At 34.5% G+C, this 72,089-nt stretch overlaps 2 protein-coding genes, 1 long non-coding RNA gene and 1 pseudogene across 9 annotated transcripts; all 4 read right to left on the reverse strand.

The window, feature by feature from the left end:
- Positions 1–19,297: 19,297 nt before the first annotated feature.
- On the reverse strand, positions 19,298–20,591 carry LOC149151015 (uncharacterized). Of its 2 annotated transcripts, none has more exons than XR_016263134.1 (2): positions 20,088–20,591; positions 19,298–19,749 (listed from the first exon to the last, which is right to left on the reverse strand). It is a non-coding gene; the product is annotated as an uncharacterized LOC149151015 (long non-coding RNA). The 2 variants fall into 2 exon arrangements; XR_016263133.1 differs by having other exon boundaries at positions 19,298–19,845.
- Positions 20,592–22,678: 2,087 nt separating this feature from the next.
- On the reverse strand, positions 22,679–24,526 carry LOC149151016 (uncharacterized). Its single transcript, XM_089438161.1, has 3 exons — positions 23,963–24,526; positions 23,317–23,837; positions 22,679–22,865 (listed from the first exon to the last, which is right to left on the reverse strand). Exons 1-2 carry the CDS (start codon positions 24,196–24,198, stop codon positions 23,663–23,665), a joined length of 411 nt encoding a protein of 136 aa, XP_089294287.1. The 5' UTR covers positions 24,199–24,526; the 3' UTR covers positions 22,679–22,865; positions 23,317–23,662.
- A 126-nt stretch (positions 24,527–24,652) lies between these two features.
- On the reverse strand, positions 24,653–27,054 carry LOC149151017 (vacuolar cation/proton exchanger 1a-like). Of its 3 annotated transcripts, none has more exons than XR_016262257.1 (7): positions 26,918–27,054; positions 26,586–26,658; positions 26,401–26,486; positions 26,127–26,249; positions 25,221–25,317; positions 25,036–25,121; positions 24,653–24,884 (listed from the first exon to the last, which is right to left on the reverse strand). XR_016262257.1 is itself a non-coding variant. In XM_089438162.1 (4 exons), the coding sequence occupies exons 1-4, from the start codon at positions 27,002–27,004 to the stop codon at positions 26,244–26,246; spliced, it is 276 nt and encodes a 91-aa protein (XP_089294288.1). In that variant the 5' UTR covers positions 27,005–27,054; the 3' UTR covers positions 25,324–26,243. The 3 variants fall into 3 exon arrangements, 1 of the variants encoding a protein (XP_089294288.1); XR_016262256.1 differs by having other exon boundaries at positions 26,586–26,682; XM_089438162.1 differs by lacking the exons at positions 24,653–24,884; positions 25,036–25,121; positions 25,221–25,317 and having other exon boundaries at positions 25,324–26,249; positions 26,586–26,682.
- A 342-nt stretch (positions 27,055–27,396) lies between these two features.
- On the reverse strand, positions 27,397–29,118 carry LOC149151018 (putative clathrin assembly protein At2g25430 pseudogene; annotated as a pseudogene). Of its 3 annotated transcripts, none has more exons than XR_016262254.1 (2): positions 28,907–29,118; positions 27,397–28,453 (listed from the first exon to the last, which is right to left on the reverse strand). The product of XR_016262254.1 is annotated as a putative clathrin assembly protein At2g25430 pseudogene, transcript variant X2 (transcript). The 3 variants fall into 3 exon arrangements; XR_016262255.1 differs by having other exon boundaries at positions 27,397–28,511; XR_016262253.1 differs by having other exon boundaries at positions 27,397–28,568.
- Between the last annotated feature and the right edge of the window lie 42,971 nt (positions 29,119–72,089).

Below are 72,089 nucleotides of genomic sequence, written 5' to 3' on the forward strand. Positions count from 1 at the left end.
AAGATAAATTTTATTTCTGTTGAGAAAAATCACTTGAAAATATCTTAGAAACTAATAGCCAATGTTCCAAATGATTGTAACCATTAGGTCCATAATACAATATTAACATTAACCATTTAGGTTGCAAACATGGGATTATCCAATAAATACTCCCCCATATTTAGGTTAACTAGTGTAGCAAGCAAAGGTCTAATGGGGTAGATACAATCCCAATTAAACCACTTTGGAGGATGCAAAGGAGATGTGCCATTGTTATCCCTTGTTGTTTTGGTACTTCAGGATGAAATCTAGACTTAAGAGGGGATGTATGAAATTCCCCACTCTAGTTAATGTAGGAATTATGTTATATTTACATTCAAACAACATTATGACATAAACATTATTATCCGAGGACATTAGACTTGATGTTAAATGGATATTTTTATTTCATGTGATGAGGACTTATGATTTACTCAATTTAATTTCAGTGGACTATGTTGATGATTGTGATGTATTTTTTATTTCATGATATCAATGATGTTATATCATGTTGATATCTTTTTATGACATCCTCTGTGATTAAATGTTATTTAAATTTTCTTGACTGTGGCGAGAGACCACCTTGATGCACATGCACAGGATGAGTTAGCACCTTTGATTTTGTTCATTTGAATACTATTGATGTTAGAATTTAATTTGTGAATAATATATACTGTTATGATTTCTAATTACATTTTAGTGTTCTATAGGAATAGGTCAAGTTCTTGGAAAATTGACTCACACATGGGTAATGAAACTATACATAGTATATTGAACTTTCATGGAAGGGGTGACAGAATGTCCCAGATTCCACCTTTTAACAATCTGATTGTGACTTATGCTAGAAGGTGTTAAGTCATCTTTTCTTTGAAGTTCATGATGTTAGGAGAGTAAACTATATATTCTATCAATCACAAGGCTTTACTGAGGGGAATGTCTCAAAGCAGAATCCTTGATCCTCAACACCATTAGCTTCACAATAGAGGATGTCCTAGGAGTTAACCATGGCCTCCATAATTTTTCTCATGTTCCCATCTTTTATTCATAAATGTTTGAAGGGAAAGGAATGTGGCACTCTTAGAACCGCATGAGAGAGTTATTGAAGGGCACAACCAACTTGGAAATTTTGACATAAGATATTGAAGGTAATTAATGGTCATTTTGATTAATTGAAACACCAAAAAAGTCAGACCAATAAAAAGAGTTGTTTAATTAAATACTAATTAAAAAGTTAAATTTTGGGGAATGTGGAATAATGGCATTCTTATAAATATAAACTTAAAGATAAATGAAATATTCCCTATAATCACCCTCACACTACGAAATTTTCCTCAATAAAATATATTATGAGAAGATTTAAAATATCCTAACATATGGGGAGGAATAAAATCTAAATTACAAAATAAGAATAATTTAATTGGTGATACACATTTACAATAAGAAAAAGGGAGTGTAATTGAAATAAAAAATGACTAATTTAAAAATGAAGAAACTTATAGACTTCATACGAGAACCACCATGTGAGTAAAGAAAAAGTTAAAAATAGGTTACTAAAATTTAATTTACAAAAGGTAGGGGCAGTTATGGAAAAAAGTCGAATGCCTACCTATTGGCTGTAGTTGATTAGATGTTTAGACACCAAAATGGGGAATCTAATTTGGAATGAAGAGAAAATTAAGAGAAGAAATAGTAAGCATGCTAGGGTGAGGGAAATTAACATTTTTAAAGGAAAATAAAAAAAATAATTTCATGAGAACCATAATAAAATTATGTCACTTGGATAGATGAATAATCAAAATTTAGATTTAAAGAAAATAATTATTTTTACAAGAAGAGCCAAATAGCAGTACAAAAACCTTGTATAAAAGGGAGAGAAATCTATGAAATGCTAGCTCTTTGACACCCTATTGTTGAGTTTTGTGTGTGTAAAGTTCCATTAAGTGGGAATATTTTGAGTTAAGATCTCACCTTCACTCTTCTACTGTATATACCTTTTGTGCATTCACATTGTAGCTCGACAGTCCATAGGGCAGAAGAATACACAAAGAGGTTCACTAATAAATTAGTAGTGTTCAACAATTATAATATATTGAATATTGTTAAATTTCATCTACAACAAATTCAAATTTTCTATCCTCTATTGCTGGGTACTTTCAAGTATTTAATTTGTAATTTTTAGCTTTTACAATTTTTTTCCCTTCTGTAAATGTGATTATATAATCACAAAAAGGTATTTATAATTAAAAAAAGTTATTAATGAAAATTTTATTGGTGAATAGCTATATAATTAAGTTAATATTTTTGACCTAATTTTAGGTTATCTAGCTATTTAAATAAAATTTCCGTGATGAATATTTTCCTTTAATCGCATGAAAATCCGAATCCCATTTTTAGTATTGAATATATATGTATTTTAAATCCTATGATTTTTTAATGAAAAAAACGACTAAGTGGAAATGTTAAAGAATAATTGACCAATGGAGTTCACACTCTACTATATATATAATAAATAAATAAATTAGTTTCATATTTTCCCGAATTTGTGATCATCACTTCAGCTTTTTGTAATTGTGATTATATAATCCCAAAAAGTATTTATAATTACAAAAAGGTATTAATGAAAATTTAATTGGCGAATACATATATAATTAAGTTGATATTTTTGACCTAATTTTAGGTTATCTAGTTATTTAAATAAAATTTTCATGATGAATATTTTCGTTTAATTGCATGAAAATCCGAATCCCATTTAGTTGATATTTTTGATCTAATTTTAGGTTATCTAGCTATTTAAATAAAATTTTCATGATGAATATTTTCGTTTAATTGCATGAAAATCCGAATCCCATTTTTAGTATTGAATATATATGTATTTTAAATCATATGATTTTTAATGAAAAAAACGATTAAGTGGAAATGTTACTCTTTAATAATTGACCAATGAAGTTTACACTCTACTATATATATAATATATATAATAAATAAAAAAATTAGTTTCATATTTTCCCCAGGAATTTGTGATCATCACTTCTGCTTTTTGAAACTATGATTGAATCTTACTAATAAATTTGTGATCATCACTTCTGCTTTTTGTAATTATGATTGAATCTCACTAATAACTAGGAAAATGTCAATATTATCAAAAGGATCATAAGGACATTTAGGTTGAGATTAAATCTCACTAATAACTATAGTAGGAAAATGTCAATATTATCAAAAGGATCATAAGGACATCTAGGTTGAGATTATTACAAAAGTGTCAATATTATCAAAAGGATCATAAGGACATCTAGGTTGAGATTATTACAAAAGGAAAAATTTATTTTCATATTTTCCACATGAATTTGTGATCATCACTTCTGCTTTTTGTAACTATGATTGAACCTCACTATCACTAATAACTATAGTAGGAAAATGTCAATAGGACCAAAAGGATCATAAGGACATCTAGGTAGACATTATAACAAAACAGTTTTTGCACAACTATATGTTTTAACACAACGAAGGTCTAAATAAAAATCGATGTAATTCGAGAAACAACAATCCATGGACTTCTAATTATAATTCTAACCAAAGGTGCTGAGAAGAAGCAAGTACCTGCCCATGTCAATTGAAGAAAATAAAAGTTTACAACCAGTGGGGTCTAGGTCAATGTTATTAGACACACTAGCTTTTTCCAAGTGAGTATTTGGTTTCACTACTTATGTTCATTAAGAAAATAAGAATTTACAACCATTACGGTATATTTCAATGTCATCAGGCACACTATTGCTTCATCCAAGTGAGTCTTGCGTTGCAGTATGTATTTCCGTTAAGTTGATCTTCTGATCCTGCATATTTGGCCAAATAAAATAATTGGAACCATCCATATTGAAAACATACAAATAACAATGACCAAGGACTTGGAACATGAACTTACATCCTCTTTTCTGCTTGAGTATCTTCATAACGTGAGATTTGATAGCCTAATCAGAAACTTCGAGGATAAATAAGAATAAGGATAAATATGATATTAATTCATTTCCAGATTGCACGCTACTTCAAAGTCTCTATGGGACACACCTCTACCATGACCGTAGGCCACACCTCTACTATGAAAGCAGTCAACTTCATTGATGAGTTGTTGGAAGAATATTCTTACTTCATCTTCTCTTAATATTCCATTGCCAACCTTCTATCTCAAAAAGAAATGAGATGTTAAAGGCCATAACATAACACAATGAATATCTAGTCATTTAAATGAAAAATCCAAACAACAAATCCAATTTATTGTTTTCAAAAGACAGACGAGTCATTTAAATGACCAATCCAAACCACAAATCCAAATTATTATTTTTGTCAAAAGACGGATGGAAAATGCGCAGTTGTTCGATGGTTAAAAATTGAATTAGGCAAATATGATTGAAATTTAGAACCGATCTCTATTGCTTACGATTTTATAGGAAAGCTCACCTCCATTTACAAAATCAATTACAATATAGATCTTTGTTTTACTATACATGATGAGAAAACCAGATGGAAACACTTGCCGGTTTTAATTTTTTTAATTCCTTGGTATAACCAGTAACGCATTACATATTGTATTATTTAGATGAGGAAACTAGTAAAAGAATGCTCACATGTCTGCGTTGAAACATAATATTATATACATGCAGTATGAAATATTCATCTCATAGTGTAAGGGATCCATTTACATCAACAACAAAGCTTCACTTAGAAGATTTTTAACATCTAGTGATCTATAGCTAAGACAAAGGGAAATTAATCACTACAGTGTCAAAGGGCATAGTGAACCGAGAGGTAATGTTAACAGAATTTTCAAATCAAAGACAGTGGGACAAGTCTTGCCTTTTGCAATTTACGAGCACCTCAATAATTAACGTGCTTTCTATGCAATACACAACTTTAGTAGCCGCTTTGAAGATAATGTTGTTTCGCAGAAGCGTGTAAGTTCCATTTCTTTTAATGTTTTTTATTGGGAAATATCTATATCATTATCGTTGATGAAAAACAAATAACTATCAGAGTTAAAACGATGACAAAGGAAATGCTCTTTCCAAAAAGCTTGAGAAGGCTTGCTTTTTGCAATTTACCTTACTGTCGGACTGTATGTTGACGCTCTTGCTATGGTTCCTTGGTACTCAAATCCTTGAGTTCTGAACTTCCAGCCATGTGTATGGCCAATGTTATCTCTAGCATCAGAATTCCATTTTGCACAATTATGACGCCCCTTTTCCTCATCACTCTCTTACCTCATTTTTCCCCTTTTAACCACCCAATAACCTATGCAGTTTCGTGATGAAAATTGTCATTTGGACATAACTCAGCAACAAAATAAAGGATGTGGGTGACTTTACCAATCGTTCATAGTTAATATCTTTTCTTGCACACTCACGACCTGGATTAATATGGGTCCATTGTGCATAACGAGCTGGCACCTTGCTCATAGTTGAACACTTTGTCACGATCTTCCTTATTTGATGTTACATCTTTATGCCACGAGCGACTCGTACACACTAATTTGAAGGGACGCCATACCTAAAGTCACTTCCATGAAGGGTAAAGCTCCAAAATAAGAATTAATCATAGACAAGAGCAATAACCCCAATACTAAGATTTCCATAGACACATCTTCATTCACTAGAGTTACATGCCCTCTAGATTGATCTTTAATCTACTGGATGCTTCATAAAATAAAATAAGTATCCAAAGATCAGAGAAGTAACCAATTTTTCGATTCAAACGGAGATTCGAAATAGGAGAGCATTCAAAAATACTAGATGGATAATTATGAATATGAGAATAATAAGAGGTTAAATATTTAGTAATGTTTTTTTAAGGATTTAATATTTTTCTTATATATAGTATTGTAGGCTAATATTATGGTTTGAAAATTTATATATATAGAATGTAGGTGAATATTCCATAAAAAAAATTGTAATTTACTCTTAAAATTGGTAAATTTTTGGGTAATATCATTCATTTAATCACATATATATATATATATATATATAAGATCAATTTTTAACTAAATTGGCCAATATTTTTTTGAAAAAATATCTTAAAAATAACCCATTTGTGAAATTTCCCCTCTAAAAGTTTTCCATGGTTTATAATTTCCATACTATTTTTCCTCCCATATGTAGAAATTATCGAGTGGATCAAGTGGATCCTAGGTTATGCTCAGATTGGGACTCACAACATCATCAACAGTGGTGAGGTTGATCTGAAAAACCATAGATCACATAACGTCTCTAGGATAGATAAGCTTCACTGGTTGAAGCGATAAATAGATGAGGCGTCCTTAGACATATATACCCGAAGGCATCCCTCAATTGTGGATGCATTGCAAGAATAGTGAGGTGATTGAAAACCACTCACTGAGAAAGATGCACGAGTTTATCCTCCTTGATTAGTTCAAACTGCTGTAACTGAGGCACTCAGATCTATTTAAAAGAGTGCCTAGTGTTGCCATTCATGTGCCTAGGCTGTAGGATAAACTATTACAGCATAAAAAAATATTGTAAGCGTATATATATTAAAAGAGTAGGAATTTACTTCTACATCGAGTTAAAAAAATGTTGCATTATCTACTTCATTTCAGAGTATATTCACATTAGAAGAGTCACTACCTTTTTATCATTATATTCAAAACTCAGGTTAATGGCTACTGCAAAAACATTGTTATTATCAAACTGTTGCCTATGAGGATGGAATATGAAACTTGTGTTTGGAAAATTCGCCAAAAGACCACCATTTAATTAGAAAAATATCCACATTTCCCTTGGGCCACAAGCTATTTTGAAGGCTAAATCTATGGCACAAATTTTCGTTAAGCTTGTAATTTTACGAGTTAATAATAATAAATGGAAGTGAAAACAAAACCTATAATTTTAGACTTTAAATAGTCAGTTTTTCAACATGTATCTATGCATTATTACACAAAACTCTGCCATATGTTTATAATATATTACATACCTATAATTCTATGAAATTAGCCTAATAGAGACCAGCCCAAAAAGAAGAGAAGCTCTCCTTGAAGATAGAGTTCCATGGCACTCTCAATTTCACAAGGATTTTTTTTTATGGAAGTTGGAAGACACGTTGTTTCCATCTGTAATGCATAGGAGACACTCAAAATCAAGTGTATTCATTACTGTATCTTCGGACTAAATGACAAAATAGAAAACGTACCTTCACCTATTGTTGTGGAAAATTCATAGTGACAAAATTCATTGAGAGTTTTTAATTGAAGTTATTGCAAACTTCTTGTTACATATGGATTGTTTTTGCTAAAGGACATTATAATCCCTTTATAGTTTCAAATTCACATGGGTTGTCCTATTTCTCGATATGTTTCCTAATTCATCTCCTCTTCTTCCTGGCCTCTTTCACAAGATATGTTTAAGTAATCTATCTTTTCTATGGTTTTCCTTATTGTTGGACACATTACATATAAAAAAGATAATTTTAACTATAATTAAACCTTAGGAAATATCTTTAACATAATGCTTTATCACAATGAAAAGCTCATCTGATATATCAAAAACTCATTTTGATAATGTGAGAGAGAATCCTACATAATCAAGACAAACCTGCATTGCAATCAATGAAAATTTCAACCTTATTCAATCCTTAAACATGTCTATAAGCTCTTGGTATTGAGATTAACAAACCATACAAAAAAATATTTTGTAATCTATGAGAAATCGTTCCATAAGAGGTTAAAATTTTTAGTACATCTCAAAATATTATGAGAAATTGTTCCATAAGATGTTCAAATTTATAATACGTTTAAAAATATTAATAACGGAGGTTAAAAATGAATACGAGTTTCACCAATCTCATTAATCACGGTTAAATCTATTATACAACCTAACCTTTGCATTCTTGATATACATATGGAGAGTATGAAGTCAATATATTAATGTTAGAAATATCTTACCTAAAGAAATAGAATATGTAAACTTAATTTTATCTTACTAATACTTTATTCAAAGTGAAGAAGAAAGTGAAGAAGAAAGGGTAAAAAAATTACCTGGCTACAAAATCTTGGTAAGAAGTAAATAAATTTCACTGATTTTCATTATTAGTAACTCATATCATTCATGTCAAGAAGGAAATAAATTTTACTAATGTACACTATAAATAACGTATTTCATTTATGTCAATAGAAAAAGTATATGCATGTGTGTTAAAGACAACAATAGGGAATTTAGAAGGAATTCATTAAAATAAATATACAAGCCATAGTTATCTCATAAGAATACCTGATACAAAGAAGCACTCATTTTGATATAGTTGACACCCATGTAAGAAGTTATGATATCCATGTTATATGTATAATATCCTCATATAAGATGGATACTTACAGGTAGTCCAATAGTATAGCATAGCATGAAATTTTAAGATGAAATCCCCTCTCGAGTTGCAAAATGTCTAATGAGGTGTAGGAATATGAAGAACTCATCCTAAGTTGTTTATAATGTTAAGTAGCACTAGTAAAATATTGGCATGTAGTATAGTGCCTAGTCATTCTATGAGAATATACTATGAAGGAGGTTGTCATAAGTACCTGAGAGTATATTATGAAGGATGATCTCTTACACAGTTGTGCAGAACAAATCGTCGCCAAAGTTATTAAAGTGTTTTTTAAACATAACACGTAGAATAAAAATAAAATTAAATTAAAATGACTCGATAGACCATGTGGGCCCTCATGTGAGGGCCAAGTTCGTCAGAACGGTATCTACATAACATGGCATGGAGTCCTGAACCACGCCACTCAACATTACCACTTAACATTACATTATGCTAATATGTCTATATGGGGGCAGATGGTTGTCCTGTTCATAATATCATTGTCAAATTGGACTGGTAGAAGCCATTACCTCATTGAGTTAATCTCATACTGTTACTGCTAAAACATTTATGTTATTAGGGCTTTCATTAATCTTGATATTCATTGATCACAGACTAGTGGAGTTTGCCTCTCCAGCAGCAGCCACCCATTGGGGGTCAAGAAATCCAGACATCTTGAACACACGACCTGCAATGTTTGTGTTGTGCAAAATATTTCCAGGATTTTGAGCCAAATGTATCAAACTCACAACTTGGCCCTTCAGTCAAACCCGCAAAATGCCAAAAAAATTAACCTAGTGATGCTTTTAGCAAAATATACTAGGACAATCCTCGTACAACCTACTGGTGGATCTATTGTTGCATCTATAACTATTGGTGCTTAGTGATTATCGAACGTTGAATTGTACATGTGAGCTAAGGAATATGCTTTCATGACTAATAGTCAGTACCAGTTTCAATAAATTCATGGGGGAAAGGGATTTTCGATCTCTACTTCAAAGCATTTGAAAAAATATAGATAGTTATTGAAATTAAAAGTATGTATTGTAATTCCTCGATTGGGGTTCGAGTGGAAAATTGGATATGGTGGGATTCATGCCATAGATAGAGTTTTGAGGTGAAAGTATTGTGAGTGGTCTTGTATCTGCCCTCACACACTTACCATCCTCTGTAAGGTGGCTATATGCGTGCAAGGTATTAATGGTAACCAGAGAGACCGACTTCAAAACTTTTTGTTGGGATTTATGCCGTGAAATTAGAGCAAGTTGGAGGTAGTGGAGTCGTTATGGTGATAGGTCTACTGGAATCTTCTAGGGTTCTCTTGAACGTTCATCATGAAGCTTGCCACCCTCATGTACAAGGTATTTTCTTCTTCGTTGTTATCAACTATAGCGGGTATGTTCTCTAGTGTGTTTTCCCTTCCTTTCCCCTATGCTTAATATTTCTCAGATAATTTGTTGGAAATGGATCTCTGGGACAATGTTTTTGGTTAGAATGACTACATTTTTCAAAGCCTGGAAGGAAAGCGTTGTTTTTTTTTATGTGTAGTCTGAATTTGCTATAATTGTTTCTATTTGTGATAGTATTTTACTCTCCTAGATGGGAATGTATTTTTTTTTTCTGTGCCTTGGCATTCAATCTGCATTCTCTGCATGGGTGACTTAGTTTTATATTTTTTTTTCTTGTTGTCCCTGCCAGTCTTTAAGAGAAGGGGTCTTCTGCAAGAGTATCTTCTTGAATGGATTCCATTTTTTATCCTACGAAGGCTTGGGGTCCATTGGTTGATGTTTGAGGTCTATCTTCTTATACCCATCTCCTATTTGTGGGAAAAATTTTGTTTTATTGACTTTCTCCTCACATCTATGTGCAATTCTTTTGTGATACACCTACAAGTTCCAATTCTTGGTGCATGCACTAGGTCCTTAAGTTAGTTACTCACCTCGAGCTAGGGATTTTGGTTTACCATTCTATGGTGTTGTATCATTATCATGGACAACAAAATTTCAGTATGGCATGCCCTTCCTCTGGTGGAGGCACCACGATAGGAGAAGGAAGGGGACAAAGCTGTCATGTTGGGCTTCCGCATGGAGGCAACCATCCCTAGCCACATCCAGCTCAGGGTCAGGGCCGTAAATCGACCTCTTGTATTATTCATGAAGTGAATAAGGATTATCATATTGGCACTCATCCTTAGATTCACCAACTCATCTCTGGATGGGAAGTGGGACTTAATCAATAGGTAGCAAGTGAATAATTGAATGTGGAGGAAAGGAGAGAATTGGTGTTTGAACCTGGTCATTCCATAGGTTAGTCCTCTCAGTACAAGAAGATCATCTATCTCTATTGGTTGATGAAGATTATAGTGGCAAGAACCCTTACGACTCTCATAGCTATCCCCTGCAAGACCAATTCCAAACTTCAGGAAATTCATAAGGAATTCAAGCTTATACAACTCTAGATTCAGAAACAGATTCCCCATCTCAGTCACATAGAAAGGTATATTCCATGTCTCCCACAGACAAAATTACCTCACTTGAGTGTGGAAGTTCCAACTTCGATGCACTGTTTTGATGATTAGTAGCATGTCATGCATAATGTGGTTTTCAATTTTTGTTCTTTATAGGTGCAGGATTTGTAGACTTTGATATTATGTCTTAGATGTATACATAATAGGAGAATTAAGGATACTCAGACTTATATAGCTATGTTATACAACTCTAAACTATTTCACTTTTGGATGGCTTATAATGCAGTAAGGTGGCCAATATATTTGGTTTCGCGATGGGAAGATTGAGGCTACCTGACCATCTGATTATAGATGTAACCTTCTCCTTTTTTATGAATGAATGAAGAAGGTCATACCAATCTTACAAAAAAAATTAATTTTTTTTACTAATAAGTCTCCTATTAATCAAACTCATACTAGTAATATGTCATACTAATCATATGAGCATAGTAATCATATGAGCATAATAATCATATGGTCTTAGTACTACCATAATAACCATGACCGAGTAGTGGATTGAGATTAAATTACGACCATATAAGCTATATGGGAATGGAAAGGAATCGATTATACAACCTACAATACTCGTTATTAGGGAAACAACATAGATTCAATGAAGGCTAATCAAAATGCACTCGATACCAAAACAAACACTACTATAGGGATTAAACTCTCATAACCTTGAACATATCAGGGTCTACCATGAAATAATTTGCAAGTCCAAATCAAATTGGAATATGAGATTAAATGAATGAAATACGTTTTTCTTGGGGGAAGGAGTAAATCTCATATTCAATATACCCACCCATTCTTGGTCTTCCCAAACCATTTTGAAGTGTAATTTAATAATGGTCCACCTCACCAAATAGTCTTGTGTAAATGTTCTTTAACCCCTTGGGAAAATGGCATCCATAACAAAAATCAGACCGAGAGTTGGCCTCATTCTTGAGATTCCTATCTCTTGGAAACCTGGATGATAGGTTTTGTATATTTAATTATGAGATAATGCAATTGTTGCTTCCATTGTTAAATAGAATGAATAAATGCGGGGTTTATTTCCATAAAGAAAATCCATCAAATGAAATAGGATTGTGGTCTTGTGTGACTTAACCAGGGTTTGCTTGGTACCTCTCTCCCTCACTTTGCCTCTGTTGTGGTGGTAACCTCCTTGGGGAATCCTGTGGATAACTCAGGCCAAAGGCATTAGGGATAGAGTTGAAAATGGTAACACATGCATACTAAGATAGGAAAATTAGATTAACGTCTGAAATAACTTTAATAATTTATATACACGTATTAATTCGATTATTATAATTTACAAAAATATATAATAGTTTTATGGTCACATTAGTGTGCATGCCTCAACAACGCAGGTCTCAATAGCAAATATCGGGTAAAGTAGGAAAGAAATATGTGAACGAGATTATATTATTTAAAACCCTCGCTTGTACCTGCACAAAAATCTAAAATCAAAATTCCACTTCAACTCTTACACAACATCGCTCTCTCTCAATGGTACCTCACAACATTCACTTTTCTGAGGACTAACAGCCCAGTCTGCAAAATGAGCTACAAGAATTAACGCTCACTGAATCCCTCGGGTACATCCCTACCCATTCGGCTCTTAACTTGAAATAATATAGTTGGTGTTATGATGGAAATAAATGTAGTAATGTGGTAACGAAGAGGCACAACCACCATTCACGGGATTGAAAGAAGAGAGTGATGGGCCGATGAAGCATCATTTAAGAGTAAATATATGAACGATAGATGGGGAAATATATAGTTTTGAGAGTTGCAGAGCCTATTCCAAGTGCGACAACACATCCCAATTCTGGTAGCTGCATGTAATCATGCATTCAGGCCACTCTAGATAGAAGCATACATTCTATACAAACATTTAATGTTAATCAAGTAATGCTAAAGTAATTCTAGAATTACTTAATTAAGATTTTTTATTTTGATAATATGATTTATTGGACTAAGTTTTGTGCGTATCCACCTCAGAAAGAGGACAAATAACACCTCAAAATGCTTCACTGGCTCATAAATTTTTTTTCAATATGTAATAGGTTGGAGAAAAGGTATATTAAAACATATATTTTAAAACTTCAAGATTAATGGTTTGATTTATGCATAGAGATTAATATAGAGGAGCAAACCGATTACTATAGTCACTACTACCTGATTGCATGGACTAATAAGGGATCATTGAACTTGTGTTGCAATTGTAAAAATAAAATCCACGCTGTAATTTAGCAAATCTGTAAAACTGCGGAGTTACAATTTTAATTGCAATAAGAGATCACTGAACTTGCGCCACAATTGTAAAATTTAAATCCATGGTGTAATTTAGTAAAATTGTAAATACATTTAAGGAATGAATACCCTCATTTAAACCTTGCATCACACTCGCATCTTCGAAGAGTTAAACCTATGAGATAATTACAATTCCCACTGGTGATGCATAACAAATTGATGGTCTTGAATTTATTTTGTCTCCAAAACCGAGGTTATGTAGAAATGAGACCATTTAAAGGAAATTGATCAAGGTGAATTACTTTGTTTTTTAGATTACTGAGAATTAGCTACTTTCCCTCCACACTGCTAGTTTTCTATCTTCCAATGTCTCTAGAAAGCATAACATATAATTCTTAAATGTCTCTAGAAAGCATAAGATATATCAGATAATTAATTTAATGATTGCCAAAAAAATAATTTAACTAATATGTTTTTTACTATATCAATCTAGATTGATTTAATTTAGCATGTATCATGTGTAGAGAGATCAAAAATACAAATCATTTCTTAAAATATAAGATATAATTAAGTAATAGTTAATTTGTTACCCTTAATAAATTAAATTAGTTATAATACTATTATTAAATTGATATTTCTAATAATTAATTATAATAAATAAATAATATTTAATTATTATAAATTAATTAATATTTAATAATAATAAATTTGTTAATTAATGTAATTAATAATTATTTAATATTTTTTTTAAATTATAATGATAATGTTATTTCATGAATAATAACATGATTCAGGTATTATATTCCAGCGTCCATAATAACTCTGAATATTAAATAATGATGAAAGAAAATAATTAAAATAACATTTTTTTAACGAATTCAAATCGTGTAATTCTAAAATGATTAATTATAGTAAATAAATTATTAAATATAAGTAATGATTTCAAATTTTATTTTCATAATATAAAATCACTCAATTTTTATTTCATTTTGGAAATAATTCATTTTATTGGGATCCAAGTTATTTATTTAGTAATTAGATGTTAATTGTTTTAAATTTTAAAAATACATAATATTGAGTAGGGATTGAATTGCACATTGCCAGTATACCCATACTAGTTGTAAAATACATCTATTCACACAATAAAAATTATTTGTAACATTAACACTTTTATTAGTCCATGCCTCATCATGGAATATAGCATTATCCTTGCATCAAAGTGTGTTGACTTTGGATATTTTTTCTATTTTATTGCAATTTTAACCAAAGTTTGGAGAAAATGCTTAATTTTCCAATTTTCCCATAAATTGAAAAATAATTTTCTAATTTTCTGGTAGTCTTATTTCTAATTTTTGATTGGTTGAATGAGATCTGATGAGACATAATTCCCCTAGTGGATGGTGTTTTATTTTTGGTAATTTTTATTGCCTCACAAATAATTTAAAAATTGAAAAAAGACTAATTTTGTAAGTGGCAATTTTCTAGGTGAGTGATCCGACATTAACAATGAGGTTGGCACTGTTACACAGCTAGACTAGGGAATGATACCATAACTTATGTTGTTGTATATGCTTTATATATACATGGGAGGGGGGTGGGTTAAACAAATGTCTAACTCATTGTGCAGAAGAAGCGTCTTTTATGTGGGGGGTAGCTCAAAGAGAACAAATCTCGAATTGATATAATGTAACTCATATGATGCTAAATATCTTTACAAGATAACTCACAAACAATGAGTGTTATTTATAAATTTATAGTCCCTCTTCAACCAATTTTATAAACACTTTGTAGCGTAGAAGCAAACAATGCCCCTTCCAGATGCATGGTACCTTAAAAATATGTGTTGTAAAATATGTATATGTTGATTGTGGCTGATTTTCCCTATCTATATTCACTTATGAGTATGGATCATATATTTTCTCTATGGTATTATAATAAACATTCTCATATCTCAATTATTCATAATTATGTGCGGGAGAAAGTGTTCGACATGATGCATTTGCTCTGAACCTCCGCACTTCCATCTCTGCATCAAGTTCACTTATAAAGCATTTTGTAGATTTAAGATAGTATGAAAATGGATTTTACTATTTTTATTATGGATAAAGCATTTATGTTGATTGAAAAGCATAAAAAAAAAACTCATCCAATAAAAATGCTGAAGATACTTTACAAGCAAACCTATTCACAACCAAATTAATTTCTTAAAAAAAAGTGGGCCACAAAAAACATCTGCTACAAGAGAAAAAACATCTGACACAAGAGAAAATATTGGCATATGGCACTTGCCACACACATTACATCATTAGTGGCATGCTTTGATAATGTTATTTAAGACACGGTAGCACAAATTATTAGTTTGTAAGAGTAATAATTAATACCCTTAAAATTAAATGCTAAAATACAAGATTAAATTATAATTATTGAAATATAATCCATTAATCCATACGGCGGAGGTAAAGATGTGTGAATTTCGATGTGTAGATATTTCACTTGCATAAGGTAGGCCAAAAAAGCATCTTCTTGAAGCAAAAATCCTAGAATCTAGCATATGCCACATGGGTTAGATCAAAAGCGTTAATGGTTAAACAAAAAATAACAAGAGAAATAACTTTGCAACTAGAAACCATTAAAAAAAGAGACGAGGAAGCCACATAAATCATATGCTACAAACGAAAATCTCAGCATGTGGAATATACCACAAGGGTTACCTAAAAAGTGTTAACTGTCAATGCTTAAATGTATCTTGACATAGAAATCTAATAAAATTTATATGTTAATAATATGCAAAATATAATATAAAATCAAATAACTAACTTTAAAGTAAAAATATCTTAAACATTAAAGCCTGATATTAAATAATTAATTCTAAAATAAAATTGCTTGATGCTTAATGATGGCACATCCCCAATATGCTATAAAAGGTATAAAATAGCTTGAGAACTAACTCAGGTCTCGAATTTGAATGGTGGTTCATAGGGAGCTATTTCACAAAGGACATAACTAGCATTTGCATCAGATGTTGCAAAGGAAACGCCGTAAGGCATAAATTTAAATGGTCATTGAAAAGAAGATAAAGCATAGATAAAGCATAGATTTATCCCATGAATTAACTGTGAGCTTCCCCAGGCACTAAAAGTTGTAGGGAGGACAAAGGCAGGGTGTATTGATCCACTACAGTGGAAATGGACCGCTCAGAGACTGCGAAATGACCATAGCCTCGATGCTTGTCTAAGCTTGAGTTACGATGCACTAGGTAAGGAGACTATTCATTTGCAATTATTCTTTCTATGCATGGCTGCAACATTTGCAGAACACCAAATTATTCATGCCAACCATGTGATTCCATTGTGGGTGGGAGAAGGGTTGTTGGCAAGAAAAGATCGCCATCAACTTAGCTACAACCCATCCGCACTGGGAGGGGTTTATCTCAACCTTTTGGCAGATCGTTGTTTGATTGACAGGTATTTGAAAAAGAGGAAATGGGTGAGTAGCCACAGGTTGGAAAACAACGCAGCTACTCCCTTTTGAGTTTTTGGTGTGTTCACATGGATGTCAATGTGTGCTTTTATGCGATTGAGGAGGATACTAGATCTTGATCATCACAACTCTAAAAATATGGTGAAGCAAAGTTGTCAATATGGTCAATGGAATTTTTAATATCAACGTTCTTTTTCACATGGTAACTGGTATTGTAGGCTTATTTCGCGCTCTGCTTTGGACATTCTTTTCTGTCTACTATATTTTTCCCTGGCTTGGGTTAGCCATTTCTCTTTGCTCTGATTTTTTTTATTTTTTTGAGGGTTTGCTCTGTTCTTCTTTGCCATTTCTCTTCCTTTATGCAAAGTAATTCCATGCATCTCAAATTAAATTTGAATCTCATATAGGACCTTTTCCTTCATTATTCATCTTTGCCATTTCTTTCATGAGAAGAATATACTTCATTTTTGCAGCATAGATGGTTGCAAGTCTATCATACTCGGTAAGTTCACATCATATAGAAACCATGGCACTCACTACAGCAGTATAGAAATGAGCAACAACACAAGTTCATTTTGACAAATCAATTGATCTGTCATACAAAGGCCGCAGAGATGGAAAAAGAATGTGTCAACAAAAGATAATGTGGCACAGAGTTGTATCCTTTCCAAATTCTACTCTAACAAATCACCACATCATGACAAACAAATGTTAAGTTACTGCCCGTAGTTGGAACAATGATAAAGCAAATATATAAATATATAATAAAAACTGCATACTATTACTTGAACAGTAGATATACATACAACAGCTAGCAAACTGTAAAGGTTTTCCAAGGACAAAAACTATCCTCTATCAAAGGGATAGTATCTGGGAACAGAACGAAGTGACAAAAAAATTCATTAGAACCACATGTTTTACTACAATCCTGAAATAAATTACTAGAATCCTGAACTAAAGAATACAATGTCACAATTTTTCTTGCATACTGTAATGCTCTCAGATAGTTAGTCTAGAAAACGACATAACATAGATAAGAATCAATTTTCAATACCTCTGGAAGATGCCCTTGAAGCATGGGAAGATTGCATAGGACCTGTCATCGGTGGGGCTTGTGAGTCTGCAACCCAACTCGGCGATGTTCCAGAGACAGGTATTTGAAAAAGAGGAAATGGGCGAGTAGCCACAGGTTGGAAAACAACGCAACTACTCCCTTTTGAGTTTTTGGTGTGTTTACATGGATGTCAGAGTATGTGTGTTTTTATGCGATAGAGGAGGATACTAGATCTTGATCATCACCTGTTGCAAACAACTCTAAAAATATGGTGAAGCAAAGTTGTCCATATGGTCAATGGAATTTTTAATTCTTTAATATCAGCGTTCTCCGTCACATGGTAACTGGTATTGTAGAGTTATTTTGCACTCTTCTTTGGACATTCTTTTTCTGTCAACTATATTTTTTCCTGGCTTGGGTTAGTCATTACTCTTTGCTCTGATTTTTTTATTTTTTTTTAGGGTTTGCTCTGTTCTTCTCTACCATTTCTCTTCCCTTATGCAAATTAATTCCATGCATCTCAAATTAAATTTGAATCTTATATAGGACCTTTTCCTTCATTATTCATCTTTGCCATTTCTTTCACGATTGAGATATGACTGAGTGAATGAGAAATTTGCAGTGCTGAAACAAGAAAAATGGGTCAACCATAGAGTGGGTAATCATCATGATTTGCAATGGGTACCCCACAATTCTTCTATCAGGTGTGTATCTCAATCACAAATCCCTTCCTCTTCTGCAATGCTATTTTGCTAGAAACGAAACAATCTTGCATACAGATCACAGACTTTTCCAGCTCCTGAACCCTCAGTTCAAACTTTAACAGCAAGTCCATCTGCAGTGCAAAGCTTATTTGTAGGAGTTCCACCTTGTGATTTAATACAAGAAGTCTACCAACAATAAAGCAGTTGGATTTCTCGGCAGACCACCAGTCCAGGTTCTTGGCGTTTTAGGTGTTCAATATGCTACTTATGATTTCTTGAAAGTGCACTACTAAATTTATCCAGATTGAAGGCGTTGCTATAATTAAGGGTTGATTTCTGCCAAATAAGCAGCTTGTCCTTCTATGTAGACCATGGTGGTAGTTATCTAGGCTGTACATGTTTTCAGAAATGAAGAATATACTTCATTTTTGCAGCATAGATGGTTGCAAGTCTATCATAATCGGTAAGTTCACATCATATAGCAACCATGGCACTCACTACAACAGTGTAGAAATGAGCAACAACACGAGTTCATTTTGACAAATCAACTAATCTTTCATCGAGATACAGGGCATATGTGCGTACAAATGCGGAATAGTCCCAAGCATTTGAGTGTGAATCATCTCTAAAATCAGACAGATTGAGCAGGCGTGCACCACGCCTCATTCCCTGAAGAACTTCCCGCTCAAAACTTGGATCACCGTCCTGAAATAGCCTATGAATGAGCATCAGCGCCTTCATTGCCACTATCCAATTGTGCATTTTGATGATCCTCTTGGACAGACTGTGGACACAAGCACTAACATAACCCTTGGAATAAGAGGTGAGGTGAAAAATTTCATACACATATTTTTCATCTATAGGTACTTCATCATGACTTGTTGCCATTACAATGGCAGCATCCAGATCCGGCGCATTGTTGCTTGCAACCTTTGCTATACTAATACTCGTCTGGTCCTTCACAGCACCAAGAGCTTTCCTTAGCTTACTTGGAGCCATTCGCAAATCTCAAAAAGCACAATTAACCTTAACAAAGGTTTGATCTCAAAAAAGGCAATTCAAGCTCTAAAAAAACCAAATTTCTACCAACGGGACCTAATCTCCCTACTGCACTTTTCACGGTCTAAATTCCCCAAATAATGACAAAATGTATGGCTAACGGCAAACTTGCCGATTTCACCGCCCTGGAACACCACCAGCCAAATCTCTCCACGAGAAGCGATGTCGGGGACCTCAAAGACACGGATTAAACCCTGTTATAAAAGCAGCCGACGTCAAAGGCCACAAATTACCGGCGAATATCCTCCACAGCTGGGGTTTCAGCTCAATTAGGTATATCAATTGCAAAATTTCAAAAAAATCCAAACCTACGTAACCCAAATAACAGCTAAATCAGAGAAGATATCCAAAACATATGAGAAAGATGACAATATCCTCGCTTGAAATTAAAGCAAACAAAATCTCTGCAAGATTTAAAAAATGCAACAAAATCCATTATCAAAAAGCAGAACACGGATCTCCAATAAAAAAGATAAAATTTCACTAAATAATCCTATACATCGCACATCTATAAATACAAGAGTACAGCTTCCATCTCGAAAATGAAGATCGAATCGCCGGATCTAAGATTTGAGCAAAATTTTCCTCCAAAACATAAATCAAGCCACCTGTCTTTCAAAAACTTTACAGAATCTCTCAAAAATACCTGGACAGCGGCCGATATAAATGGATCCTTTGACGCCGGTTCGAATCCTCCTCTCGCCAATCTCCAGCAAAGCTATAAACCATTGAGAAAATCCTCTTCTTCAAATATGAATCCATGTTATATTGTCGTAGAGGAAGAACTTTGATTGAACATTTTAAAAGCCATGGACGAAGACGGCCGACCTACAGAGCACAAAATCCATCCATCTTACCAATGAAAAATGCCTGGATCCACTACCACGACAAATTTGCTGGAATTTGATGGATTTTGGAATGCAAAATAAAATTTGATGATTTTTGGAATCCTCTTCTGCATTATTTCATAGTCTGAGATTGACGGTGAGCTCCTACTTGAAGATGCCCTTGAAGCATGGGCAGATTGCATAGGCCCTGTCATCGGCAGGGCTTGTGAGTTTGCAACCCAACTCGGCGGCGTTCCAGAGACAGGTATTTGAAAAAGAAGAAATGGGAAGTGCTTTCCTCGGTGCTGGAAGTCCTTGAATTGCAGAACAACCCCAGGACCTGCGGGCACGAAAAGAAACAGAGAATTACCAGATTCCATGCATCTCAAATTAAATTTGAATCTTATATAGGACCTTTTCCTTCATTATTCATCTTTGCCATTTCTTTCACGATTGAGATATGACTGAGTGAATGAGAAATTTGCAGTGCTGAAACAGGAAAAATGGGTCAACCATAGAGTGGGTAATCATCATCATTTGGAGTGGGTACCCCACAATTCTGCTATCAGGTGTGTATCTCAATCGCAAATCCCTTCCTCTTCTGCAATGCTATTTTGCTGGAAACGAAACAATCTTGCATACAGATCACAGACTTTTCCAGCTCCTGAACCCTCAGTTAAACCATTGAGAAAATCCTCTTCTTCAAATATGAATCCACATTATATTGTCGTAGAGGAAGAACTTTGATTGAACATTTTAAAAGCCATGGACGGAGACGGCCGACCTACAGAGCACAAAATCCATCCATCTTACCAATGAAAAATGCTTGGATCTACTACCGCGACAAATTTGCTGGAATTTGATGGATTTTGGAATGCAAAATAAAATTTGATGATTTTTGGAATCCTCTTCTGCATTATTTCATAGTCTGAGATTGACGGTGAGCTCCTACTTGAAGATGCCCCTGAAGCATGGGCAGATTGCATAGGCCCTGTCATGGGCAGGGCTTGTGAGTTTGCAACCCAACTCGGCGGCGTTCCAGAGACAGGTATTTGAAAAAGAAGAAATGGGAAACGCTTTCCTCGGTGCTGGAAGTCCTTGAATTGCAAAACAACCCCAGGACCTGCAGGCAGGAAAAGAAACAGAGAATTACCAGATTCCATGCATCTCAAATTAAATTTGAATCTTATATAGGACCTTTTCCTTCATTATTCATCTTTGCCATTTCTTTCACGATTGAGATATGACTGAGTGAATGAGAAATTTGCAGTGCTGAAACAAGAAAAATGGGTCAACCATAGAGTTGGTAATCATCATCATTTGGAGTGGGTACCCCACAATTCTGCTATCAGGTGTGTATCTCAATCGCAAATCCCTTCCTCTTCTGCAATGCTATTTTGCTAGAAACGAAACAATCTTGCATACAGATCACAGACTTTTCCAGCTCCTGAACCCTCAGTTCAAACTTTAACAGCAAGTCCATCTGCAGTGCAAAGCTTATTTGTAGGAGTTCCACCTTGTGATTTAATACAAGAAGTCTACCAACAATAAAGCAGTTGGATTTCTCGGCAGACCACCAGTCCAGGTTCTTGGCATTTTAGGTGTTCAATATGCTACTTATGATTTCTTGAAAGTGCACTACCTAATTTATCCAGATTGAAGGCGTTGCTATAATTAAGGGTTGATTTCTGCCAAATAAGCAGCTTGTCCTTCTATGTAGACCATGGTGGTAGTTATGTAGGCTGTACATGTTTTCATAAATGAAGAATATACTTCATTTTTGCAGCATAGATGGTTGCAAGTCTATCATAATCGGTAAGTTCACATCATATAGCAACCATGGCACTCACTGTAGAAATGAGCAACAACACGAGTTCATTTTGACAAATCAACTGATCTTTCATCGAGATACAGGGCATATGTGCGTACAAATGCGGAATAGTCCCAAGCATTTGAGTGTGAATCATCTCTAAAATCAGACAGATTGAGCAGGCGTGCACCACGCCTCATTCCCTGAAGAACTTCCCGCTCAAAACTTGGATCACCGTCCTGAAATAGCCTATGAATGAGCATCAACACCTTCATTGCCACTATCCAATTGTGTGTTTTGTTGATCCTCTTGGATAGACTGTGGGCACAAGCACTAACATAACCCCTAGAATAAGAGGTGAGGTGCAAAATTTCATACACATATTTTTCATCTATAGGTACTTCATCATGACTTGTTGCCTTTACAATGGCAACATCTAGATCCGGCGCATTGTTGCTTGCAACCTTTGCTATACTAATACTCGTCTGGTCCTTCACAGCACCGAGAGCTTTCCTTAGCTTACTTGGAGCCATTCGCAAATCTCAAAAAGCACAATTAACCTTAACAAAGGTTTGATCTCAAAAAAGGCAATTCAAGCTCTGAAAAAACCAAATTTCTACCAACGGGACCTAATCTCCCTACTGCACTTTTCACGGTCTAAATTCCCCAAATAATGACAAAATGTATGGCTAACGGCAAACTTGCCGATTTCACCGCCCTGGAACACCACCAGCCAAATCTCTCCACGAGAAGCGATGCCGGGGACCTCAAAGACACGGATTAAACCCTGTTATAAAAGTAGCTGACGTCAAAGGCCACAAATTACCGGCGAATATCCTCCACAGCTGGGGTTTCAGCTCAATTGGGTATATCAATTGCAAAATTTCAAAAAAATCCAAACCTACGTAACCCAAATAACAGCTAAATCAGAGAAGAAATCCAAAACATATGAGAAAGATGACAATATCCTCGCTTGAAATTAAAGCAAACAAAATCTCTGCAAGATTTTAAAAATGCAACAAAATCCATTATCAAAAAGCAGAACACGGATCTCCAATAAAAAAGATAAAATTTCACTAAATAATCCTATACATCGCACATCTATAAATACAAGAGTACAGCTTCCATCTTGAAATGAAGATCGAATCGCCGGATCTAAGATTTGAGCAAAATTTTCCTCCAAAACATAAATCAGGCCACCTGACTTTCAAAAACTTTACAGAATCTCTCAAAAATACCTGGACAGCGGCCGATATAAATGAATCCTTTGACGCCGGTTCGAATCCTCCTCTCGCCAATCTCCAGCAAAGCTATAAACCATTGAGAAAATCCTCTTCTTCAAATATGAATCCACATTATATTGTCGTAGAGGAAGAACTTTGATTGAACATTTTAAAAGCCATGGACGGAGACGGCCGACCTACAGAGCACAAAATCCATCCATCTTACCAATGAAAAATGCTTGGATCCACTACCGCGACAAATTTGCTGGAAATTGATGGATTTTGGAATGCAAAATAAAATTTGATGATTTTTGGAATCCTCTTCTGCATTATTTCATAGTCTGAGATTGACGGTGAGCTCCTACTTGAAGATGCCCCTGAAGCATGGGCAGATTGCATAGGCCCTGTCATCGGCAGGGCTTGTGAGTTTGCAACCCAACTCGGCGGTGTTCCAGAGACAGGTATTTGAAAAAGAAGAAATGGGAAGTGCTTTCCTCGGTGCTGGAAGTCCTTGAATTGCAGAACAACCCCAGGACCTGCAGGCAGGAAAAGAAACAGAGAATTACCAGATTAAAGAAAACAAGAAAACAAAAGAATGTTCAGATACCTAATGTGTAAATCGCTACAAGACGGCTAACCCATCAACAAAAATTAAGCTTACTTGCACCCTGTGAAACTGGATTCTGGATGGTATTCGGTAGCAGTAGTTGGCAGTAGCAGTGGATAGGCAAGACGCATAGACCGGTTCACTGCAACGTCGTGGCCAAGAGGCAATAACTGCCACCCAAGAGGCAACCCTAGCTGAGTTAGGGTTTTGCAGAGCGTTTTCACAGAGCATGGCATCGAACACCCTAGATGAGTTAGGGTTTTGCAGAGCTTTTTCACAGAGCTTGGCATCGAACAACTGAGTTATTTCTGTTAATGAAAAGGCTTAGGGTTAGATGCACCCAGCGGAGCCACCGAACCGAGAACCGAGTTGTTACAGGTAATGAACAGTCTCAGGGTTAGATGCACCTAGTGGAGCCACTGAACCGATTTAATTGCCTTGATAGCATCTAACGGTGGAAAAACATTTAATCGTCTAACAACGCATCTAATGGTCAAGATTATGACAGAAAGGCAATTGGGGAGGTTGATTTCAGAGGGGAACGCCTTACGGCGTAAAAATAAATAAATAATAACCACCATACAATAAATCAATAATAGTTCACTACATTTGTCATAATTCCCGGTAAAATATCACATTATTCTTATAAAATAAAATAAACATGTAAATTAATAATTAAATACTTTTAAACAAATATCGATCGCATTTAATTTATTGATAATCATTATCATTAAATACGGCTTCCTCATTGCATTTATAATTTCCATCTACCATAAATCTGGCCATGAACTTTTGATTCGTTGATAACTTTAATTTGGAATGAAAATTGGACTTCTTTTAATAAAAAGAATACTTCGGATTGCTTTATTGAAATACTCAGTGTGAAGGAGAGGATTTCTCATTCCACACGTATGAAAACTATGCCCATTTGCCAGAACCATACGCCAATTTCCTGTCTCCTTATCCGTTTCTAGAACTGTGAAACGCACATTTGCATAATATTAGCGAAAAATTTCAATGTCACAGACGAAATGAGATTTCTATTTCATATTAGGCAATTATCTATTTATTTAAATGAGCAGTGGGTTTCGAAGTGATAAGGACATATTTTAATTGGTAGAACTTGCCTGTTTAGCAGGCATGGGATTTGTTTTTGTCACAACTCTTTTATCCAGGATTGGAGTGTTTACAGCATGATGGTGATGACGATGTCCTACACACAATGTATTAAATAAATGTATTAGAAATGAAGAAACCCATATTGCAAATCATTTGATTAAGATATTGATAATACCTCAAACCAAATCCCTACCCTTTGTGAGCGGTGTTTGCAACAGAAAGAAGCATGATCCAATGACAAAGTAACAGAGCAGGAGCACTAAACCCTTCATGTAGTTTGAAGTTCCATCCTGTACAAAAATCAATTACATGATACAAATAAAAGCAGAGTGGACATGTATTTAAATGCTATAACAAAAAATAAACATACAGCTATCTTAACCTTTGGATTCTTTACAAATCAGGGTGTTATGATGAATCTAACACCCAAGAGGCAACCCTAGCTGAGTTAGGGTTTTGCAGAGCATTTTCACAGAGCATGGAATCGAACACCCTAGATGAGTTAGGGTTCTGCAGAGCTTTTTCACAGAGCTTGGCATCGAACAACTGAGTTATTTCTGTTAATGAAAACGCTTAGGGTTAGATGCACCCAGCGGAGCCACCGAACCGAGAACCGAGTTGTTACAGGTAATGAACAGTCTCAGGGTTAGATGCACCTAGTGGAGCCACTGAACCGATTTAATTGCCTTGATAGCTAAGAGTGGAAAAACATTTAATCGTCTAACAACGCATCTAATGGTCAAGATTATGACAGAAAGGCAATTGGGGAGGTTGATTTCAGAGGGGAACGCCTTACGGCATAAAAATAAATAAATAATAACCACCATACAATAAATCAATAATAGTTCACTACATTTGTCATAATTCCCGGTAAAATATCACATTATTCTTATAAAATAAAATAAACATGTAAATTAATAATTAAATACTTTTAAACAAATATCGATCGCATTTAATTTATTGATAATCATTATCATTAAATAAGGCTTCCTCATTGCATTTATAATTTCCATCTACCATAAATCTGGCCATGAACTTTTGATTCGTTGATAACTTTAATTTGGAATGAAAATTGGACTTCTTTTAATAAAAAGAATACTTCGGATTGCTTTATTGAAATACTCAGTGTGAAGGAGAGGATTTCTCATTCCACACGTATGAAAACTATGCCCATTTGCCAGAACCATACGCCAATTTCCTGTCTCCTTATCCGTTTCTAGAACTGTGAAACGCACATTTGCATAATATTAGCGAAAAATTTCAATGTCACAGACGAAATGAGATTTCTATTTCATATTAGGCAATTATCTATTTATTTAAATGAGCAGTGGGTTTCGAAGTGATAAGGACATATTTTAATTGGTAGAACTTGCCTGTTTAGCAGGCATGGGATTTGTTTTTGTCACAACTCTTTTATCCAGGATTGGAGTGTTTACAGCATGATGGTGATGACGATGTCCTGCACACAATGTATTAAATAAATGTATTAGAAATGAAGAAACCCATATTGCAAATCATTTGATTAAGATATTGATAATACCTCAAACCAAATCCCTACCCTTTGTGAGCGGTGTTTGCAACAGAAAGAAGCACGATCCAATGACAAAGTAACAGAGCAGCAGCACTAAACCCTTCATGTAGTTTGAAGTTCCATCCTGTACAAAAATCAATTACATGATACAAATAAAAGCAGAGTGGACATGTATTTAAATGCTATAACAAAAAATAAACATACAGCTATCTTAACCTTTGGATTCTTTACAAATCAGGGGGTTATGATGAATCTAATGAGTCTAGATTTGTCTATTATCACCTACGACAAATGATGAATGAAATAAGTTTCTGGATATCATAACATTGCAATAGGGGGCCAGAGTCCAAAGTTCAAACCTGTAAGATACATGCTGTTATTAGTACAGTGGCAAATAGAGCAACAGTCTCCAGGATATGAAAATCCAAGTCCATGGGTTTTCCCATAATCCATGCATCTCAAATTAAATTTGAATCTTATATAGGACCTTTTCCTTCATTATTCATCTTTGCCATTTCTTTCACGATTGAGATATGACTGAGTGAATGAGAAATTTGCAGTGCTGAAACAAGAAAAATGGGTCAACCATAGAGTGGGTAATCATCATCATTTGGAGTGGGTACCCCACAATTCTGCTATCAGGTGTGTATCTCAATCGCAAATCCCTTCCTCTTCTGCAATGCTATTTTGCTGGAAACGAAACAATCTTGCATACAGATCACAGACTTTTCCAGCTCCTGAACCCTCAGTTCAAACTTTAACAGCAAGTCCATCTGCAGTGCAAAGCTTATTTGTAGGAGTTCCACCTTGTGATTTAATACAAGAAGTCTACCAACAATAAAGCAGTTGGATTACTCGGCAGACCACCAGTCCAGGTTCTTGGCGTTTTAGGTGTTCAATATGCTACTTATGATTTCTTGAAAGTGCACTACCTAATTTATCCAGATTGAAGGCGTTGCTATAATTAAGGGTTGATTTCTTCCAAATAAGCAGCTTGTCCTTCTATGTAGACCATGGTGGTAGTTATCTAGGCTGTACATGTTTTCAGAAATGAAGAATATACTTCATTTTTGCAGCATAGATGGTTGCAAGTCTATCATAATCGGTAAGTTCACATCATATAGCAACCATGGCACTCACTACAGCAGTGTAGAAATGAGCAACAACACGAGTTCATTTTGACAAATCAACTGATCTTTCATCGAGATACAGGGCATATGTGCGTACAAATGCGGAATAGTCCCAAGCATTTGAGTGTGAATCATCTCTAAAATCAGACAGATTGAGCAGGCGTGCACCACGCCTCATTCCCTGAAGAACTTCCCGCTCAAAACTTGGATCACCGTCCTGAAATAGCCTATGAATGAGCATCAGCGCCTTCATTGCCACTATCCAATTGTGTGTTTTGCTGATCCTCTTGGACAGACTGTGGACACAAGCACTAACATAACCCCTGGAATAAGAGGTGAGGTGCAAAATTTCATACACATATTTTTCATCTATAGGTACTTCATCATGACTTGTTGCCTTTACAATGGCAACATCCAGATCCGGCGCATTGTTGCTTGCAACCTTTGCTATACTAATACTCGTCTGGTCCTTCACAGCACCGAGAGCTTTCCTTACCTTACTTGGAGCCATTCGCAAATCTCAAAAAACACAATTAACCTTAACAAAGGTTTGATCTCAAAAAAGGCAATTCAAGCTCTGAAAAAACCAAATTTCTACCAACGGGACCTAATCTCCCTACTGCACTTTTCACGGTCTAAATTCCCCAAATAATGACAAAATGTATGGCTAACGGCAAACTTGCCGATTTCACCGCCCTGGAACACCACCAGCCAAATCTCTCCACGAGAAGCGATGCCGGGGACCTCAAAGACACGGATTAAACCCTGTTATAAAAGCAGCCGACGTCAAAGGCCACAAATTACCGGCGAATATCCTCCACAGCTGGGGTTTCAGCTCAATTAGGTATATCAATTGCAAAATTTCAAAAAAAATCCAAACCTACGTAACCCAAATAACAGCTAAATCAGAGAAGACATCCAAAACATATGAGAAAGATGACAATATCCTCGCTTGAAATTAAAGCAAACAAAATCTCTGCAAGATTTAAAAAATGCAACAAAATCCATTATCTAAAAGCAGAACACGGATCTCCAATAAAAAAGATAAAATTTCACTAAATAATCCTATACATCGCACATCTATAAATACAAGAGTACAGCTTCCATCTCGAAAATGAAGATCGAATCGCCGAATCTAAGATTTGAGCAAAATTTTCCTCCAAAACATAAATCAGGCCACCTGACTTTCAAAAACTTTACAGAATCTCTCAAAAATACCTGGACAGCGGCCGATATAAATGGATCCTTTGACGCCGGTTCGAATCCTCCTCTCGCCAATCTCCAGCAAAGCTATAAACCATTGAGAAAATCCTCTTCTTCAAATATGAATCCACATTATATTGTCGTAGAGGAAGAACTTTGATTGAACATTTTAAAAGCCATGGACCGAGACGGCCGACCTACAGAGCACAAAATCCATCCATCTTACCAATGAAAAATGCTTGGATCCACTACCGCGACAAATTTGCTGGAAACCCAGTGGAGCCACTGAATCGATTTAATTGCCTTTGATAGCATCTAACGGTGGAAAAACATTTAATCGTCTAACAACGCATCTAATGGTCAAGATTATGACAGAAAGGAAATTGGGGAGGTTGATTTCAGAGGGGAACGCCTTACGGCGTAATTAATGTTACAAATTCTTCTTGTGCGAGAGATGAGGTATCTGGGGAAATGGGGGTGCATAGGGAACCTAATGTTAAAATCTTTCTTTTTGTAGAGATTTTACTGTGTGGAGGACGAAGTATGTGCGGGAGAGTAGTTGCATAGAGCTATGATTTTAAAGATATTGAAAATGGGGGGTTTCGTGGATGCTCTAATATTGTGTTATTGGTCTAAGCATTGGTGTTAGAAGCGAATATTTGTGGAGGATAGTGTAGGAGAACATGATAATTAATATTATTTTTTATGAGAGATTTTTCAGCGTAAATCACATGATATTTCATTTGTCGACGCGTTTCAAACCAACTAGTGTGGTTCATCATCAGGGCAAGTTGAAGAATCAGATCTAGCTATGCATGTTAAATAGTCAGAGCAGAGCATCCAACGACTAAATTTTAGACCAAGTAACGGCTATGTAGACTAACGGCTAAATTTGACTAGGAAACAGCTAGTTGGATCAGAGTAGGGGCATAACCTTGTTAAGTTAATATTAAAATTGATCATTAGATATATTCTTATTAAATTAAAAGTTAAAGGGACATATAAATATAGAAGTTTTAACCATATATATGAAATGTATATATTATACTTTTTAAAATATATTAAAATAAGTTATAAATTAAAGGTTAGTTATAAAAGTTGTTAACTAAATATATAAATATATAAATATTAGAGTGATTTAAGGGTTAGAAAGAAATTATTATTATTATTATTATTATTGTTATTATTATTTATTTATTTAGAAAATTATCATAGATCGATTTCACGATTATTTTTCTTTCTTAATTAAGTTAAAATTATTATAATATAACTAATCGCATGAACAAAATGTTATTAAAACCTCAAATTAAATCAACTAGTCATCAAAGAACAAAGGCTACCTGATACGGGTAACAAGGGGAAATGTACCAGGAAGAAATCAAGAACAAGCTATAATCTAGGGGTGGGGGAGGGGGGGGGGGAAGGGAAGAAAACGACTAGGAAGGGAGGGTTGGGATCCATCAACTATTGATCTTCTAGCCATCCTCTCTATTGAGATTGCTCGACCTTTTTTCAATCTCAAGGGCCTCCCTAAATTTCCAGCGATGGAAATGCAAAACCCTAGCAATAACATAAGCCTCCTCAATACAGACATGATGATTGGTTTTCTTCACATGTTCTACTAAAGTGGAAGACTTGGTTCTCCTATGCTGAAGGTTAGCTGCGTGTTCACTAATCCTTTGATTAATGGAGCGATCAGTCTCACCAATATAGGGGGTCCCACAATAACAAGGAATAATATATACTCCTTTCACGTCTCTAGGGTCGATAGGATCCTTCACAGACCTGAGGGACCTACGAATGGTGTTAAGGGGTCTAAACATCAAGGGGACATTATGCTTCTTCAGAATCCTCACAATCCTATCAGTGGTTCCCTGAACATATGGAAGATGGACACCTAGAATCCGTTCTTTTGGTTCTCTTTTATATAACGAATTCTTGGTTTCTTTGAGGGAAGCCTTTTATCCCATTTATCTACTATAACTGTTCTCCATAAAGACATTCAGGAGACGGGATTTCTCCTCATCAAAGCTCTTTTCATCAGAGGTCCTTATGGAACGAGCAGTAAGGGTGTTGAGGACCCCCACCTTTTGCGTTGGGAAATGATGGGAACTAGCATGAAGATACTACTCCGTATGTGTTTTCTTACGAAACACTTGGTGGGAGAGGGAACCATCACAATTTTTAGAAATAAGAATATCAAGGAATAGGAGGCAACCATCTACTTCCTATTCCTTGGTGAACTTGATGGTCGTGGATTGACTTTTGAGATGATTGAAGAAAAGATCTAACTCCTCTTGGCCATGAGACCAAATGACATTAGTGTCATCTACATATCTCTTCCAAAGCTTAGGCAGGAGGTGGGCTGAGTTTACAGCCTTAGAAACAAAATCTTCCATAAAAAGATTAGCAACAACTAGGGATAGAGGTGAGCCCATGGCAACCCCATAGGTTTGCTCAAATAACTCTCCTTCAAAACTGAAAAAGGTCAAAGTGAGGCATATCTCTACTAACTGAGCAGTATCAGGATCTGTCAGATTGTTGATCACCTCCATGGCCTCATTAATAGGAATGGAAGTGTAAAGGGAAAAAACATCAAAACTGATAAGAATGTCTCCAGAGTCTAGGTTATGTCCTTGAGTTCCTCAATAAAGGAAGTAGAGTCTTTGACGAAGGACTCTATATGGCTAACTAAGGGTTTCAGCTTTAAGGCAAGGAACTTAGCAAGAAGGTAGGTGGGACCGCCAATGGTGTTGACAATGGGTCTAAGGGGAGCTCCTTCCTTATGAATTTTAGGGAGCCCATAGATTCTAGGAGTGATAGGATTGCTCTCAATGAGTTTATGATGCAGGGAACTCACTGAGTTATAGGATTTAATGGCAAGGGCAACATTTCTGGAAATCTTCTTTAATGGGTTTTTGGGAAGCTTCTTATAGCTTCCGCTATTATGAAGATGATCCAACATTTTATTGCGGTAGTCTACCTTGTTAAGAATGATAGAAGCCCCACCTTTGTCAGCTTTTAGAACAACAACATCATTGTTCTGATTTAGGGATATGAGGGCCTCAAATTCTTCCTTGCTAAGGTTGCTCTTAGGAGGTTTAGCCTTCCTAAGGATAACAGCACAATCTTGCCTAATGGTGTTTTTAATATTATCAGATAAACCACGAATCCCAAATTCTATGTCACAAATAATGTCATCCACAGGGATCTTCTTAGGGGCCAAGACAAAATTTAAACCTTTGCCTAAAACCCTAAAAACAGGAAGGGGAAAGGTTTAAATTTTTCCTTGGCCCCTAAGAAGATCCCTGTGGATGAGATTATTTGTGACATAGAATTTTGGATTCGTGGTTTATCTGATAATATTAAAAACACCATTAGGTAGGATTGTGTCATTATCCTTGGGAAGGCTAAACCTCCTAAGAGCAACCTTAGCAAGGAATAATTTGAGGCCCTGAGATCCCTAAATCATACACAACGATGTTGTTGTTCTAAAAGCTGAAAAAGGTGGGGCTGCTGTCATTCTTAACAAGGCAAACTACCGTAATAAAATGTTGGATCGTCTTCATAATAGCGGAAGCCATCAGAAGCTTCCCAAAAACCCATTAAAGAAGATTTCTAGAACTGTTGCCCTTGCCATTAAATCCTATAACTGAGTGAGTTCCCTGCATCATAAACTCGTTGAGAGCAATCCTATCACTCCTAGAGTCTATGGGCTCCCTAAAATTCATAAGGAATGAGCTCCCCTTAGACCCATTGTCAACACCATTGGCAGTCCTACCTACCTTCTTGCTAAGTTCCTTGCCTTAAAGCTTAAACCCTTAGTTGGTCATACAAAGTTCTTCGTCAAAGACTCTGCTTCCTTTATTGAGGAACTCAAGGACATTAACCTGGACTATGGAGACATTCTTTTCAGTTTTGATGTTGTTTCCCTTTACACTTGCATCCCTATTAATGAGGCCATGGAGGTGATCAATTGTTTGACAGATCCTAATACTACTTGGTTAGTTGAGATATGCGTCACTTCGACCTTTTTCAGTTTTGAAGGAGAGTTCTTTGAGCAAACATGTGGGGTTTCCATGGGCTCACCCCTATCCTCGGTTGTTGCTAATCTTTTTATGGAATATTTTGAGTCCAAGGCTCTAAACTCAGCCCACCTCCTGCCTAAGATTTGGAATAGATATGTAGGTGACACTAATGTCATATGGTCTCATGGCCAAGAGGAGTTAGATATTTTCTTCAATCATATCAACAGTCAATCCGCGGCCATCAAGTTCACCAAGGAAGAGGAAGTAGATGGTTGCCTCCCGTTCCTTGATATTCTTATTTCTAAAAATTGTTATAGTTTGCTCTCCCACCGAGTGTTTCATGAGAAAACACATACGGAGAAGTATCTTCATGCTAGTTCCCATCATTTCCCAGTGTAGAAGTTGGGGGTCCTCAACACCCTTGCTACTCGTACCATAAGGATCTCTGATGAAAAAGAGCTTCGATGAGGAGAAATCCCATCTCCTAAATTTCTTTATGGAGAACGGTTATAGTAGATACATGGGACAGAAGGCTTTCCTGAAAGCACCCAAGAATTCGTTATCTAAAAGAGAACTGAAAGAACGGATTCCAGGTGTCCATCTTTTGTATGTTCAGGGAACCACTGATAAGATTGTGAGGATTCTGAAGAAGCATAATTTCCCCTCGATGTTTAGACTCCTTAACACCATTCATAGGTCCCTCAGATCTGTGAAGGATCCTATCGACCCTAAGGACATGAAAGGAGTATATATTATTCCTTGTTCCTATGGGACCCCCTATATTTCTGAGACTGGTCGATCCATTAATCAAAGGATTAGTGAACATGCAGCTGACCTTAAGCATAGGAGAACCAAGTGTTCCGCTTTAGTAGAACATGTGGAGAAAACTAATCATCATGTCTGTATTGAGGAGACTTGTGTTATTACTAGGGTTTCGTATTTCCATCACCATAAATTTAGGGAGGCCCTTGAGATTGAAAAAAGGCCGAGCAATCTCAATAGAGAGGATGGCTAGAAGATCAGTAGTTGCTCGATCCTAGCCCTCCCTTCCTCGTCGTTTTCTTCCCTTCCCCCCTTCCCTCGCCGCCCCTAGGTTATAACTTGTTCTTGTTTTCTTCTTGGAACATTTCCCCTTGTTTCCTATATCCGGTAGCCCTTGTTCTTTGATGAGTAGTTGATTTAGTTTGAGGTTTTAATAACATTTTGCTCATGAGATTAGTTATATTCTAATAATTTTAACTTAATTAAAAAAAAAATCGTGAAATCAATCTATGATATTTTGCTAAATAAATAATAATATTAATTTCTAGCCCTTAAATCACTCCTTTACTTATATATTTAATAACTTTTATTTAATATTATTTTATTTTAACATATATTTATAATTGAAAGTTTACAGAATAGTTAAAACTTTTATATTCATATGGCCCTTTAACTTTTAATTTAATAAGAATATTACTAACTATCAATTTAATAATCAAGTTAAATTAATCTTATTTATTTTAATCTTGAAATCAATCTATGATAATATGCTAAATAATATTTAAATTATTTAAAATATTCTTTCTAACCCTTCAATCACTCTAATATTTATATATTTATATATTTAGTTAACGACCTTTATAACTAAATTTTAATTTTTAATTTATTTTAATATATATTTGAAAGTATAATATATATATTTAATATATATGGTTAAAATATCTATATTCATATGTCCCTTTAACTTTTAATTTAATAAGAATATAACTAACTATCAATTTGAATATTAACTTAATAAGGTTATGCCCCTAGTTCGGTCCAACTAGCTGTTTCCCAGTCAAATTTAGTCGTTAGTCAATATAGCCGTTACCTGGTCTAGAATTTATTCGTTGGATGATCTACTCTGACTATTTAACATGCATAGCTAGATCTGATTCTTCAACTTGTCCTGACGATGAACCACACTAGTTGGTTCAAAATGCATCGACAAATGAAATATCATGTGATTTACGCCAAAAAATCTCTCATAAACTTGATATGGATCACAGAAGCCTCAATTCAGTAATATTATTGTGTTTCATTGTGCATATATTTTATTATGTTCAGCGTTTATATTGGGAACAAGGATTATTATTATGATTCTTTATGCGAATATTTTATTGTGCATAGGACGATGTATTTTCGGGGGAACGACGTGTGCATAGGGAAACTAGTGTTCATCTATTATTATTATTATTATTATTATTATTATTCATTGTGTGGAACTTTGACTATGTGGAAGATGGGGTATGTATGTCAATTTTTTGATTAAATGTTTACATTAACCAGAAAGGAAAATATACAACTATGAAAATTAAGTTGTGATTTCTTTTGAAATTAAGTTACTGAGTGGAAAACAATAGCTAAATCAGTAATGATTTACTTTCACTTAGAGTATAGGCAAAGAATTAAGTAGAACAATATAAATAAATGTCATGCATGGAAACTAATTTGGTTATTTTTGAATTCAACGAAAATTTCAAGTTCTAATATTCAAAAACTTGAAGAAGGACAACTATTGTAAATTGGTTTTGCTTTATCAAAGAACAAACAAACCAAAAACAAAAAAAACAAAAACTAATAGCTATCTAAACCACTACATATCCTTGATATCATAAGTGATGTGGGTTGAATAAAGTTGAGAAGGGGAGGAACCTTTGTTAATGGTGATGATATCATGATCTCTTTCATTAGAATCCTCCTCAACATTGACATTCTCTGCATGAGCCAAATTATCAACACAAAAATTCAACATTTCATTTTCCAATTGCAGTGGATCCATTTTCAAGTCCAATATTGACATTTTTTATTTAGGAGGTCAAAATGGACCTGTGCTTGAGATTGATTTATTTTAGGATTCCTTCATACCAAATCGATGAGAAATTCTAGAGCACATGTTATTCCAGCTAAAGAAATACTAGGCTTTTGCTCTACAAGTCTAGAATTTCTCTCCATAAATTTCAATTTGTATTACACTCACTAATAAATTTGCAGAGTCACTCTAGAATGCAAATATATCATCTATCTAACTTTTCTTGATTTTAAGCCTTTTTATTTGTTATTAATGTCAGTTTTGAATCTAGATAATGTCAATTTCCATTTTCTGAAGGATGTGTGAAGGATTGTGTATGGGCGAGAAAATAAGGGTGCTTAAGGAAATTTATGTCGTCAATGCATAACTAATTTAACTATGAAGAAATGTCGAAGTACTATTTCTATGTTTCCTTTTGTGAAACTTTCCTTCTGCAAATATTTTAGTATGCAAAGGAGGGGTAATGTGCATGAGAATGAGTGCATTTTCAAGTTTTCAATTTCTACAATAAAATATTCAATTCAATTTTCATACTTTTGAGATATTTAATTTTGTGGAGTATTTTCCGCACTCGGCACAACATTTAGTAAATTATTTAGCAATAAATAGAGTTAAAATATTACTAATAATATATAATAATAATAATTCTGAAGAGATGTGTGGAAATCTTGTGGAAGTGGAAATATTTCATTATAAAAATATGATCTTTAATCAATTAATTAGCAAAGTCTTTAATGCAAAATAAGTTGATTATGTACGTGTGCAAAAAAAAGTCACTTTTGTTCGCACTTCAACAATTTTTCATAAATTTGGCTAATAACATAGTAGTGGGACTAGCCTTGTTTATAGGTGTCGACATGAATACAAGTATTTTTTTGTGATTTTTTTGATTAAAAAACTTGTTTATGAGTGCAACTATGCATGAATTGTGAGGAAGGTCTATGGCCAATGCTTCAGATTGAATCATTTCAGCATGCTTTGTGACCAAATCGATTATAAATTCTAGAGCACTAAATATTCTAGCTAAAGAAGTACTAAACTCTTCCTCTATGGCTCTAGAGTCATGCTCCATAAACTTCAATCTATATTACACTTGCTAATAAACTTGGTGAATTATGGTTCTAATATTTGAATTTATGTTTCTAGAGTGACTCTAACAATGTAAATATATCATCGATCCAAAGTTCCTTGATTTTAAGGCTTTGTCTTTGTCGTTAATAATGTGTTTGAGTCTGCACTATTAAAACATGCATTGTTTGAAGGACGCATGGACGATGATGTACGGGTGAGAAAACAAAGGTGAAATAGGAAATTAGTTTCATTGACACATAATTAATTTAACTATGACCAAATTTCGAGTTAGTATTACTATGTTTCCTTTTGTGAAGCTTTTCTTGTGTGAATCGTTTCATGTTTGAAGCTTTTACTTTTCATAGGATTGGTAATGTGCCCATAAATAGGGGTGTTTTCAAGTTTTTGTTTTCTACAATAAAAGATCTGATTTGGTTTTCGTGCTTTAGACATATTTCACTAATAACATAGTAGTGGGGACCAACATTGTTTATATGTGCTGACATGAAAAAATGTATTTTTTTTTTTAATTCTATGATTTAAAAACTTGTTTATGAGTGTAGGTGTGCATGAACTATGCAAAAGGTCTATGATTGTGTGAAATGTGAAGGTTCGCACGATGAAAGATTGAAAGTTTCTTTCACATAATGGATTTCCTATACAGTTTCACACACATGCATATTTACACAAACATATCCATAAACAAACCTTTCACTATGTGGAGAGCACAACATTTAATCATTGGATCAAGAAAGTGTTTAGTGCAAAAGAAGTTGATTTTGCTAGAGTGTAGAAACTGCACTGAATTTGTAAGAGGTGTTCATTAACATTTGTTCTTAAGTGGAAATTTTCATGCAAATAGATTTTAGTGTGCATAGATTCTTGTTTTGGGATACAAAATATTGTAATAAACATTAAATAAGAAACATTACAATTTTCTTTTAAATAAGAAACCTTGATTTATTGCAATAATGACTTTATGTTAATTTTATGGTATGTTCTATGCTTACAACAAATACTTCAATATATTATAATCATTGATAGTAATTTCATATAGAACATCAAAAGTATGTACAAGAAGGTATGGCATGATCTAATTACAATTGGGGTCTCAATTATATACCTACGTAGGTACACATTCATGAATGGTCATGTCCATTGAGACATGACTCTTCAAAACTAATTATCAGTTAATTATTGATGATTTATGATTATTATTATTATTTATAGTTATTTGTATTATTTATATATACATATTTTATTCATAAGAGGCTTCTAGGAAGGGAAATTAGCCCCTAGTTTCACTCTTTAACACTCCCCTCTAGTAGGCAAGAATTCCACCTTTCAACATCCATCCACTATTATGAAATCATGTCCATCATGTGCTATCTCTACAGCTTGTCTTGTCTTTGCTGAAGATTGAAATTATTTTCCACTAAGAAAGGATAAAAAGACGATGAGTCACAAGTCCCTACCATCCTCGTCAAAATCACAAAGGCATGTCCTCATATCTAGGAATATAATCCCTACCAGGTTTGATACTTTATTGACCAAGCTATTGAACATCATTTATCCTAGTTATAGGGAATATATTATTACCTAACGCATCCATCGGTAGTTCTAATTAACCCTGACCACTTTTCCCAACTGATCGTCTAGATGATAGGTACCCCCAAAGATTTCTAGATTGAAAGTGTAGGATGTATGCTCAGGTATCTATAGGGCAAATTGAACCACTCAACCTATTCTCATCTAGCATACTCCATAAGGGAAGGTGAACCACTTACCCTATGTTCACATACAGGAGTACGTACTCCATGAAGTAAGGTGAACCACTCACCCTGTGTTCACATGCTGGGTCTAGAAGGGAAGGTGAAACACTCACCTTTTTCTCATATAAATCCAAGAAGTAGCCTATATCCCCAAGATCTCTTAGAGCTCAATTTTTAACCTAATCAAGATCCCTCCATATAGGGAATGATGCTCTCTGAAGGCTAAGAGTTTTTTCTTCCCAAATGGTTTTTGAGGATATTAGCAACATGACCATCTGTCTATGGTATCCTCGCTTCTCCTCAAGGTAGAATATAGATGAAGGCACACAACTAGCGAAAGAACTTCCTCAAAACACATTGTCTTATATCTATTATTTCTAGCAGCAATGATTTTAGCAATCCTCTATTTCCTATACATCCACGTTCCCAAATAAAAACTCATGTTGAAGAAAATATCTAACTAACCTTACTCCCTCTCACTTGTGGAGAACACGAGCATAAAATTTTCTAATTCATGAAGGTTACCCAGTGATTATTCTGCACAATTTTCTTTCATACGACCATACTCTTTCTAGTTTAAGTTGCATGCTGTAATCAAAATGATCCATAGGGAATCCCTTTTCTATAATTATTGAGAGGGTTCAACATGAAAACCCCTCTGAAGCTGATGAGATAAAACATTCTTCAATTTGTAACCATGATTCGTACTCATCTTATTCAAGACCCAAAGGTAGCTTCACAATATGTGCTTCTTCATTATAAACATAAAAAATTCATGGAAGGAGAAGCCTCTTCAATAATAAGGGGGACTTCAATAACATCTTTCTTAATGAGAATTTGAGCCATTTATTCTCTCTAGTGTACTTTCTAGTTGACTCAATGTAAGAACACACTTTGGTATAACAAAATATTATGACTCAAGTCCTTAGACTTCTAACAAAGCTTATCCTATGCTGACAAGAGATTAGCTAAAAATTCTTCAAACAATATTGTAGTGATGATGCATATCTCTCATTCTAATGATTCGAGAAGTCGTTAATATTTAAAGTTAGTTCTCACATTATGGGCTGTTATGCATGGAAACCATAGTCAAGCTAGGAACCAAGAAATATCTCAAGTTGAAAGCTCTTTAATCTTGTGACCTCTTTATTTCCAATGCCACTTAAGGTTTATGAGGAAGAGTCCTAGCCAATATTATTTGAGCAAACTAACTTCAAAAGACATATGCTTGAATCATAGACTTCCAATTATGCTTTATTCCACATTGACATATATAGTATTCAAGATCATTCAAACAAAAAAATGCTATATACATATTTTGTATTTCCGTAATTAGAAATATTTACTAGTAGTTACTGCCCACCATAATTCATGGAATTCTTTGCATTATTTATATTTCAGTAATTAGACATATTTGCCTGGAATTACTTCCCACCATAATTTATGGAATTATTTGCATTATTTAGGTAAGGGTAAAGACTTAAATACATTCTAGGTAAAGATTATAACAACCCCAAAATTTTAACAATTACTTCAATGCCTTATTATGATTGACATATTTGCTTGGAATTACTTCCCACCATAATTTATGGAATTATTTGCATTATTTAGGTAAGGGTAAAAACTTAAATACATTCTAGGTAAAGATTATAACAACCCCCAAATTTTAACAATTACTTCAATGCCTTATTATGATTCACAGTTATTGTAGATAGAACATCGACGATACATACAAGAAGATATGAAATTATTTGATTACAACTAAGGATCACAATTATATATATATATATATATATATATATATATATATATATATATATATATAGGGAGGTGCCCATTCATGAATTTTGATGTCCTTGGAGACATGACTCTTCAACACTAATAATTGGTTAATTATTCATTATTTATGATTTTTATTATTTATGGTTATTTATAATATTTCTATATATATTTTACTCATGATGGGATTCTAGGAAGGGGAAATAGCCCCTAGTTGCACTCTTTAACATTTTAATAATAAACATTAAATAAGAAACATCATTATTTTTTTCTAAATAACATAGAAATTATTCTTCATTAATAAGGTTCAATTTCGTAAAGCTTACCTTTATTCAACCAATGTGATGCATCGTTGGCCAATTTTTTCATTTTACTGATGGATCATTAACCAAGCTATTCATTTTGTAGGTGTATCATTAACGAAATTGTTCATTTTGTCGATTATAATTTTATGTGCTAAGAATATGGGAATATGATATCACCCTTAATAACAAGTTGATCAAAGTGTTCACTTTGTTGTCCAACAAGATTTCTAGTGTGTTGGCAATGCATCATTTGCTGATATTATTAGCATATAACATTATGAACGAGTAGGGACTTATGGTAATCATAAGGTTCTCTTTGGAGTGTCCTAGTGCAATTGGACAATATAAGATCTTCTTCATTGTATCTATTCCTTTAACTTTTCTCTGAATTAATAGCATCACTTTATCTATTATTAGTGCGAATGTTATTCTAGTTTCCTTGTTGCAACTGAAAATTGTTCTATTCTCTTCATTTATCGATGTTTTGATGGGTTTTCCGTTGGCTAATGTTTTATAGCTCTGGAAGATTCCAAGTATTTTCCATTTTTGATCGACGATTATTACACCGGATTTATCATTATTATTTGTAGATCCACATCGATATACTTATGTGTGGGAAGTGCATGAGATATTTTTTTAAGTCAAATGGAAAAGGATAGCATACACATGCCACATCTGAAAATTATACTAATTCCTGCCAGCGCAAGATTGTTCGGTTATATCATTTCAATACACAAAAAGTTGTAATCATCATTTGCATGCTTCTTCTTCTTCTTCCTCTTCTTTTTGGAGAGAGTAGCCTAACGAGGGGTTACAACTGTCAAACTTGACGCTTTTTTCCAATTATGGTTATTATTTCATATTTGAATATGATTTGGGTCAGATTTCTTGTTGTCGCTTCCATTGGATGTATGCCATCAATATTGAATCGAAGGCATTGGGATGATTAAAAATCTAGACTAGATAATTGTGTATCTAGATAATAATTAAAATGATTAAGCCGTGATTTAGGAATAAATTTAGTTGTTTCCTTTCAATTAAATTATCATTATTATAGCAATTATATTAATATGTTTGTATTCAGATATGGGTTGTGTCAAATTTCTTATTGTGAGTTCCCCTGGCTCTACACCATCAATATTGTATCAAAGGCATTTGGAGAATTGTAAATATAGATACTAGTCTATCTACATAATGATTAGGATAATTAAAATTCTAGCCATCAATCTTTCATTTTGTTTCTTTTCCTAATAAGTTCATATCAGTTTGTTATTTTTCATTTTCTACACTGCATTTATCCTTTTTGCTTATGCTAGACCATGTAAGTGAAAAAATAAATGTATTGCATCAGAATATTCAATGTTGCTTCTACACCTTCATTCTTTCAAACATACTTCACCTTTGAAAAATTATTCGTTGTGGACAGTAAAAACATTTTTCTCAGATTTGGCAACTACTATACGGTATAGCTATATTTTAAAAAGCTCTAAATGAAAAGAGTTTAAAAATTAACCAAAAAACGCTTCTTCCTTGCATGTAAAGGAGCTGCATCTATGTATAGCTATTAGAAAATGCTTGTGTAGATAAATTTCACTTTGTAGAAAAGTAAAAAATCGTAGTCAATTGATATATTGAAAAATACATAATTGATTTTCGATTGAGCCTCAACGATATTTAGATTCTATATTAGCTTTGTTTATTTTATCTCCAACATTTGGTACCTTTCATATCATATTTAGAGATTCCATTCAAGCACAATTGAAAGTAAAATGTGTGTTCATCTATGCTTCGACATCATATAGCTCTATGAAATTTATTTTCGAGATATATGTTGTAAGAATTCTCTATCGCTAAATAGAGCAACGATGACTGAACATAGAAAAAAATGGGAGTGATTCAAAGGGATAAAAACTAATTCTAGTTTTATTGTGTGGGAGATTGAAATATACTTTTGGAATTGCTAAGAAATGCTCTTGATCAACATCTCACACAGTTCTCCAACATAGTTTCCTTCTGCATAGTATTGATTTTTAAACAGTAAAAGACAGATAATATCAATCACTCTGTATAATTTATCTGACATTTTAATATTTATTTAATTTCATACGTTTTGTGATTAATTGTGGATATATGTACATAATCTGTCATGTCTAACCTGTCACATGGAAAATAGTCACACATGGTCATTATACACGGAAACGAGAAATATAGAGGTAGATGAAATTGAGAACATCGCTGACTAAGTAAATAATTTTAAGTACAAAACATAAATGGATAGCAAATTATTTTTTACATAATGCATTCAAAAAATTCAAGTATTATCTCCAAAGGAAAAATCTTGAGCATAAATCAATATAGTATAATGTTTCTTGAATTTTGGGATGTTTTTCAAGCCCAATTGGAAATTGACTATGTATTTTGCAAGGCATCATATATATGAAATACATCCAACTCTTCAATGATTACGATATAAAAGAGGAATAGTTGCAATGCAACATAGTCTCTACCTCTACCACCAATTAAGTGGGGTCAACTTTTACGTCTCCACACATGCTTCCAACACAAAACAACGCCCGCACAACCACCTACGCACATCTTCCTCAACATTTCTACTTACGCACATGCTTCCTCTTCACAACTTTGTACAACCACCTCTGCACTAATCTAGACTAGATACAAATGTATCTAGGCAATGCTGAGGATGAGTGAATTGTGATTCGGAAACAACATTGATTGTTTTCTTTCAATTCATTTTTCATTATTGTAGAAATAATTAAAATTCCTTCATATAGAGATACAGATTGCAAAATTTTGTTTATTGTTAGTTCTCTTGGTTGTACACTCTCACTATTGCATCAAAAGCATTGGGGCTGACACCTAATCCGAAACGGATGAGGTGAAGCCGGACAGTCATCTAGAAGATGAACTGATCCGTTTTTGTATTTGCATAAATAATAATAGTTGAATGAATAATATCACACAGTTCAGTTTTGCGCTCATTAATTTCTGAGCTAGCCTGGCCTGACATGGTATCAGAGCACAGGTCCCAGAAATAGCTCCTACCTCTGCCAGGTTTCTACTGCCTCATGAAACCTACCTCTGTCCTGAGACTGCGTGCTTCTGGCGGTGATCTGAGCGCCTCTGACCCCTGGATGCGTGGAATGCGTTGTTGAAAACTGAGGTATCGTTTTCTTTTGATTGTAAAGACTGTGGTATAGACTGCGTTACGCTGCACTGTGGTTGGTATCGCTCTATTTTTGTAAGAACTGTGGTTAAGGTCTATTGGTATCGCTGCGTTTGCATAGAATTGCTGTATGAGCAGAATACAAATGTATTTGATGCTGCGTTAATGTATTGATGCTGCGTTAATGTATTGGTGCTGCGTTAATGTATTTGATGCTGCGTTATTTACTGTGGTAAGAACAAAGTTCCGCAGCGGAAGTGTGGTATTGCACATCAGCGTTGTATTGAAACTATGTTGTATTGTATTATATGGAAATGCTGCTTTGTATTGTGTTAAAGTCTGCGGTATATTGAAGAATGGATGCAAGCATGCGTGGTATTGTTTTGAAGACTGCGACTGCGTTGATAGATTGTGGTGTATTGATGACATAAGAACTGAATAGATGACTGCGTTTTTTAAAACTTGAAATGGTTAACTGCTGTGGACTGCGTTTTTTTTGAAGACAAACATCTCATGACATCTCATGGTATATACATTTTAATGCTATGGACTGCGTTTTTTAAAAAAGAAACTCCATTGGTCGGATTGAAGCTGTGGTGAAAGCTGTTAAAGTCTGCAGTATATTGAAGAATGGATGCAAACCTGCGGATATATATTGAGTTTAATGCGGATATATATTGAGTTTAACACTGATATATATATTGAGAATATTGAGTTTAATGATAGACATATATATTTTCATATGAGCGCATTTTATTAAAGCAGTGATATATATTAAGACCACAGTGATGAGCGCCCTTTTTTACAGTGATTTTCATATGAGTGCCTTTGTTTAATATATGTAAGCAGTGACATATATATATGCGCCCTCTTTTGTTCAGCAGTGATATATGTAAGCAGTCATATATATGAGCGCTATTTTTTTTGAGATATTGATATATGGAAAAGCAGTGAGCGCCCTTATTTTTTTGTTAAACAGTAATACAGTCATATATGTGAGCAGTCTTTGAGCAGTGAACAGTGTATTGAGCACCCTTGTTATATATATACTGTTGCATAAGGCAATCATATAAGGATTTTTTTTCTCTCAACAGAAGTGTTTTTGGCAGAGATAATTTTTTTTACAGAATGCATTCAATCATTTCTATGGTCGGAATAGTTCTCACTGGCAAGGAGAACTATTCTGAATGGTCCCGGATGGTAAAACACACCCTTATCTACAATGAGCTGTGGAAAGGTGTGTGTGTCGGAGAAGAAGACAGAGACCCTGTGCAGCCCACATCAGACAAAGAACTCGCCATTTGGGAAAACAAGAACAGCAAATCCTTTGCATTGATCGCAGCATCTGTCAATGAGGAAGTAAGTCGTCATATTTCTAGCTATTCCACTGCCTTTGAAGCTATACAAAAGCTGAAAGAACTCTATGATACACATTCTGCACTTGAAGTTGTTCAGCTCATGATTAAACTCTTCACTCTTGAACTGAAAAATAATGATCCTCTTGCTCTTGCATCTGAAATAAAGTCTATAATGCATGATATAAAATCCACTAAGGTTGAGCTGGATATCTCTCTTATTGCCTTTCTCAAAGCACTCTATCCTACCTACTCCAATTATCTTGAGTCTTTACAAGCAAATGGAAACCTTAAAGATATAACCTTTGACTCTCTTGTGAAAAAGTTTGCTGAAAGAGAGAAAGCCTTTGGAAAGAAAACAGTCCCTGAATCTTCTGAAGAGACTGTTTGCCTTGCTCACAAAGAAAAGCATCCTGCTCAAGATTCTGCAAGAGGAAGAGGTGGACGAAGAGGAAGAGGAAGATACTTCAGAGGCAGGGGGGGCAGACATTCTCAAACAGAAAAGGCAGATCTGCATTGCATTCGCTGCAAACGAAATGGATCACATGATGCTTCTACATGCAAGCTACCATGGGACAAAGTTGAGCAGAGAAGAAATCAGCAGAAAGGTAAAACTGATGACTCAGACAAAGGTAAAGCACCCGAATCTGCACACTATATTGAGGCACAATGCAATATTGGAGTAAATGAAGATTTGTTTAATGCTTCACTTTCTTCTTCGAAAAATGACTGGTTGCTTGATTCAGGAGCAACCTGTCATATGACTCATAGGAGAGATTTCTTTGAAGATTTCACTAACAATGTTGATGGAGCAGTATACTTTGCAGATCAGTCAAAAATCAAGCCATCAGGGCTTGGCACAATCAGGCTTAAACTGCCTGGTCTTCCAGACTTTCTTCTGGATCATGTTCTATATCTCCCACAGCTGAAGAGAAACTTGTTGTCCCTGGTTCACATCCGCCAGCAAGGTCACTCCATTCACATGTTTGATGACAAGCTTGAGGTAAGAAAGGCATCTGACCACTCACTTGTCATGAGGGGTATAGAAGAAGAAAGACTTCTTAAACTGCAAGGAACCTCTGCTCATGCACAACATTTCTCATATATTTCTCATCATGAAGAAGGTGCACTTCCATCAAGTTTATTATGGCATGCTAGATTTGGACATTTAAACTATGATAGTCTCCGCTTGTTGAAGAAAAATGGTGTTGCTGGTTTGCCTACAATTCCTAGAAAACATAAACAATGTGATGCTTGCATTCTAGGAAAGCATAGCAAACAGTCTTTTCATGATTCACATTCAAGAGCACATAGGAAGCTTGAACTTATTCATTCAGATTTATGTGGTCCAATGCCTGTTCCTTCTGCAAATGGAAATAAATATATCATGACATTTATTGATGATTACACCAGAATGTGTTGGGTTTACTTATTGAAGAACAAATCTGATGCTTTTCAAACATTTAAGAATTTTCATAAGTGGATTGAAAATGATGCACAATCTCATATTGGGTCTATTCGCACTGATAATGGAAAAGAATATACATCAAATGAATTTGAACACTATCTTCGCCAACATGGGATTAAACATCAAACAACTGTGCCTTATAATCCTCAACAGAATGGTGTAGCTGAAAGAATGAACAGAACAATTTTGAATATGGTACGATCTATGCTTTTCTTCAAAAATGTAAAGACAATGTTTTGGGCTGATGCTGTTCTATGTGCTGCATATATAAAGAATAGATGTCCATCTAGTACTATAAGAAACAAGACTCCTTATGAATTGTGGTATGGACATGTTCCTTCGGTAAAACATCTCAGGATATTTGGTTCCACATGTTATGCTTTAATACCAAAGGTACATAGAAACAAACTTGGTGCAAGAAGTCGTAAGTGTATCTTCCTGGGGTATTCAAACACATCTAAAGCATACCACCTTTATGATGAAGTAAATAAAAAGTTTGTTTTATCTAGAGATGTCATTTTTCTTGAATCATCCAAATGTGACAGTGTTGTTGAGCGGCAACTTGATCGCTTGGATAGATTCACAAAACCGAAATCATTCCAAGAGTTTGATAATCAGATTCCACATCTTGAAGGGGGGATTCCTATACTAGATCAACATGTGGAATCTCCTTCTGAAGAACAATCTCCCCTGCATGACACTCCAACAACGGATGATGCTTTAAGTGATGTAATTGATAGAATTGGGAGACTCAATCTTGATTCAGACCCAACTCAATCAACAGAACAGCCTGGACCATCTCAGAAAGGTCCCCCAAAGTGGCTAACAAAGACACTTGAAAGTGTTCATCCTGATGAAATTGGAAAAACAGGAACCAGAAATTCAAACCGACAAGATGGAGGTGATGTAGATAACTCTAATTCACCTGTTGATATGGATGTTACTTATGATTGTGAATTGAACTTGTCTACAGATTTTGAACCAACTTCCTTCAAAGAAGCTGCTTCTCATGATGAATGGAAAGAAGCGATGCAGAAGGAGTATGATGCCCTCATAAAGAATGGCACTTGGAAGCTGGTTGATCCTCCATTTGGAACCAAACCAATTGGCTGCAAGTGGGTCTACAAGAACAAGTACAAAGCTGATGGCTCACTTGACAAGCACAAAGCTAGGCTTGTGGCAAAAGGTTTTGCACAGAAGGAAGGGGTCGATTATGAGGAAACTTTTGCCCCCACAGCAAAATGGGCCACCATCCGGACACTCTTTGCACTAGCTGCTCAGAACGGTTGGAAAGTCCATCAAATGGATGTAAAAACTGCATTCTTGAATGGAGATCTAAAAGAGAATGTTTTTATGTCCCAGCCTGAAGGATTTGCTGTGAAAGGACATGAACACAAAGTATGCAAACTTGTGAAGTCCTTGTATGGCCTCAAACAAGCACCACGAGCCTGGTATGAAAAACTAACTGAGCATCTTCTGAAACTCAACTTCAAACATTTTGATCTTGATGATGCAACTTTATTTGTGAAGAAAGTTGGCAAAACAGTTGTATATCTTGTGGTATATGTAGATGATCTTTTAATGACAGGGAACAATGAAAGCTATATTGCATCCATAAAGAAAGAATTAGGAAATTTTTTTGAAATGACTGATTTGGGCTATGTTCATTACTATCTTGGCATTGAAGTAACCCAACATCCAAAGTCCATATTTCTTTCTCAAAAGAAATACATTGGAGATTTGTTAAACAGATTTGGCATGACAGAGTGCAATCCCCTTTCTACTCCAATGGAACAAAACTTGAAGCTCACATCTATTGAAGGAAAAGAATTTGAGGATGCAACAAAGTATAGACAGCTTGTAGGAAGTCTCATCTATCTCACTACTACCAGACCAGACATTTCATTTGCTGTTGGAATCCTCTCAAGGTTTATGCAAAAGCCTTGTGAAGGACATTGGTCTGCTGCAAAAAGAGTCCTAAGGTACTTGAAGGGAACTCAAGACCTTGGAATCAAGTATACACAGGTGGACGACTTCAACTTGATTGGATACTCTGATTCAGACTTCGATGGAGACAAAGAAACTGGGGTATCTACTTCAGGATATGCTATGAGTCTTGGATCAGGAGCTGTCTCCTGGAGATCACGCAAACAATCAGTACCAGCAGATTCCACAACAGAAGCAGAATATGTGGCAGCAGCTGAAGCAACGAAAGAAATTGTGTGGCTCAGGAAAATTCTTGAAGATTTGCAGGTAAAACAAATACAATCAACTCCACTCATGATTGATAACACATCTGCAATAAAGTTGGCCAAGAACCCAAAGTTCCATGATCGCACTAAGCACATCAATACTAAATATCATCTGATCCGACATCATGTTGAGGCCAAAACAATCCATCTCCATCATTGTTCCACAAACGAGCAAATTGCAGACATCTTCACCAAAGCGCTTGGAAGAGAAAAGCTTGAAAGATTCAGAACGATGCTTGGACTCACCAACATCCCTTCAGATTAAGGGGGGGAATGTTGACACCTAATCCGAAACGGATGAGGTGAAGCCGGACAGTCATCTAGAAGATGAACTGATCCGTTTTTGTATTTGCATAAATAATAATAGTTGAATGAATAATATCACACAGTTCAGTTTTGCGCTCATTAATTTCTGAGCTAGCCTGGCCTGACAGGGGCGATGATAAAATCTAAATAATAGTTTATTTAGATAACGATTAGGATGATTAGAAATATACATAACAATTTATTTAGATAATGATCTATCTATGGATGTGCCATAAATTTTTCATTCTACTTCTTTTCCTACTAACATATCGATTCGACATTCTACATTCTCGACACTTTGGTTATGTTTTTTCTTATATTATACTGTGCAAATGGAAAAATAAACATATTGCGTCAGATTTATTACTGACACTTACGAATGGACGTTCTCTGGGACATACTTAATAACATAGTAGTTGGTACAAACATTTTTTATAGGTGTCGACATGCAAAAGATTATTTTTCGTAAATTTTGTGATTAAAAAACCTTTTTAATAGTGCAAACATGCATAAATTATGTGGAATGTTTGTGATTGTGTGGAGTTTAGAGGTCCACACAATGATTCTACAAAATGGATTTCCTCTTTAGTTCTACACATATGCCTATTTCCACAAGGATAACCATAAACAAATATTTCACTATGTGTGGGGCATAAGCTTTAATCATTTTATCAACAAAATATTTAGTGCAAAAGAAGTTGATTCTGCTGGAGTGTGGAAACTACACCTGGCCTACAAGAGGTGTTCATTAACATTTGTGCATAGGAACAAAGTTTCTTGCAGATAGAATTTTGTGTGTGAAGAGGTTTCGTTGGGTATACAAAAATCCTAATAAACATTAATTAACATAGAAATTATTCATCATTAATGTTTTCTACTATATTGATTCTCCCGGACCATCGAACTTTGATTCACCTCATTTGATTAACATTTGGAAGTTCTTTGTTTTTCTTGCCCATATCAGACATAAATTCAGGCCTTTGACTAAATAAGAAAAATTTATATATTTTTAATAAGGACTTTAATAAACATTAACTAAGAAACATCACTATTTCACTTTAAATAACATCAAAACTATTCATAATTAATAAGGTTCAGTTTACCAAAACTTAATTCCATTACGCGTTGATTGATCATTGATCAAACTTTTCATTTTGTCGATTATAATGTTATGTGTTGACAATATGGTCATGTTATATCACCATTAATAACAAGTGCATCATTTTTGGTGTGTTGATAGTGCATCATTTTCCCATATTTCCAGCACAGAACATTATGATCGAGTAGGCCCCCATGCTAATCATAGGGATTTTATTCGAATTATGCTAGTGAAATTGGTTCATAGCACATCGGTAAATATATAAGCTCTTATTCTTTGTAGATATTCCTTTATCTTTTCTTTGAATTAATATCATCGCTTTATCTATTCCTGGTGCAATTGTTGCTCTACTTTCCTTGTGGCAATTGTGGAGTTATATTATGTTCATTTTATGTAAGTAACAAAAGCTCGAATAATACTCGAAGCCCTTAAATGAAATTTTCAAATAGAAAATGCTACATGATCCGTAGACAATGCCTTTTTATTATTAACAAAAAAAAAATTGGTTGTCAGCTTGTGATTCGGGAATAACTTTGACTATTTGCTTTCAATTCAATTGTGATTATTATAGAAATCATGGTAATTATTTCATATTCGGATACAGATTGCATCATATTGTTTACAGTCACTTATGTTAGTTGTGCACTATCAATATTGCATCAAAGGCATTACAACGATTAAAAATATAGGCTAGATAATAATGTACCTAGATAACGAGGAGGATGATTAAACTGTATATCTAGATAATGATGATGACAATTAAATTGTGATTTGGGAATAATGTCGCCTATTTTATTTCAATTCAATTGTCATTATTATATAAATTATGATAATTCCTTCATATTAAGATACAAATTGTGTCAAATTTCTTATTGTAATTTCCCTTGGTTGTATGCCATCAAAATTGCATCGAGGGCATTGGGATGATTAAAAATCTAGATAGCAGTGTATTTAGATAAAAATAAAGACAATTGAAAATATAGATAACAATTTATCTAGATAATGATTTATCTAAGGACGTGTATGATACAAATAGAATGAGTTTTTCCCCTTTCGAATCACTCAAGCTTTTTCCTCGCTAAGCCATGGTTGATCTATTTAGTGGCAAAGCAGTCTTACAACAACTATCTGAGAAAACAGATGCATAGAGCTCTGAATGTCACCAAAATAGAAGATATGTGTAGGATGATGAAGCATAGATAAGCACACTTTCGGCTTTCAATTGTATCTGACTGGAATCTCTAAATATCGTACGAAAAGAAGAAAGTATTAAACATAAAGCAATAAAAGATATTACATATTCAAGATGTCGTTTAGGCTCAATTCAAAACCAAAGATGCATTTTGCAATATATAAAAAATATGGAAAATAGCTAATGCTCAAACGACCACGGCTTTTTCTTTTCACAAAGTGAAAATTTCTTCACACAAGTATTTGGTAATAGATGTATAGAGATGTACCTCCTTTACATGCTAGGAAAAGCATTTTTTTGGGTCAATTTTTAAACTCTTTTCCATTCAAAACTTTTCAGGGTATAGCTATATGGAAGGAAAGTTCCACGAAGCTAATTAATTGATGAAACATCACTCTCTCAGCTAATACAGAGCTAAGAAACAATTTTTCATTATTCACAATGAAGAATGTGCCAAAGACAGAGTATGTCTAGGAGAACCAAGGTGCAGAAGTGATAGTAATCAATCTCACACATTAAATTTAGTTTTTCATTTTCATAGTCTGGAATAAGGAAAAAATGTAATTGGAGCGTCGAGAATGCAGAATGAAAAACCGATGCTTTAGAAGAAAAGGCAACATAATAACATATTTAATGTACATCCTTAGATAGATCATTATCTAGGTCTATTGTTATTTATATTTTTTATCACCCCAATGCATTTGATGCAATATTGATGGTGTAAAACTAATTTAGCTTCCAAAGAATGATGTGAGTGATGTTGACATGGTAGCCACATGAAAATAGCCAATATTGCCAAAATTATTCTCGAATCACTGCATAAGCATCCTCATCTGATCCAGAATTATGTAGGAATGCAACAGAATATAGATGTACACATACACATAGAGGTGCAATACAAATAAAATGTCATTTCATTAATATCAAAGAACTGAAATGTGCTTACATACAGAAATGGAAATAAACTAGCTCGAGCGATGGTATCTTATCTCTGAGAAGAGATGTGGCAGCTACATGCCTCTAAATTGTGTTACAATGAGGCTCAAAGTCTTATTTATAATTAAGAAACAATGAAAAACCCTAAACATATAAAAACCTAACCCTAGGAGATGGAATACCAAAATTGTGGGCCTTGTTTGGGTAAATTGGTACATCAATTTCTTGGGGTCGTAACTTTGGCACACGATCTCTATTTGGCTATAATAATACCTCACTTTGAAGATATAGAAGAGGAAGCCAAAATAATGTTGTAAGATTAGAATCAATCCTTTTCAGTCTCTCCATTTTCCCTAAAAATGTCTTTTAGTCCCTCGAAACAACTTAGGAAGTTTAGGACCCTAAAAACTACCAAAAAAAGTAAGATGTGCTACAATTAAGGAAACTAAAAATCAAAAAAGTGGGTGTCCAAGCGGAATAGGTTGGTGGTCACCAATATCCACTTGGATCATCATCATTATCTAGATACATTTTTACCTGACCTAGATTTTTAATCATTGTAATTCCTTCGATGCAATATTAACAACGAAAAACCAGCGGACGTGACCGTAAGAAATATGACGCTCTCTATATCCACATATGAAATAATAACCATAATTCCTATCATAATCACAATTTCATTAAAAGAAAACAACTGACGTTATTCAAGAATCACATGTTTACAACTAAGAAAAAAAATGTTGTTTATGGATCATTTAGCATTTTTCTTTGCAAGTTGCATTTAAGAGCTTAAAGTATTGTCTAATTTTTTGTTTCCTGACATAAAATAAACAAAATAGAAAATTTCACAATCACAACAAGGAAATTAGCTAAAAATAATATCTACAATTTAAAGGAATAGTTACAATGCAGAGGATCTTATATTATTCATTGATCTGCTATGATCCAATCTAACCAAGATGATTGAAAGAGAATCCCTATGATTACCAAGAGGACCTGCTATATCATAATGTTCTGTGATAACAATATGGGAAACTGATGCATTTCAACACACCATTAATTATGCACTTGTTATTAATGGTGATATAATACGGCCATATTCTGAGCACAAAACATTGTAATCAAGAAAATGAACAATTTTATCAATGATCCCTCAACATTTAATATAAGTAAACTTTAAAATTGAACCTTATTGTTGATGAATAGCTTTTATGTTAGTTAATGCTTATTAGACTTTCTATATCCCCAATGGAACCTCTCTACACACTGAAATCTATGCATAGGAAACTTTCCACGTAAGTACAATCATCAATGAACACCTCTTACAGATTGAGTGTGGTTTTTGCACTCCAACAAAATAAACTTATTCTACACTAAAGACTTTGTTGATCAATTGATTAAAGGTTTTTCTCCCTCCATAGTGAAATATTTGTTTATGGTCATCCTTGTGTAAATAGGCATATGTATGGAACTATAGAGGAAATCCATTCTATGGATGAAGCCTTAAGGCTTTTATCATGTAGATGTTTTCACTTTGCCTCTACATTCCAGATAGTCTCACACCTTCTGCATAATTCACGCAATATTGTTCTCATAAAAACGTTTTTTAATCGCAAAATTTAAAAAAAAATACTTTTGTTCATGTCGACACCAATAAATAATGTTGTAGAAGTGACAATAAGTGATTTGATGCAATATGTTTTTTTTTTTTAATTCACACACTCTATCCTAGGAATAAAAGATAAGCAATGCTGAGAATGCAGAACGACAAACAGATATGTTAGTAGGAAAAGCAACAAAATGACAAATCTATAGCATATCCCTAGATAGATCGTTATCTAAATAAATTGTTATCTAGATTTTTAACCATCCTGATCATTATCTAGATACACTGTTATCTATATTTTTAATCGCCCTAATTCCTTCAATGCAATATTCATGGCATACAGCTAGCGGAAGTGACAGTAAGAAATTTGATCCAATTTGTATCTGAAAATGAAGGAATTACCTTAATTTTTATAATGATGATAGTTTAACTGAAAGAAAACAACTGAATTTATTCCCGAATAAAAATTTAATTGTCGTCACCATTATCTAGATACATTTTTATCTAGTTTATACGTTGTCATCTAGTTTAATTTAATCATCCCAATGCCTTCGATGCAATATTGATAGTGTATAGCTAGTGTAAATGAAAATAAGAAATCTTACACAATATATATCCGGATGTGAAACAATTACCATAATTTTTAAAATAATAACAAGTGAATTGAAATAAAACAAGTCATGTTATTCCTAAATCACACGCTGAGAGAAAAAAGAGAAAAATCATTGTCTACCGAGGCAATCTAACTATTTTTTTCCAAAGAAAAGCTAGGCATATTAGCGTTGAAATAATTGTTTTGATGGTATAAATGAGTTAAACACTAACAAAAGTCCCCAACGTATGCAAAATCATAAAGTTTGACAATTGTAACCCAGATTTCCCAATATCTCTAGCAAATTTTGATCAAAATCTTGTCTGAATTTCCACTATTTTTTGGCCAAAATTGTGGCCTTTTTAGGCTACTCTCCAAAAAAAATACAACATAAAAATGGTCATTATCAATTATTGGATATCAAAATGATACAACCGAAAAGCCTTGTGTAGGCTATAATTGCTATAAATTTTGGATGTGGCATGCGTATGCTATCTTTTTGAAACTGAACTAAAAAATATTTCACATACTTTCCACACGTAAGTATATCAATCTAGATCTACAAATACTAGTGATAAAGTATGTGTAATAATCATCTATCGAAAATGTCGAGTTTTGTGAATCGACTACAACTATAAAATAACAACCAATGGAACAAACCCAACAAAAGAACCGAGTAGTGTAACAATCCTACCATGAATAGATAAATCCATGTTATTAATTGAAATAAGAGTTAAAGGAGTAGCTACAACGAAAAATAACTTGTATTTTTTTCTGATGTGCTATGATCCAAATGCACTAGGATGATCCAAAGAGAATCCCTACTATTAGAAAGAGGCCCTACTCGATCATAATGTTATGTGCTAGAAATATGGGAAAATGATGCATGGTTATATCTTATGCCCATCTTCTCAATGCATAACATAATAATTGACAAAATGAAAAATTTGGTTAACAATCCATTGTATTGATTTAATGGAAGTAAGTTTTCTGAAATTGAACCTTATTAATGATTAATAGTTTCTATGTTATTAAAAATGATATGGTAAAGTTTATTATTTAATGCTTATTAAAGTCTTTATTGAAATAAATTAATGTTTCTTATTTAAAATAAAATAATAGTGCTTCTCCTTTAAGGTTTATTGGACTTTCTGTATACCCATTGAAACCTCTACGTCCACTGAAATCTATATGCAGGAAAATTTCCATGTAAGCACAAATGTCAATGAACACCTCTTGTACACCAAGAATGTTTTCCGCACTAAAGCAAAATGAAATTATTCTACACTAAAGACTTTATTGGTAATTTGATTAAATATTATGGTCCTGACCCACTATTTTGTTATTAGCTGGTTTTAGGAGAAACTACGCAAGTATGGACAATACCCTTGAGTAATCGATTTCTTTTTCCCTAAAGAATTTTTTAATTAATCGATTAAAGGTTATGCTGTCATAATCAAATATATCCACTTCCTAGGTTTTTTCTTTTCACATTGTTCTTGACATTATTATTATTACTATATATTATTGGTAATATTTTAATTCTAAATATTTCTAAATAATTTACTAAACGTTGTACAAATTCTAACCGAAGCACAAAAACCTAATTGAATCCTTTATTCTTGAAAGCACAAAATTAATTTCCATGCATAACAGCTATCTTTATTATTGATTTAGCTATTGTTTTGCTTTGAGTAACAACAATTCAAAATGTTTCCGCAATTATATATTATTGGTAGTATTTTAATTATATATATTTCTAAATAATTTACTAAAAATTGTACTCACTGCAGATAAAACTTCACAAAATGAAATCTGTTCCAAACACCAAAATTGAACAAACCTTTTCTTTTAGAACATGAAAACTAAACCAACCTTATATTAATCAATTTGTATGATCCATAATCTAGTATTATCCTATTTCCCTTGATTGGTATATATACACCATGATCATAATATAGGATCATTCATTACATTAAGAATTAAACTTAAAAAGTTCCCTCTACACCTTCATTCTCTTGAACTTATCTCGTTTTATGCACATCTTTTATTTCACATAGCTAAATCTGTAAAACTTTTAAATGAAAAATAGTTTTAAATTATTGTTTTGTTTGTGCTCCCTTTCTTGCGCACATTACCGCTCCTCTCTATAGTAAAATTTTGGCACAAGGAAAGATTCACAAAAGGGAACATAGTAATACTAATTATAAATGAGTTCATAGTTAAATTTATTATGCATCGATGACATAAATTTCCTTCTACACTCCCATTTTTTTGCCCATGTATCATCCTTCGCACATCCTTCAAACAATAAATGTTTACAGTGTGCAGATTCAAATACAACATTAACGACAAAGTCTGAGTCTTACAGTCAAGATAACTTAGATTTGATCGCATATTTACATTGCTAAAGTGACTTTGCAAACATAGAGTCAGGGATTATAATCGTAATTCAGAAGGTTTATTATCAAGTGTAACACAAATTAAATTTTCTAGATCATGTTTATGGAGTTCTGGAACAAGATCTTAGTACTTTTTTAGCTAGAATAGCCATTTCTCTAGGATTTCTTATCAATTTGGTATCAAACCATGCTAAAATGATTTAATCTAAATAACTATACCATTTTGACCTTCTAAATCATAAAAAGGCCATGCTGAAATTCTAGATAAAGCTACTACAAATGGCAAACAAAATGTTGAGTTTTCATGTGGATAATTTGGCTCACGCAGAGGATGTCGATGCTAAGGAAGATGCTAATGAGAGAGATGATGATATCATGAACATTGACCATGATTCCCCCCTTCTCACCTTCAGCTAGAAGTTAATGAAGCCTTAGTCGCTTTTGATGTCAAGGATATGTAGTAATGTAGAATTTTTTTAGTGTTTTTTTCTTTGTTAATAAAGAAAATAAGTTTAGAATAACTTCTATAGCCAAACTGTGAACTATGTTAATCCTTCTTTGAGTTTTTGAACATTAGAAAAATATATTTTACATGAATTTGAAAATAAAAATAAATAAATAAATAAATAATTCCATGCATAATATTTGTCTATATTACTAATTTAGCTGTTGTTTTGTTCTCAGTAACTTAGTTTCAAAATATTTATGCAACTTAACTTGCAGACTTGTCTATTTTCCTTTGTAGCTAATGTAATAATTTATTCGATAAATCAACATACTTACCCCATCTTTCACATATCCAAAGCTCCGTAAGATGAAACATAATAATAATAACATATTAACGTTAATAGTTTAACATTAATTTCCATAAATACTACCTCGTCCTAATATATATCCTGCTGAATAAACAGTGAAAAATCTGCACAAAGAAACATGGTAAAATAAACTATTATGTTCTCCCACACATGCCTCATTTTATAGGTTTTTTATTATTCTAATATCTATCCTTAGATAAATAGAAACCTCGTATACTCCCAATATAACACAAATGTATATGTACAACATTTCAGAGCAAATTGATCATGTGCAAAAGTCTTACAGATTAACATTAATATTTTAACATTCTCCTGCACAAATCCCAACCTCCACACAATAAAATATCCTCACAATGAAAAATAAAAACATGAATTGTTATGTTCTCTCACACATACCCTGTGCTCTGCAAAGATTCATAGCTCTAAAATTAGATCTCTACGCAACCTCACTCCCACACATACTTCATCATCCCTACAATAAACTCTTCACACAAGGAAAGCCTTTAACATTAATTTCATCCTTGCTGAATAAATGACCCTATGCATCCCCATTCTCCCACACATACCCATCTCTCCGACCGACAACTTTCCTTGTATGGGAGGATTTCATTATGTAGATTGTTGTTTCATAGTGTTGAGGTCTTCACAATGAAACCTTGAAAGCTTCCTATGCACAATAAACAAGCAGTGGCTTGTACATAAATTTCCACAAAGTCTATTTATACATTAAAAAGTAAGGCAAAAACATGCTTGATAAATGCAAAAATCATTAAAAAAGTGAGAAAATGTGCATAGATTTCCACAAAGTCTATTTATAAATTAAAAAGTAAGGCAAAAACATGCTTGATAAATGTAGAAATCATTAAAAAAAGAGAAAATTAAAAGTATCCTTTTTGAAATGAGTTTGACATTATAGTTATTTTGTAATACATCAAAAGGTGGAAATAATACATTGTATTTGATTTATGTGGCTTGATTGACAAAGCATTTCATGCCTTTTGGGTATTTACCTATATGCATCACTACTTATTGTATATTCCACATGCAAAAATCAGAGTCGTAGATTTGTTTTCTACTATAGATTTTTTTATCTGGAAAATTATAACAATGCAGCGCTTTTTGAAAAATAAATAAACTGAAACTATTTCATCGTTGACAAGTATCTTCCACATTTAATAGGTTAATAAAAAATATGATACAAGTGTCAGGGTAGAGCTTTGATTGTAAAACAACACTAATTGCAACTATCATTCACAAGAAAATAGGGTGGGAAAATAAGGTAATGTGTAGCATAGCTACTCACAATGGTGGAGTCTATCCCAGAGTATGTTCAGAAGAAGCTATGGAGAGGAAGTTGTATAGAGGTGGATGTGTAGATTTATGCACAGGAAACGTGTGTAGAGTATCAACATGTAGGAAGTTGTGAGGAGGTGGTTGTGCACAAGAAGTTAAGAGGAAGCACTAGTACAAACAGAAGTGCAGACCCCACTTAATTAGCAGGTAGTTTCTTGTTACCTATTACAAATGACTTTTTAGAGATTACGAGAGGATTACAATTGCAGTTTTCATTGGGATGAATAGAGATGGTTGTGCGGAGGAAGCAATGTACAAAACATTGTGTGGAGGTGGTTATACGGGGAAGCTATATAGAAGAAGCATGTGCGGAAACATAAATGTAGATCCCACTTAATTAGCAATAGAAACAAGAACTATGTTGCATTGCAACTATTTTTCTTGTGTTAATAACGCATATTTAGATTATATTACTAACTTAAGAAAACTAAAATAACATATATTAAAGAATAAGATAAAAATGGTAGATTTATGAAATTTTATAAAACTGAAAAGTAATAAAAACACAGCCCTTGTCAATTAATCTATCACCAATAAGTTTCTAGTTCCAGTTGTCAAGGAGCGCTACCCTTTGTCAATCTTCACCTGCACTATAAGGACCTGCAATCCTTCCGTTCGTGCGACGAGCTGGTTATCCCTTGGGCACGCGGTTTAAGAGAAGTGCGAGCTCAGACTTGCGTATGCGTGGAGTTATGAACGCATGGTAAAGGAGGGCGAGCTGTTATATATGCATGGAAGCATGGGTTAGAAGCTATGGAGGCCGACCACACTTGGACATGAAGCTGACGGTGAATTGTGATGAATTGTGGGTGCATAGGGCGTGGAGGATGAGTCGGCCAGGTAGGCTAACTCGCCCTGCCACCCGTATAAACAAGTGGTGCGTGGAGCTCATTTGACAAGCAATCACTCATCGCTCATCCAACACACAAAGAAGACATTGCTCATGTAAAGGAGAGTGCACAGAACAAGGTGTGGATGCAGCAAAGAGGTAGAGGTGCAGTTTGGAGATGTGCCCATTCTTGGGCAAAGCCACACAGGTGTAAAGCGCATATCTGGGTTTTGGGTGAAGGGCGCGGGCAGGGTCGCCCGCCGGTTGGAGAAAGGCGTGCACGGTGTGTGTGGCACCTAGGTGATGTGTAGGAGTTCCCAACCGTGAAATGTTGGTGGGCGCCCGGTTTGTGCGATGACTTGGCATGATTTATTGGGTGACTCGGGTTGGCATGATTTATTGGGTGACTCGGGTGAGTGCCTGCTCGTCGTGCAAGTGTGCACGGTGTGACTTTTGGTGAAGTGTTGAGATTGTGAACGGAGGTGTGTCTCGGGTAGAGGCGCCCGTGCGTGGTGACTTGGAGGCGTGCCCAAGTTGGGAAGACAACACGATCGTGTGACAAGGTGAACAAAGGGTTGGTGAGTCGTGCGGCAACCGTGCAAAGGCGCTGATGAGCTGGGCAACCGAGTTTGCCGAAGTTGAAAATTGGCTTAGTGTAAATTTGGGGTTTCCCAAGATTTAACTTGTAAAGCTTTGTAAAAGTGACGATTGTATAATATATTGATTCGGGTAGACTCATATTGCAGGGGGTTTCCCCTCCCTTTATAATGTTGTGCATTTCTATTGTATAGCGCTGTTATGTGAATGTTATGGGCTTTCACTTGTATAAGGAACACATTAATAATACTTGGTTGCGAAACATAAACTAAGTAGGACAAGTGTAATCTTAGGCGTAGTCTACAATCATAAGTATTGGTGAAAATAAAATGATTAGTAGTGCCGCACCTCGCTATAAGCGGTTGAAAGACTACCGCAGGTGTAGGGGCGTGACAGGTGGTATCAGAGCTAGTGCCGGGGAGCTGGTGCTAGTGTTGAAGCATTGAAGCTGATACACACCTGCACTTCGTGGTAGGTGGTATCAGAGATGGTGAACTGAATCAAGGAGTTGATTCTACGAAGACCGAAGACTTGGCAGGGAGTTCAAGTTTTGTAGGTGACAGGTGGAATATCAGGGTGATTTAAGCGAATGGTGAAACAGGTTTAGCAGAGATGAAGCTAGTGCTTGGACCAAGATGAACGATAAGACATCGCAAGTTTGGAAGAATGCGAAGGGAAGCTCTTGCTTACCTTATACAGGTTGAAGTGGATGAAAGAAGAGAATCCCCAGATTCGAGAGAAGTTTGAAGTCTTGGAAAAGAATGTTGAAGAAGAAATTCTTCAACTTGGTTGGACAATGGAGCAAGATGAAGTTGCAGATTGTGCCGACAAGGAAGAGGAAGCCATGATGTTTGAGGATGTTGCAGATGTGACAACGATGGAGGATGAATTTGAGATTGATCAAGTTGGACAAGGATCATGTAGTTTGCAGGCATGGATGGATGAGGATACTCACATGGAGGAGCCTCATGATCATGATGATGAAGTTAGTATTGATAGTTGTGTTTCACTTGAGCATTTGGTAGATGGACTGTATGCAGGAAAGGGAAAAGTCAGTTTGTCGATGCTAGGGAGGATCTTACCATGGATGTCTATAATGAGACCTTGTATGGAGAAGCAAGGATTGTTGACTGTTGTAGGACTTTTCAGGGTTGTTTGTGACCTTATGATAGAAGGTACAAAGGCCCGTGACAAGGGAGGAACATAATGATCGTTGTGGAGGAATGGGGCATGCTTTAGCCACATAGAGAATTGGCTAAGTGCCTGGCATGACTCATGGACCGATTGAAGAGGGCACATATTTGAGGTATGATGATACTTGGGTGGAATTCTCATGGCCGAGACCAAGAGATAGTCTTGGTGGAACCTTCAGTGGGGGAGCTATGATGGAAGGGACTCGTGAGGATGATGATATGGTTGGGTGACCGAGTTCACTAGACCGAAGATTGCAGACTTAGATGATGATAACCGATTGTTTTGATGGGTCTACATGGTTGGACTACATGGGCAACTTAGTCATGGACATCAGGTTGGAGACATGGAGCATGAAAATCTTATGCAGGGAAATGATGCAGGAGCACTTGAAGAGGTGTCACTTATGGACATCTAATGAGGAGTTCCAAGGCAGGGATGTTTTGCAGGTGGATTTACTGGGGTGACATGGAGATGTTTTACTTATGAACCGATGGAGAGGTTGTGAACTCTTGTACAACAAGGCCATGGACTTAGATGGAGTTGTGAGTAGACTGCGGAGAATTCCTACTACATGGAGAGCTGAAGCACCTTCGGAGACCTTTGGGCCAAGACTTGTATGCTTGCTGAGATGTTGATTGGAGATGACTCATGGAGCTCATGATGATTGAGGTTGTGACTTTTAGGGACTTCATCTATGGTGGACTTAGAGGATCTGATGCATTGAGGAGCTGAGATCAGAGACTTTGATGCAGGATGGGGTGCATACATTCGAGTACATGTATGGGTATGGCTTGAAAGAGTGACTTTATGTGGAGGATCAGTTTGAGACACTTTGGAGTGATGGAGTTACAACGATGATGATGCCTTAGTAACAACACTTGGGCATGGGTTGAGCCGAGACTTAACCACTTTGACACATGGGGGCTGATTGATCTATGATCATGGGTAGCACATGGATAGATGAGACAGGTGTATACTTGTTTCTATGGCAAACTTGAGGGATGGCACATTGCAGATATGATGGAGGTTGCTTCATGGACCTGGATGTGGCACATCGAGAGTCGAGAGGTGATCTCTTCATATTGAGGAGATACACATATGGATGATGATGTTGGGGTAAATGTGGCTGATTTCGTGCAGCACATTAGTGCCAAGCATCATGGATAACATGTTGCAGATGAGATGGAGACTACTTCATGGACCTGCGCATGGCTTACACTTGTATGGAGATGGATTCTTGATTGAGTTGAGGATTTGACGGGATGTTTTGGGAAACGACTGATGATGGCATGAGGATGTGCATTCTCATAGTTTGAGCGTGACAGTTGGATTAGCTACCAAACTAGTTCAGACATGAGGGCTAGCGATGTGCAGAGATGTGTTAGCATTGTGTTGGAGTATCACGACAGCAGTTCACATGAGGACGACACATGATGAGGTCGACACGAGATGTTGCAAGAAGCATGTAGCTTGAGATGGAGGGGCCAACCTTCCACGATAGGGAGCAGCATGTGGAGATTGTGACGAGATGGTCGATGGTCATGGATTGAGATGATTTCCGATGTATGACATACCGATGAGGTGTATACCTTGGTATGGTGATCTTGGTGACAGATGGTTTCCGGGACGAGACATGATGGAGACAGTGGTTCTACATATGTTGCAGAAATGGTTGTAGTATGTGGAGGAGTTGACATCATGGATGAGACAGTTGTTGATGATCTTGGTGGATGGCTACCAGGATGGTATGTTGTCGAGGACGACAACGACTTCAGGTGGAGGAGGATGTAAGGACCTGCAATCCTTCCGTTCGTGCGACGAGCTGGTTATCCCTCAGGCGTGTGGTTTAAGAGAAGTGTGAGCTCAGACTTGCGTATGCGTGGAGTTATGAACGCATGGTAAAGGAGGGCGAGCTGTTATATATGCATGGAAGCATGGTTTAGAAGCTATGGAGGCCGACCACACTTGGACACGAAGCCGACGGTGAATTGTGATGAAGTGTGGGTGCGTAGGGCGTGGAGGATGAGTCGGCCGGGTAGGCTAACTCGCCCTACCACCCGTATAAACAAGTGGTGCGTGGAGCTCATTTGACAAGCAATCACTCATCGCTCATCCAACACACAAAGAAGACTTCGCCCATGTAAAGGAGAGAGCACAGAATAAGGTGTGGACGCAATAAAGAGGTAGAGGAGCAGTTTGGAGATGTGCCCATTCTTGGGCAAAGCCACACGGAAGTAAAGCGCATATCTGGGTTTTGGGTGAAGGGCGCGGGCAGGGTCACCCGCCGGTTGGAGAAAGGCATGCACGGTGTGTGAGGTGCCCGGGTGATGTGTAGGAGCGCCTCACGGTGAAATGTTGGTGGGAGCCCGGTTTGTGCGACGACTTGGCACAGGTTCTTGGGTGACTCGGGGGAGCGCCCGCCCGTCGTGCAAGTTTGCACGGTGTGACTTTTGTTGAAGTGTTGAGATTGTGAATGGAGGTGTGTTTCGGGTAGAGGTGCCCGTATGTGGCGACTTGGGAGTGCGCCCAAGTTGAGCAAACAACACGATCGTGCGACAAGGTGAACAAAGGGTTGGTGAGTCGTGCGGCGACCGTGCGGAGGCGCCGACGAGCTGGGCATCCGAGTATGCTGAAGTCGAAAATTGGCTAAGTGTAAATTTGGGATTTCCCAAGATTTAACTTGTAAAGCTTTGTAAAAGTGAAGATTGTATAATATATTGATTTGGGCAGACTCATATTGCAGGGAGTTGCCCCTCCCTTTATACTGTTGTGCATTTCTATTGTACAATGTTGTTATGTGAATGTTATGGGCTTTCACTTGTATAAAGGAACACATTAATAATACTTGGTTGCGAAACACAAACTAAGTAAGACAAGTGGAATGTTAGGCGTAGTCTACAATCGTAAGTATCGGTGAAAAGAAAACGATTGGTAGTGTCGCACCTCACTATAAGCGATTGAAAGACTACCGCAGGTGTAGGGGTGTGACATGCACGATCTAGTATAATCAGAGTCTTCTGGATGTCACGGTAAACCATAGTTACTAAGTTAGGCCGTATCGACCAAAATAATTCGTAAATTCACCAATACGATTTGGTACTTGTAAGAATTGGTCTAATTCGTTTATTTTCACATAGTACCGAATTTTTTATTTAAAATATAAAAAAGAAAAAATTAGAAAGTAGAAAACGGAAAGTTTCTTAAAAAGCAAATTTACTTCTAAATTAAAATCGTTATTTTTACGAGGTACGGAATTTTTTATTTAAAAAAATTAAATTAGAAATGTAAAAAACAGTGGGGTTTTTAGAAAAACTCGGAATTAAAAAACATTAGAGATTTTTTCTAAAATTTTATAATGAAAAAGATTAAGTATCATAGAAACCAACAAGTTTTCTATTAAAATATTGTATAGAAGGAAAAAAACACGGAATCGAAAACTTTAAAGAATCTTAAAAAATAATAGTTTTGAAAAATATGCAGTTTTTTTTTTAAATATTGTAGAAAAGAAGTGTAATTTTTATATTTAAAAGTTGAAAAAAAAAATGAGATATTTTTTTCATTTAATTTATTTTGGAATGATAGTGATGACGATGTTGGTAGATATTGTAGGTAATTGGAAAATAAGGATTATTTAAATATTTGGATTATAATGATTACCATGTAGTTGACTAGAAAATAAAGATTACATATGTAAAATTTAAATAGAGGATTTTATTTTTATGGTTTATAAAAGTTAATATTCACACACTTATTTGTGGGAAGACATTGTAGTTGACTAGAAAATAAGGATTACATATCTAAAATTTAAATAGAGGATTTTATTTTTATGGTTCACCATAATATGCACACACTTATTCTTAAATAAATCTCAATTTAGTGGAAACAGTGATTGACAGATAAATTTCTTGATATGTGGAAATTATTTTAAGTTTATTTTAATATGCAATATCTTATTGGTTACATTGAACTCTAGCATTCATTTTTTGTAACTCATATTATTAAATTTTATTTCTTTGTTTTTCCAATTTATAATACAAATAAATTTTATGCAATTCTTTTTCTTCTTATTTTTGGATCATTTTAAATAGACAGAAAACATTAATGTTAGACATAAGTAGACAAGAAAACATTAATGTTAGAGATAAATAGACAAGAAATGTGGCCGAAAAATTTAATAGATTTTCTTTGAAGTTTTGAATAGAATTATAGTTTAATTCATTTTTTTATACTTTAAAAAAAAATATTAAATATGTTAAAATTTGTAAGATATATATTCTCTATTAAATTTTACACATTCAATTTTTTCCTGTATCTAATCGAATTGGAAAACAAATTAGAGCACATCTGAAATCTTCTCTGATCATATTGAGGAGGAATAAGGAAACTGGCGGATACGATAGAAGCAATGATTCTGGCATGCAGTATTATTCCATAATCGTACACTAGTACCTAGTCAATATACTAATGTTTTTTGGTAGCTATGCTGTAAACATTGAATTAGAACACAAACTAGAGCACATCTGAAATCTTCTCTGATCATATTGAGGAAGAATAAGGAAACCGGCGGATACGATAGAAACAACGATGTTTCTGGAATGCAATATTATTCCATAATCGTACAGTAGTACCTAGGCAATATACTAATGTCTTCAGTTCTAAACACACAAAATGCATATCCATTACGAATTATCAATTCCTTCGGTTGACAATAGAGTTCCGCAAATATTACACATTCTCGTTTTGAAGTTAACACCAAAAAAATGGAAATGGATGGTGACTATCGTTGACAAATTAAATGGTAAGACAATAATGATATAAGTTCAGCCATTACAAAGCATTCGTTAGAGATTATATAGTATCAACAGTGACGCGGATTGTTAACTAAACATAACCATAAGTGCTAGGTCACTGTTATAATAAAAAAATTTCCAAGTCACAGATGAATCATTCCTACCGAGCACTACACCTAGTGGAACTGGCCAATTACTGGCCGACCAACCGGGCCATGGCTAGCACTGCCGTTGAGATGTTCTTAACAATAAACTAATCATAAAAAATATGTGGTTAGGTCTTTAAAGTTGGTCATAACTCAGATTTTGACCTTTAGTTCTATTTATTAATTGTAGCAAGAATGCAATTTTTTTTTTGACAAATCTGGAGTTTGTCTTGTCTGTAATTTATCCCATAACAACATATCAAAGAAGATCCTATGCTTATATCAACTAGTGGCTTAAATTAATTCATGAGTTATTAAATTGATAAAACTGTGACAAGGGCTATAGTTCGTTCTGACTTAACAATTGGTCAATTTTGAATGATGTCTGGTTACTGTCTTCGTCTTCTAAAATTGAGTGACTGCTAAATTTTAGTTCATTTAGTTTAACGATCAGTATTTGTGCTGGTGTTGGTGATAACCACCAAGTGAGGTGGTCAATTGAAGGAATTGTTAAAACAAAATCTCTTGTAATCAAACTGATGCGTCATGGACAAGTGGTTCACCTCTGAGTGTAGTGGTTAATAATGGACACCATTAATTACAACTCTGATAATCTTAGATCACAAGAAAACTCTCATTCCCATACCAAACTCAGTTGAAGATGCAGTTCTATTTATCACGGTAAATGACTAATTTTTTTGGTACACCGAAAGTCGTGTATCTCAGCACATATCAGGTCGTTTCTATAACCTAAATTATAATAAATTGCAGTCGATATTCATAGCAATGAGTTAACATAATATAATGGAATAGATTTAATGTATGGTAACAATGACTATTATTTTTTTTGGTACACCTAAAGTCGTGCATATGAACATATATGAGGTCGTATTTGTAACAAGTTCGAATGTGGGGGAAAACATATGGCGCCACCCAACCCTCATATGCTTTTACTAATATCGGACCTATCTTTCTATAATAACATTGGAATGTGCGATATAATATAGTTCTAATGGAAATATAATTAATCAACGCTTCCCTCCATTGAATTTATAAGTGTTAACAATATAATAATTTTTTTATTTTTTTTGTGTGGTAATAATGAGTTACTCAACAATTAATAAGTTCGGATGATATGTGAGTAAAAGCGTTAATTAAACGTGGTAAAAGTTAATGGAGTTTCCACTAACATAACATATGGATGCTTGTAGTTAATATGAACAAGGCTATAAGTAACGTACTCAACGGCTATACATTTAATGTTATATTTGTAAATTTGATCTATAATAAAATAAAATTAATGGAATAATTGCAAATTAATTATTTTAATAATTATGGATGAAATCACTAATGATGGAATAATCATAACATTTTATAGTGAGATGGAACTTAATTTCTTGCTATTAAAATATATATATATATCTATATATATATATATATATATGGCATTAAATTCCAATTGAAGAATTAAGATGGTAATCTAATTTGTATTAATTGATTACGGGAATTCGATATGGTATGTTAAAAATACTACAGTGAGATTTGCAGATACTCTTTTTAAAAATTTGTGTTGGTTGGTTTCTTATTAAAAAAAAATTAATGGTAAATTTATGAATATTATGTACAAAAGTTACTTTTTATATAGAGAATTTTTATATAGAGAATTTATAATTGCATTGTATAATTTAAAATATATTAAATTTATATTCTCTTATTGGATTATGATACAATAAACGATAAATATTTGAGATCCAATTAATGATGTACAAAAGTTATTTTTTTTATAGAGAATTTATAATTGTATTGTATAATTTAAAATATATTAAATTTATATTCTCTTATTGGATTATGATACAATTAAATGATAAATATTTGAGATCCAATTAATGGTGAAATAAAATGCAACCCAAAGCATGCTTATGAAGTATTAGTGAAAGGTTTATTTATTTATTTATATAAATAGTAAATGGTAATAGTTATATATATAAAAAAAAAATACTACAAGATAACTCAGTGAGTGATGTGATATTACCAAAACTATTAGCCTTGAGTTTCAACAAAAAAAATTGTTTCTTATTTATGGAAAATGTAAAATTAACTTGTTTCTTATTTATGGAAAAATTAAAATGCTTATGACCACAAAACTTCATCCCTATATTTTATACATCAGTAAATTACTACAATTTTTTATATAATAAAGAAAAACAGCTAATTACTCTGTTGGATTAAGCTCCCAACTTCTTCTCACCATTCATTCTCCCAATGAACGAGATCTTCACTACCTTAACAACGTTGTGCAAGTTTTTCTTTGTCCTTGATGATTTCTTTACTCATCTTGTCTTTACTATTTTGTTAAGATCTTTGGGTTCTAATCACTCTTGTATCTCATTTTCTTCAACCTAATCTACCCAAATTGCATTATGTGGTTAAAAATTTTGAGATTCCATTGATCTTCGTTGTCTTGTCTCCTACTAAGATGAAGGGATTTCATTAGAGGGGATATCCCTTACCCACTTTATCCCACTAAGATATGCCCAATTTCCTCCAAATCCAATTTTGTATCTTCTATATGATGGCCTAATTCAAGTGGATTTTTTTTGGAAATTAGAGTATGTTCTTCCTTTAATTCTTAGCTATCCTTGGCCCTTTTTTGCAATATGATGCTAGGTGGTCTATTTTAAAACATCATCTGAAACAAAAAGGAACATGTTCATAATCTCTACAAAAGGAAAGGTGTTCATAATCTAGCCTTTATATCCCAAAGTAATTATCAATTTCCAAAATTATTTATGATAGAAATACTTTGTTGAAGTACATACAAACATATATTGATGCATATGTAGTGGGGATCTATGCCTTTTTTGTTTCAGTACTTCAATGCTAATATATTCCAAGAGCCTTTCCAAATGGTCAAAGTGGTAGAACCCTAGAAATACAAACATATATTTAGAAATATAACCCACATAGTAGTTGAGGAGAGAGAACTAATTAGGGGATTGAAGGAAGGAATCGAAGGTTTCATATAGAAAGTAGATCTTCCTCAAAAATAAGGCCCAAAGTTTAAAATCAAATCCCTATTTTTATGAAGAAGAAACTCAATAATATAGTAACCTTTTTCACAAAAGGTACAATTAAAGATCTCTTCCTTCAAATTAATATTCCAAGAGACTAAAATATATTTATGGTAATCAATTACATAAATCTAGAGGCTATTTTAATGGAAACAAGCCCATTTTGATTGTAAACAACCTCCATAAAAGAGACATCTTCCACTATGGGAATATTGATTACAAGAGATTTTTGAAAAAGGAGACGAGGTGAATGAGGAACATTCTACACAATATAATCTTCCATATTAGCAACTAGAGAATAGGATCTATTAAAACTTTGTCCTTTAGACTTCTTAAATTCACCAAGATGGGCTTCCAAATGAGATCTAAGAAAACTAGAGGAGTGGGGCAATGAAGAAATTTAGATAGCCACTACCATGCTTGTAACAGAATGCCCAAGAAGGAAATATACATACTCAATTGAATCCCCAGAAGAGGAATATTAGAAGTTGACCTTGGAGAAGAGAGAAAGGCCATATGAAACGATATCAAAGAATAGGAGTGACTACATTTGGCTATGGTAGATCTATAGCTACAATAGATAAAACCCTATCTCTTGATTCCTTAACTCGGATAATTTTTTGAAATACCAATGGAAAATTACTAGCCTAATCTCCCAATAATTATGACACTTCTTCGATCAAATTGGAGAATGTTTATATTTTTTAAATTAAATGCACTTTATAAAAGAACATCTGATATAAATTCTTTATTTTTTAAACTTGTATGGTTTCATTATTTCTTAAAAATGAGGCTCAAAATAGATCAACAAATATAAAAGAAACTTATCACAATTAATTAATTTTTTTTTTCATAATGTTCTATATTCTTTCCATATGAAGAATACATGTATACTATAATGTACCTCAAAATTTACAGCCAACTTTTGGTTTTATTTTCTGCTAATTTATTCTTTTAGGGAAAACCCCCACTATTAATGATACATATCTTCATATTATCCTAGTTACATAGAAATATTTACATATCTTCACAATATTATCCTAGTTGCATAGAAATATTTACATATCTTCACAATAATATCTTCACAATATTATCCTAGTTACATAGAAATATTTACTTGTCATGCTTGTTAAATGGAAATTACATCTTTTCTCGGTAAATCACCAATTATTGTTCGGAAGTATCATTTTTTTTTATTGATAACCACCTTCATATGTATGCACAATAACTCTAATGGTATATTCTCAACACCATTATTATACACTCTTTATATACTATTGGTATATTCTAAGTCTTTACCTTTCTCTTTTTTCTATAATCAATATCTATCAGGCATGGCCGAAAGTTTTTCCATGGTCCTTTTTATAAATTTATACTATATGCCTGGCTTGAGAACTTTTAAACTTATTTGTTTTCACATAATTTAGTGTTCTACCTGCCCCCCACCCCCCATGTATACCCTAGCCTCCTTATATTTTGCATTAGATAACACCTAGGTTTAGGGTCACAACCTTAACACGTTTCCCATATATGTATAGTCAAATTATAATTTTAATGTGGTGAACGACCACTCAACCTTGGTATACAGTTTACACTTGAATATTACAATACATGGCCACCAACCATGGATCATGTACATAAAAATTTTATGGTTTAACCTTATGGTTGGGTTGTTGGCATTATGATTCTGGTATGGCCCTATGTTACAGATGTTGTACTTGATGGCAACACCCTCAAGTGGCAATGCTCTGATCAGGCTCTCAAAATGTTGGAAATTAAGAGGTACGTGGGTGAATGGTTCAAAAGCGTGCGTACACGCAGGTACGCCGTGAAGGGGCTGCGGCCATACACGCAGGACACCCGTTCAGAAGGTGCGTACCCCCAGTTCACTTACTTCAAGGCAGAGAAGCGCGCTCACGTGGGGTTTCTTATGGTTGGCCCGTGGTATTTAGCCCGCCATTCTTGATTCTATGGTTTTGGCCCATGGTATAGGATCTAATTTTGCCCCGGTTTGGATCCCTTGTATTGGTTATTGATGGTTTTGTCCCATGGTGTGAATAAGGGCTTGACTATAAATAGGGAAGGAGATCACTTAGCTAAGGCATCTTTTGCAAATTGAATATCTTAAGATCTGAAATATTGGGTTATCGGTTTAAAAGCTTGATCTATATAAAAGTAAATTTGAAAGTGAATCTATGAAGTGTGATCTCTCAAGCGCATGAT

Source organism: Pinus tabuliformis, chromosome 9, assembly GCF_031772625.1.
Source record: "Pinus tabuliformis cultivar Carrire ecotype Pingquan chromosome 9, CPIR1, whole genome shotgun sequence".
Lineage (NCBI taxonomy): Eukaryota > Viridiplantae > Streptophyta > Pinopsida > Pinales > Pinaceae > Pinus > Pinus tabuliformis.

What these genes read in the sequence shown, in the direction of transcription:
- LOC149151016 (XM_089438161.1), bottom strand. Translation starts at nt 24,198, where the DNA reads ATGCCAAGCTCTGTGAAAAAGCTCTGCAAAACCCTAACTCATCTAGGG. An exon ending in TCCAGTTTCACAGGGTGCAA is followed by an intron (nt 23,838 to 23,962) that starts GTAAGCTTAATT and finishes TCCTGCCTGCAG; the next exon opens with GTCCTGGGGTTGTTCTGCAA.
- LOC149151017 (XM_089438162.1), bottom strand. Translation starts at nt 27,004, where the DNA reads ATGGGAAAACCCATGGACTTGGATTTTCATATCCTGGAGACTGTTGCT. An exon ending in TAACAGCATGTATCTTACAG is followed by an intron (nt 26,683 to 26,917) that starts GTTTGAACTTTG and finishes ATTTTTGTACAG; the next exon opens with GATGGAACTTCAAACTACAT. An exon ending in GCAAACACCGCTCACAAAGG is followed by an intron (nt 26,487 to 26,585) that starts GTAGGGATTTGG and finishes CATTGTGTGCAG; the next exon opens with GACATCGTCATCACCATCAT.